We start from the raw sequence: 72089 nt of genomic DNA on the forward strand, positions 1-72089 counted from the left end.
AGGATGGCCGCCCTGAGCAGATTCATCTCGAAGTCAACGGATCGAGGCCTTCCATTCTTCAACTTATTGAAAGGAAGTAAGAAGTTTGAATGGACAGAGGAGTGCGAGCTGGCCTTTCAGGAGCTCAAAAAGCACTTAGCTGAACTGCCCATCCTATCGAAGCCTGAGACGGGAGAAGTATTGTTCTTATACCTCTCGACTACCGAACACGCGATAAGCGTGGTGCTTGTTCGAGAAGAAGAAAAATTGCAGAAACCCGTCTATTACATTAGCAAAAGATTACAGGGGGCAGAGTCAAGATATCCATTGATGGAAAAGCTTGCCCTCAGCCTAATCCACTCATCTCGCAAGCTCCACCCCTACTTTCAAGCACATCCCATCCATGTACTGACAGATCAACCACTTAGGCAAGTCCTGTCTAAACCAGAGGCGTCAGGTCGGCTCCTTAAATGGGCTGTTGAGCTCGGACAGTTCGAGATCACTTACCATCCAAGAACGACCATTAAGGCACAAGCCTTGGCAGAATTCATAGTGGAGTGCACTGGTATAGCCGACGACGAGGTAATAACCACGGCCCACGAGCTGTGGAAACTTTACGTCGACGGCTCGTCAAATGAAAATGGAGCGGGGGCAGGAGTTATTCTGATCACTCCTGCAGGGAGCAAATTTCACTCTGCTTTAAGATTTGGTTTTAAAGCATCTAATAATGAAGCTGAATATGAGGCTCTACTTGCGGGACTACGAATAGCAAAAGAGCTCAAGGCCAAAGCTATACATTGCTACAGCGACTCCCAGCTCGTGGTTAATCAAATCTTGGGGGAATACCAGGCTCGTGGCACAAGAATGGCAGCTTATCTGGCGAAGGAAAAATCCGCATTAGAGTATTTCGAGTTTTATGCAATCGAACAGGTTCCCCGAGAACAAAACTCAAATGCAGATGCCTTAGCTCAGCTCGCCACTTCCGCCGAAAATGAAGAGCTGAATGTTATACCCGTAGAACACCTATCAGCACCAAGCATTACTGAGCCAGACGAGGAAGATGTGTGTATGATTGAAACAGAACCAACCTGGATGAGTCCAATAGTTGATTATCTCGAAAATGGAATTCTTCCAAGAGATCGAAATCAAGCTCGAAGGTTGATGTATCAACTTCCTCGTTACACCATTATGGATGGAAAGTTATACAGAAGAGGGTACTCCATGCCGCTGCTTAGATGTGTAACTCCTCCCGAAGCTAAAAAGATCATTGAAGAAATTCATGAAGGGTTCTGCGGAGATCATACCGGGGGGCATAGCCTGTCCAAGAAGATTATACGCCAAGGATATTTCAGGCCAACCATTAAAATTGACTCTTTCGAGTACGTGAAAAAGTGCGACAAATGCCAGAGATTCGCAACGATACCCCAAGCTCCACCTTCTGAACTGACCATGTTGACATCCCCATGGCCTTTCGCAGTATGGGGCATCGACCTCATAGGCTCACTCCCAACTGGCAAAGGCGGAGTAAAATATGCTGTGGTCGCCGTTGATTACTTCACAAAATAGACAGAGGCTGAACCATTGGCGACCATAACTTCGAAAAAGATCCTTGATTTCGTGGTAAAGAACATCATATGCCGATATGGAGTACCAAGAAAGATTGTATCTGATAACGGAACTCAGTTCGATTGCGACTTATTCACCAAATTTTGTGACAAGAACGGTATAATAAAGAGGTTTTCATCAGTGGCTCATCCTCAAGCGAATGGTCAGGTCGAAGCCGTTAACAAAACCCTCAAGAGTTCTCTAAAGAAGAAGTTGGAGGAGGCAAAGGGACGATGGCCCGAGGAATTACCTCAAGTCCTTTGGGGATATAGAACTACAGCTCGGACATCAACGGGACATACCCCATTCTCTCTAGCGTACGGATGCGAGGCAATGTTTCCCATCGAGGTCGAAATCCCAACGATTCGAACTCAAATTTACGATCAGGATTCAAATCACACTCGGCTCGAAGAAACCCTAGACTTGATCGAAGAAAAAAGGGAAGAGGCTCAGCTGAGAAATGTTGCTTACCAGCAACGAACCATAAGATATTTCAATAAAAGGGTTCGAGATCGAAAGTTCGGAGTGGGAGACCTGATTTTGAGACGCGTATTCTTAGCAACCCGAGATCCAGCAGCTGGAGTGCTCCGACCAAACTGGGAAGGACCATACCAGATAGAATCAGTCATCCGACCGGGCGTATACAAACTTGCGAGATTAGATGGGAGCCTGATACCACGAGCATGGAATGGCGAACACCTTAGACCATATTATCAATAGTGTAGGAAGTGTTGCCTGTAACCATGAATTTCTATCTGTACTAGTTTGTTTGTTTGTTTCTGAATTTCATCAAATAAAAGGTCTGCTTTGTTTCACATGTAATGTATTTTTATTTTTGCAATCTCCCTTAATTTAATAACCTATGGTCACACTCATAGGATATTAAGGGGGCATCATTGGTATACATACCACCAGCTTAAAAAAATAAAAAATATATATAAAGTATTTGGATGTAACCAAGTACGCGATTTAGATAGTTCGGACATAACCGAATTATCAAAAACATAAAGTATTTGGATGTAACCAAATATGCGATCTTAGATAGTTCAGACATAACCGAATTATCAAAAACAAAGTATTTGGATATGACCAAATACGCGAGCTTAGATAGATTGGATATGACCGACCATCAAGAACCTAAAACATTTGGAGTTAACCAGATGTGCAAACACAACAGGTTTGGAACAAACCAGCCAAATTATCGATCGATGATAAATGGGAGCCTAAACCTATTGCGAAATATGTCGAGATCGAGGCTGGAATATCTTAAAGAAAAATAGTTTCGAACTCATAACCTCGGAGGCAAAATACTGAGGATGAGGAAAAGTGACTAAAAAGATAACCAAATCATTCATATTACATACCATATAAGTACTTTCGAGTTCGTGGTTAAAGTAATATCCGACCTTGATAAGTAACGAGGTCGGAAGCGAATAATTCGAATAAACTATGCATGAATGCATCGAATTTCGAGCCCAAGTCCAAACTATGTTTGTATGAATAAATAAACATAACCGGTTCATCCATTTAAAAATATGCAAAATATTTCGAGCAATGTAAAGCATATAAAAGAATGGCAAAAAAAAATTGTATCAGCCCCGTGGGCATATATTAAAATAGTTACAGAAATAAGGGGACGCAGCTCCGATAACTGATCTCCCCGAGGTCAGATTCAAGAGAGAGGAGTCTCCTTGGCCTTCTCAGCATCAGTGGCACTGGACCCCTCAGGACGAATAGCATGGCTATCCTCCTGAGCTTCCTCCGAAGCGGTGCCCGGAGCAGCCTTTTCCTTCTCGAGCTGCTCAGCCTTCTCCTTCTCAAGCCGTTCAGCCTCTTCCTTCTCGAGCCGGGCATTCCATCGTTCAAGAAGCGGCGCCTCGTGGGGACCCAAGAAGCTGGTGTCCAACTCTTCGTTATAAGCCCACATCTGGTACATGGCTGAGTCGACCGCCTTTTCCTTCTTTTCTTTGTACTCGGCAGTAAGGCGAGCTTTGTCCTCTTCGAGCTTCTTGTTGGTCTCTCGAAGCTGGATGTTATCTTTCTTTTGCTCCTCGAGTTCAGTTTTCAGCTTTCCGAGCTCCTTGGCCATTTCCTCACGCTCCTTAACCACTGCCTCGAGCTTAGTATTCGCCGCCTTCAGATCGTCGTTCGCTCTAAGGTGGAGGTCCCTCTCCTCTTGAGCATGTGTCTTGCTCGAATGGATCTCGTTGTTCAGCTCGTAATTGAGCTGAGCAGTGAAGGCAAGAGCCTGAAAAAAGGAAGAAACCACCATTAGCCTCAGGACAGTATGAATGTAAGCAAAAGGAATATAGAAGGATACTTACCGCGGCAGTGTGCTCGATACTCTTCTCGTACAGGACAGTGCGGTCTCGGGTGCCAGTTAGGCACTGCCACTGAGGAGCCTCGAAACTGCCATAGCTCTGGCCGATCCGGGACATGACATCCGAAATCAGCGTAGATCCATGAGGTCCGGCAGCGTTATCCACCACATATGAGTCCATATGGGTGGAGATGGTTAGCTTCTGAGCTCGAGAAGCAGAAGGTCTCTTGATGAGCTGAGCAGAAGACGTTTGACCCGCCACAAGAGGTCGGGATTCGACCACGACAGGGATACCAGCCTGCGAGGTCGGTGCCACCGCAGAGACGACAGCCTGCGAGGTCATGGGGGCGCTGATCTGGCCAGTCGACGTAGCAGCAGAGCTCGAAGCCGGCGGGGGAGGAGGAGGCATTTTCTTAGATCTCTTGGAGCCTTTCCCCGGCTGGCTGGCCTTCACCGACCCTGCCCTGGGGCGTTTGCTCCTCTTGGCGCCTGCATTGTCGATAACGGCATCGAGATCGGAGTCCATCTCGCCTGCACAAGTCACAACACTGAGTCAGTAAAAGAGAAATTTACAGCAAGTAATTTCGGTATCAGACACATAGAGTGATATGGAGGAAACCTAACTGGAACTCTCCCCCGAGCTCGAGCTTGGGGACCATGAAATTCCCCCGTCTTTAGAGGAGGCGGGGGGAGTGCCTTCCCTATAAGTAGGGGATAACCTCGAGAGGTCCCTATAGTCATTGGTCCCGTACTGCACCGCTATCCCATTCCACACCTCGTCCGTGGTGTACATGGTATCATATTTCCCGAGCCCACTATCGAACCTATGGACACAGTCGTTTACCCAACTCCATATGTAGAAGTGGTATCTATCCTGTGGGCACGAGACTAACCTATTGGGCCTGTGTTCTAGTAGTGTGGGGGACCACATCCTCGAGGTAGGGAGGACTTTACCTTCATCTGAGTCCGAGCTCGAGGCTTCATCATTGGCCTCATTCCCGGACCGCGGACTCCTCAGACGAACTGGGAGTGTTGGCCTCTTCTCTCTCCTTGGAGGAAGGGCGCTTGTAGGCAGGGGCACCTCCTCCCAACGTTCGTATTTTTTATTAGACCAGTCAGAGGTTGACTGGCCTTCTCCCAACAACCCACAGGCTCGGAGCTTGCCCTCTTGAAGAAGATACGAAAGAGACCTCCTGCCATAAGGAAGTCGGAGCAAGGCCTCTCTGTGCTCCCCCATTGCCTTGGTGGGGGAGGGACGCTTAAAATTAGCTGAAAAGCGAAACACATTTCAGCTAAGTACGGTCTTAAGGGCTAAAATTCCGAGCTCAAAAAAAAAAAAAAAAAAAAAAGTAACAAGAGTACTTACGAATCCGCCTGAACGATCGATGTCGAGACAGGGACAAACCGTCTGTCCAGAAAAAAGCCTTTTTGGAGTCAGGAGGGTGGTTTGGAAGATCTTCAAAAATCTTCGTCTCTTTGGGGTAGCTCGAAAGATAATAAAAACCATCTCCTCCCCGAGCTCGGGAGGGGTTACTTTTCTAACAAAAGAGATATAAGATCTCTTGAGGTGAAGGTCCTTCCCACCCCAGCTCGTGGAACAAGGACCTCAGGGCAGACAGCACCCTGTATGAATTGGTGTTGAGTTGGAATGGAGCCAACCCAACGAAATCAGTGAAGTCTCTGAAAAAGGACTTCAAGGGCAGCAAAGCTCCTGCCCTTATATGTTCCTGGCTCCAGGCCGAATATTTCACACTGACGTCGCGGCCCCCAGGGGCGAAACAGCTCCGTTCATGACTAGCCGGAGCTCGACACTTCAGGGTGTCCAACGAACTAAGGCCATGGAGAGCCAAAATGTCAGTTATTTGGTCGGTGGTGGTAACCGAGCTCTGGTAGAGCTCGGCTTCGAACATCTCTCTCCGAGGCTGCGAAGACGAAGGTTCCGCCATTAAAGAAAATTGGAGTTTCCCTGGGTGATATGCAACCGTGACTTTTAACGCAGGGTCGAGGGGAATTGGCCTAGGTCCTGGGTTGGGCTCCGGATAGATGGCCTCCCGAAGAACTCTTCTCTTCTTTTCAATGACCTCGTCTATCTGACGGCGATAGTGGGCTTGAGTGTCCTCTTGCTCGCGCGCAAGCTCGTATTCTTGTATCCGACGCTGATTCCGGACGAACAGTGATTCTGGGCTCGGAGATTTAGGCTCGTAAGGGATGGCTCGCAATGACCCCCACCGTCTTTCCAGATTCTGTGACATCTAACGAGAAAGAAAAAATGGTGAGGGCCATGCATGCAAGAATCACGAGCTCGATAGTATGAGCTCGGGGATTTAGGAACAAGAAATTAAATATTGAGACCCTTACTAAAGAGTCAGAGCGTGTGTTCCACGGGAGAGAAAAGGAGCGTAGAAGATTTTTTGAAAATCCCGAAATTCAAGGGAAAGAAAGGTGGCGGTTAGCAAGGAAGGGCATTCTCGGTTTTCGTGAATTTGTCAAGGACAAGGGTTTTTACCCGAAAACTTATTAGACAAGAAACATGGCCTAAAATTTTCAAAACCCAGAAAATTGAAACTTTGCTCAAACGTTAAAACTGGATATAAACCAGTGATGCGAAATCCAGCAGGGGAAGTCTAAGAAACTTGAAAGCCTATCGAAATGAAACCCCCTATCTTATTATGCTAAGAACGTAAACTAGCATACACAATAAGAACAGTATGGATAAAAAACTGAAAACAGAAATGGCATACTTACACAGTGATGGTGATTGCAGAGAAATCGTCGACTGAAGAAGAGGTTGCAAGAAAGAACTCACTGACTCGAATAGACCAGGATTTCTTTGTTTCTTGGGTCGAGAAAACATGCGCAGGACAGAAGCTTCTTAGGAGAGTCTGGTTTTCTGGTTGTTTTTCTTTTCTTGCTTACGATGAACAAACGTGAAGAAGAAGATGAAGAGGGGGGGTCTTGTATATATAGGTGGAAAAATGGAATTAATCAGGAGCGTTGAATGAAATCCTCACTAGATCGAACGGATGGGGATCAATGACAAGAAGGTGCCGAAAAGTTGTCAGACGGACGATCGTGGGCATGTTTCCAAGGTACTCAAGTGCCTAAAGTGAGCAATACCCGGCTGACGCGTGTCCATTTTCAAGAGTGTGACGGTACGGTCCCCCAGAGGAAGTAATTCAAAAGTTTCATTCTCTTAGGATTCGAACAAATACTTTTGAGGGGGCAAGATGTTATACCCAGATTTCGAGCTATAGTAAATATGACCTCGAAAGCTGAGTTCGCAATAAATGGCCTCGTGAGGGTTAGGGCATGCTCTAGGATTGTAAATCGAGCCTGCAAAGTACGATACACGACCTCGAGTATCGTGACCTCAAAATGATCTCGATCTCGAAAGGTAGCTCTGAGAGCACCCTCATCTTCAGGAACAACTTCGGAGCAGGGGTCTTGAGCTCGACGTACTATCTCGAAAGCCACGTTAGCTCGGGAGATGTCACTGGCTCGGGCAATGATGGGAAACTTGGGAGGCAAGAGCCTTAGAGATACGCGATCGCCGCTTTGAATATCAACAAGTATTATAAACATGAGATGTAATCCTCATTTATTAATGTAAATCTCCAAGAATCGTGGGATATTATTTAATCAGTTATGCGTTTCCTGGTCTTCAGGGACGTTTCCTTTTTTATCTGATTATAGGCATTTAAAGCCATTTATTTTATTCACAAAAGAGTAACTACCCAAAATATGTGGGATAGTATTCTGCATCCTTCTCTATAAATAGAGAAGCCATGCACCATTGTAAATGACCGAAATTCTGATCCTTGAGAGAAAACTCTGGAGAATTCATACTAAAGAATTTTTCAGAGATAATCTTGAGATTAATAGCAAAGACTCGTGGACTAGGCAGATTTAATTGCTGAACCACGTAAAAAATCGTGTGTTTGATTTGTTTGTTTCGTTTGGCCATTGTCATTCATTGTTTTTGTGCTCTTCTTTTATCTGTTGACGAAAAACGGCGTCAACAAATTTAAATTTAAATTTATATCAATATAATTATTATATATATAGTCTTATATTAAGTATGATTATAATAATTATATTTTATAATATTTGAATTTAGGGTTTATACATTTTAGATTTTGTGTTTTGTCCAATTACCTGTTTGGAACCTGTGTTTTGACATATTACTTTTTGGACTCTATGTTTTGTAAAATAGTTAAAATAGAACTCTAAACTTGATTTTGGTCAATGTTTTCTCAACTAAAATCATAAATAATTTACCAAACTAACAATTCAGAACAAAAATAAAATCATTCTACTTAAAAACTGTGTTGTTATATTCAACTTGTTTTCATCAAAATTGAGTTTAGTGTTCTATTTTATAAAACATGGGCTCTAAAAGGTAATTTGTCAAAATACAGAGTCCAAAAAAATAATGTGACTAAAAACATTGTTCAAAAAAGTATATAGCTTGAATTTACATATAAATATCTATTTTAAAAGATATAATTAAGGAAATTTAAAAAAAAAGGTTATAATCAGATGTTGACTAGAATGCATGGCAGCCCATCGAAATCAACACGTGGAATGATCCGCAGTGGCTCCCACTAAATACCATCTAGTTTGGTACTCATGCTCTTATGACCCCTTCCCTATATAAACCCCACTCCACACAACTCCAATTATATTTCGATTAACATTTCACTCCTCTTCTTCTTCTTTTATAGTTATCAATATATATAAGAGTTATATATATATCTAAGCAAAAGCTCTCTAGCAAAGAGACCAATATATTGATGGCCGGAGGGTTTGCAGTTTCGTCCTCCGGGGCGGAGTTTGAGGCCAAGATTACGCCGATCGTCATTATATCATGTATAATGGCAGCCACCGGAGGCCTCATGTTTGGCTACGACGTTGGTGTTTCAGGTCATTATCATTATTATTATGATATTTTTTTTGTTAATATGTAATATGATACATAATAGTATATATAGTAATTAATTAATTGTTTCTGTGTGTGTATATAGGTGGTGTAACATCTATGCCGGAATTCTTGAAAAAATTCTTTCCGGTGGTTTATAGAAAAACGACAATGGAACATCTGGATAGCAATTACTGTAAGTACGACAACCAAGGGCTACAACTGTTCACGTCGTCGCTCTACCTGGCTGGCTTGACCGCCACATTCTTTGCCTCCTACACCACCAGAAAGCTCGGCAGAAGGCTAACCATGTTGATCGCCGGCGTCTTCTTCATCATCGGCACCATTTTCAACGCCGCCGCTGAAAATCTCGCCATGCTCATCACTGGCAGGATCTTACTTGGTTGTGGTGTTGGCTTTGCTAATCAGGTATATACATATATTTGATTAATGTTTATATACACTATTAATTATGGTTTGTTTAATTAATAACATAATAATATATATTACGATATTGAATTACGTGTTATTACTTTACTTGAAACAGGTGTCACATATGGCATATATATTGTATATCATATATTAATCTATAGCTTTACAATAAGTCTTAATCAATACACCTCTATTAATTAAATAAAAAAAAAATTAAAGTGATAACCTAAAAGTGTCGGGTGCCATAGTAGTGATTGGAGGACATGTTAAGCATTTTCTTAAGATGATCAAATCAAATGCCATATTTCATTCAAAATCATGCTAATACTATTTTACTATATATATACTATCTTTTCTTGAAACGTTGTGTCTGGTTTTTTTGACGTTACTATACATGTGACTTGCAAAGACCTTTTTAACCTTTTCTTGATTAAGTTAAAAGAACATTCAAATCATGATAACTTGGAATTATCCTGACAAATTGTCCATGAACCAACTTTCTATGCATCTTCCTAACTATATGTCTCTCTAAATTAATTAATATATATATATATATTTATATGAATACACATATGGCTTTTTCTATCCTTTTCGGTTAAAATAGTCTGTCTCTTTTGTTGAATTACGTGATTAATAAGTGGACCCCTTTTTTGTTCCAACGTTTTATATATCATGTGGATGTGGGGTTTATATTTTTGGGATGGGTGTGTATCTTTTGGGATTGCTTTATATATTTTTGGAATCCTGTTGTATTATTTGGACCAAACATATCCCATACCTATTAAATACTTGTATATAATATTATAAGAACAACATGGCACGGAGCATGTGAAGTAAAGTTATAAATTGTAATAGTTTATTTCTATTTCAATTTAAAGTTGTATAGCTAGTTGCTTTATATATAATAATAATTAACAAAAGAAAGACAAATTAAAATTTGCAGAACATGTGCTGATTTAAGTTTTCTAAGTGATTAGACAGTGTAATATTATTCAAATGAAAAAAAAAATGTTATTCAAGTTGTTTTAACATTTTTTTTTTCTAAATGAAGACAAATTGAAATTTGTAATGTACTGAGTATATATTTGTCTTATATTTTTTTAACAAAACTGACATTTTTTTTTGTTTTTTCCAATAAAGTGATGAATTATTAGGTTTTGTAATTTCATATGAAAGCTAGTTTGTGCAATGTTTTGTCATGATTGTTCTAATATAAGATATAATTATTAATTGTATGTGATAACAGGCTGTACCAGTATTCCTTTCTGAGATTGCTCCCACAAGAATTCGAGGTGGACTAAACATATTGTTCCAACTTAATGTCACCATTGGAATTCTCTTCGCAAATCTTGTGAATTACGGCACTGCCAAGTATGTTAAACTTAACGTTATATTTTCTCCATTTCATTATTATTATTGAATGTAATATTGTGCATGATATATACAGTATAAATATATGGTTTGTCTCCGCTACTTCAGTACATCCCTTTTTCTGTTTCCAACACTTTTGGACATGGGATAGTTATAATTTATAGAATATTTCATAAAAATTTTAGAAAAATTTGAAATTTATATAGTACTAAAATTAAAATTTAAACAGTATATTTCCTACTTCCTACGCGTACAAAATATTATAAATAACTACATTATGTACTATTATATAAAATAATTGAAATTGTAACGGTGCGAAAACGAAAAAGGGATGTGCTCCCCTTACTAGAAAGAAATATATTTAAATCACTAAATATTAAAATACTTTTCAAATTGTTGGTCTAGTTAGTGAAACTTACTTTCAAAAAAAAAAAAAATTGTTATACTAGTAGTACTATTACTCAAAATAGATGTGCACACCCATCGTTACCTCGTTGTCAATTATAGGTATTGTTGACTGTTTTAATAATAATATTTGTATCATAGTCCCCAAAATCATGCTTGATGGTTGACCTTTTTGTAATTAGAATTGTTACAATATTGATTCGACTTTGGAAACTGTTCTCTAAGACTTGGGGATCACTATTAATAATGTAACTAAACTAACACCTGGCGACTTTTGTTGCATTTTAAAAATAAGTAATAATTAAAAGGGGCTATCGGAACACCTTTCAAATTTAATATTATGTAAACCGATTGGGATCTTTATGTGAAACCTCAGTTTGACCTTAAACTAATATATTACTGTTCAAATTTAACATTTAACCGTGTATTTTTATTGGTTGATTACTTGCTCACCAAGTGTTCGATAATTTGCGTGAATGACACAGAATCAAAGGAGGATGGGGATGGAGATTGTCATTGGGTTTGGCCGGTATCCCTGCATGTCTTCTAACCATTGGTGCCCTTTTAGTTGTGGACACTCCCAACAGTCTTATAGAACGTGGTCACTTAGAGAAAGGAAAAGAAGTACTAAGAAAGATCCGAGGAACTGACAACATCGAGCCCGAGTTCAATGAACTCGTCGAGGCTAGCCGCATAGCTAAAGCAGTAAAGCACCCTTTTAGAAACCTCCTCAAGCGTAAGAACCGTCCCCAACTCATCATTTCTGTAGCCCTTCAGGTAACAACCACTTCAAATCTTTCAACATTAGCAGTATACATAAACATCACTCATTTTATATAATAATATTCTTATATGTTATATTATACTTTGTCCCAGATCTTCCAACAGTTCACGGGTATCAATGCAATCATGTTCTATGCACCAGTGTTGTTCAACACATTAGGGTTCGGTGGCGATGCTTCCCTTTACTCAGCTGTCATAACCGGAGCTGTTAACGTCCTATCCACCGTTGTTTCCATCTACTCAGTTGACAAAGTTGGGCGTCGCATGCTGTTGTTGGAGGCTGGTGTTCAGATGTTCTTATCCCAACTGGTAATAGCCATTATATTAGGTCTAAAGTTGTCAGACAACTCGGAAAACCTCGGCAAGGGTTACGCAATCCTAGTGGTTGTTATGGTGTGTACCTACGTGTCATCCTTCGCCTGGTCCTGGGGGCCACTCGGCTGGCTCATTCCGAGTGAAATTTTCCCACTCGAGACTCGCTCTGCCGGTCAGAGTGTCACTGTTTGTGTCAACTTGCTCTTCACCTTCGTCATAGCTCAGGCTTTTCTTTCCATGCTTTGTCATTTCAAGTTCGGAATCTTCTTGTTCTTCTCTGGATGGGTTCTGATCATGTCCTTCTTCGTCTTGTTTTTGTTGCCTGAGACTAAAAACATTTCCATTGAGGAGATGACTGAAAGAGTTTGGAAGCAACATTGGTTTTGGAAGAGGTTTATGGATGATGATGATGATGTTGTTGTCAAAGTAAGTGACAATAAAAATGGTGCTTACTAATAGAGTAGAGAAGACTCTGCTGCTCTGTAAAATTTTTTAATATATTATAATTTTTTTGGGGATGGTTTTGAGGAGAAATTTAGTAGGTTGGGAAAGGGAATAAAGTTTAAAAGAATAATTAGGGAAATGACTAATACGTACTCAAGTACTTTTATTTTGTGTTGTTTGTTAAGTTTTTATTTATTTATTTTTATATGCTTTTTGTATACGAGGCCAAAATATAATCAAAGGCTACATTTGTTTTAGACTCTGTTGTCCTTGAAGATTTGGATTTGGACCTTTTCATTGCATGAGAGAACTCTTTTACTTAAATTAATGACATTACACATATTCATTTTGCACCAAGTTAAAGCTCAATAATGCTTTCTATTTGATTAATTATTTTGTGCCCTCTAAATATTAATTTTTATTTTTTGTGTTTCATTTTAGCTCAATTACTGCCAATTTTATTTTTGAACATGCCAATATGACAACCCATTGGCATGTTGCCAAGCCACTTACTTTTTCATGACTATTGAATAATCCTAACCAAGGTTAACCTTAAATTTGAAACTTCTTATCCATAGCTCTTCCATGTTTTCCCAAAGCATTTTATATCAATCAGAGGGTTTGCTTTAGATACTTTGTTTCTCCATCCTTAAGCCCATTCTAATCTGAATTTGGGCTTTTACTCCTATCTAAACAGCCCATTTTTCTAATCTGCTTTTCTAGTCTTTTACCCTTTTCTTATATATTATCAGTTTTAGATGTATGATTTAGTAATTGTTTATATCATGTTACAAATGTAATACATCAAATCATCGACTTAGTTTATCAAAATATTATAATTGATCATATATTTAACATGGTTTAAAACTATATTATTTTACCACCTCCATTATTTAATATATTAGTTGCAATTACAACAACTTGTAAGTTATAAACTAATTAATAATGTTAAGCATATATGGTGTTCAACAACACACTAGTAAAATATAGGTTCTATGTAATAATTTAATATTGTAGAGCTTTAATTAGATTGAATAAAAATGATTTGTATGGTAATAGTAAATAGAGAGGAAAAGAAAATGAAAACATTTCTTTCCAACAATTTCAGAAATGTCATTACCTGTAAGTACTTTTTATTTTATTTTATACTTAATGAAAATTTAAGAGGAGAAGTGGAAAAATTAATAATTTTAAATTTTATGGACTGTGTAATTAGAAAGAGGGTGAGAAGAGAAAAAAAAAATTTGTGAACAGTAACACCCTTAAATCAATTATATTTTCTAATTATGCAAACAACTGAGTTTGCCTTTCGAGTTAAGTACTAATCATGATTCTATTTCTTCTCTATTTGACTCCTATTTTTTTCTTTACTAAATTATTCTAGTTCTCGTTACAGTTTAATAAATGGGAGATCAATATAAAAAGAGTGAACTCTTAGGGTTCTATAATTCTCTAAATATTAATCTATTGATTGAGTGAAATTCTTTGATAGCTTAAAGTAAAAGGGCCATAAACGCTTTGAAACGTATCCAGGTGTATATTCTTTTCCCATCGACATTATCCATTATTAGTTGCAATCATGTTATGTATGATTCAAAATGAAATTTCAGTGTAAACATATGGTTGATAATTTAGATTTGATAGGATAACACGACTTGAATTGACAAGATTAATTTAAAAAAATTATTAAAATATATAATAAAGTTGAAATAAATATTTTATCCTAAAATTATTTTAAATCATTTCCTTGTTATTTAAAAATATAAACTTAATGAGTTAATTTAATTTATATATTAAAACTCTAGTAAACTAATCATTATATTGATCGTGCATTTTAGAACACGTGAATTAAAATTAAGACACTTATTAAACTATTCATAACAAATAAGTTACCATTTACACGTATAAATTTTGTGTCAAATTTGGAAAAAAAAAACAAATATCATAGTTGGCCCAATTTTTATAATTGTGCTCTATGTATAATGTGCAAATTAACTCAACACCAACAAAGTCATTTAATTTTTATTGAAAATATATTAAAAAATTATTAAATAAATAAATAAAAAGTTTTTAATTAATATAAAAGACATTAATAAGTGGCCAAAAGTAATATTTATTGTGTGTCAAATTTGGCACATCTTTTAGCATGAGTCAAATTTGGCACACATTTTGTAATGCCCATTGAAGCTACATTTTTTAAAGATATGCTAAAATAAAATTATGCATCACTTTTATAGCACTCCATTAAATATGCTCTTAAAAAAATAATATTGTTGACTGTTTTTTTCGCTATCAATTAATTAAACAAAAGCTTAAACAAATGCAGTAAAAGACCTGGGGATTTATGTGGTTCAGGTAATTAATTAACCCTAGTGCACGAGGCAATTGTATTAGAATTTGAGGAGCTTAAGGAGTCAAGCTTCTATGGAGTTTCATGCAGCCTTTTAGCAATGCTCTCAATACCAAAAGTTGGGATCCTTAACAATGGGTGCCCTAGCCCTATTTATAGTGGCTGAGGACAATTAATTCCCTTAACGGGGATTTCTTACAAACATTCCCAATTAATTGAGGGATAAATGCTACTTAAAACACATTCTCATAATAAAGGTGGTGGTTTGCCCATGCGTATCACACGAGACCCATTTCCGAGGTTGCAGCCCACACACTTTTGGGGAGACATGCCTCTAACACTATCAGAGGGTAGCTGCATGCTTTTCCACGCTAGGGGGCGCATTGGGACATGCTGCTTGTCGACTGTATGGACTCGACACCACTACTTGAGGAAGCAGTAACTTTGCCAGATGGCTGCTGGTGGTCCAGGGTCGCTGTGCATGACACCAAGCACTTCACCCCAGGCCCTGAGGACAACTTCCCAGGCTTGGAGGACTAGATGAACAAGAGAATGGGAGGACCATGATAATAGTCCTCAGGACGTTACCTTACATGGAGACATTCACCTCCGAAAGCAGATCACAACATATTGGGAAGGGCCTACCTTTCAAGGAGCTCTAGGCGAGCTCTTAAGGACGTCATTAGCTTCCGTGGAGCTTAATCACTTCTCTAATGAGTGCCATGTGTCATTTGGTGAAAACACAGACAACATTTTCCCCCAAGTCTTTGCTTGCCCTCACACAGTGGAGACTTAGACTGAGAGGAGTGATTTTAAGGAACGTACTTGGGGGTGACGTTTGGGCTCACCGAAGCATCATGTTTCAAAAAGGTAACGCCCCATGTCGACTCCCCATTGCTGGGCCCATCAATTGGTGAAATTAATGAGGAGTCCATTCCACACCCAAGACATCCAATCCACCTCTGAAGTGTCATTTAGCCCTGTATCCGAGGCGTCATTTTCCCATGTTATGATCACGATCTGTACCTTGATATTCGTGACCATTGGATCACGTTCGAGTGCCTACTCCATAGGTGATCAACGGTCAGGGAGGAGTTGCTTCCTCCCCAAGTTCTCAGATATAAAACTCGAATTTTGCCTCCCATTTCATCACTTTTAGCATTTGAAAATTTCTTAGAAACTAGAGCTAACCAACTTCTTTAATCCTTTCCAAATCGAAATACTCACTAGAGCCCCCTTTCCGGAAACTTGGATGATTGGGAGAATCGAGCTTTTTCTAGGTCAACGACATGAAGAATTTTTTAGTTCAGACACATAGCAACACTTATCGGAGGTTCATTTCGAGTAAGTCACTTTTTCTCTCCCTTTTCTCTTTGGATTTTTGGATAAATGTAGTTGCATGCTCAGGTTGTCATGGTTTCTGGGATTTAGAGGTCATTTTGACCTTTTTATGGTCTTTTTAGGTCCGTTTTGCCGTTAAAATTGGCCAAAACGGTTTGTTTAGGCATATTTGCGTTTTTTTTTGCATTTTTGGGCATTCGACCGAAATCTTGAAATTTTCCAGATTCCAAGGAAGTTCATGAACTCTAGTGGTGTCCTTAGGCACCTGATTTTTGGTTTTGAGGACACCCCAGTCCCTATGGCTTCCCTTTCATCTCCATTCCCCGAGCAGTTGTCTTAGGGGTTCTCGTGTTTTGGCTTATCTTTCTTCTGGTCAAGACACTAACTGCTTGGTCTTGCTTGTTTTAAATGTTTGAGGAGCTACACCACTTCCACTAGCAAGGCTTCTACTTTTTTGATCAAGAAAATCATCGACATGGCCCAAGAAGCAGAATGGATCGTGGAGGAAAGAAGGTTGCCAGGCCAGGAGGGCGATAGTGGTCAGAGAGGAGCCTCCGCTAGCGGAGAGGCCAAGTCAGTGTAGCGCCTTGGAGGAAGAGGTAAACATGGGTCCCATACATGGTACTACAATTACAAAGCAAACGACTTCGAGGCGGAGAAGCTCCCCAGCAAGTTGATGCATTAAGGGGTGCCACACAAAATCCTCTCTCACTACGGAGTCAATGGGGACATCCTTGCACGCCTGCCCTAGGACTCAGAAAGGGCGCACCAGAGTGTGAACGACCTCGGGGCCTGGAGTGCTTCGCACCTCCATGCAGGGGAGACCTTGCCTCTACATCAATACTATGTCAACTTCCTTAAATATGTCGGCATAGCTCCCTTCCATCTATCCCCGAATGGGTACTGGGTCCTCGCTGGATTATACATGTTGTACTAGAGACAGAACTGGCCCGTGCTATCTTTAGCCGAAATATTGTACGTCTACAGTTTTTGGGCTTTTCCTCAAAAGATGAGGTTCGATGGGTACTACACCCTAATGAAGTACACCTTTCTGGGGTTGGTGTACAAGGCTTTTTTCCATAACGAGAGCCATGCACGGGACTACAAAGAACACTTCTTCTTCACAAGTGGCTTTCCTAGGCGGACCATTCCTACCGTTCTCCTGGAATTCGCCAGGGTTAGTAAGTGTCTCAAACCTCATCTCTAGTTTAGTTCTCTGACGTTAATCATCCCGTAAGAAATTTTTTGTTGATAGGTTTTTTCTGTCGTACTCTGTTCGTCGTGGCGTACGATGACCGGCTCCAAAAGATGAAGCGTCTTTCGGACATGGAGATGGAGCTCATCTTCCTCACCACGGAATCTCACCTTTGCCAGTTTGACCTTCTCCAACAGGGCAAACACTTGGGCACCGTGGACCTCTCTTCATTTTGGAACTCAAAGAAGTCCCAAGAAGAAGTTTCCCTCCACACGGAGTACGTGGATGGATAGACGCTCCTCTAGTATAACCAAAGGATGCGAGAAGAATGTGTCAAGAATGTTTTTCCAATCCGACTCCCTGCTGAAGCTCAGGAGGACCAGGAGCTATAGAAGGAGCTCCAGGCGGGGTGGAGTCCTCATCGCATGACCAAGGTAAATCTCCCATAATTTTGTATCATGCTAAACGAGTAGGAGAAGGGGTAAGAACATGTGTGAGCCTCGCCTTCGCTCCTCCAGAGCGAACAGATCTCGGACCATCATTGGACTATGGAGGATTTCCAAGACCACCAGGATTTAATTGACGCATTCCTCCACCGCCCGAAGAGAAGGCTACGCCCCCAAGGTTTTGTGCCACTGGACGAGGTGATGTTTATGCACGCGAGGTGTTTTTGTCAATACGAGACGAACACCACTCAGGAGATGGGCAGACTTGTGAGGGAATTTTCCCACTCCATTCTTCACCCAAAAGAGCCATCTAGTGGTGGGCCTCCCGAGGAGCTCACCTTCTCCGAACTAGAGCTTCTTACATGCATTTACTTGCCTTTGTTTTTATCTTTTGATGAAGATCCTTGTTATCTTTTGCAGGTCACATGGGTTTGACTGACTCAATTCAGGAAAAATGTCAGAGGGTTTAGGGGCCTTCTCAAATCCAAATTCCTACTGCATCGTCCTCATCGTTCGATCCCCTGATGATCTTCCTGCAACCCCAGTGGTCCCTGCAACTTCAGCAGCTGCTCCCCCGGCCACTCCCTCGAGGCCGGTGGCAACTGAGGAAGACCTGATGCGAGTGGACCCACCGATAATCGACCTCTACAGGAGTTCTCCAATCCTCGAGGAGGGGAATTTAGGGACGGGAAAGGACCTCCCGTCCTTTGAGGTGTTTGGCAGTCCTCCAACCAGAATACCTCAGCTAGTAATCTTCCCCAAACATTATAAAGGGGAAGAGCTCGAGAGGCACAAGTGGGTCGTGGAGTATTTCAATGCATGCCTAGAAGAAGGGAACAAAGACTTCAAGGCTTTAGCGGAATACCTTCGCAAGGATAGGCCTCAGAGCAGAACCTCGTTGCCACCTCTCAGCTGTGAGGATCTAGAGTCTCTTTCATGGGGAGACTCGGAAATAGGAAAGCTCCGCTGGCGGCGGAACTTTTGCAGGGATTGAGCAGATCCATCTACGACAGGCATCCTTGTAGCTACGGCGGAACTTCTGCCGGAGGAGATAGCGAGATATCCCTCCTCGCAGCTTGTCGCTACTCCTCAACACACGTAAGTCTTAGAATATATAATTTGAATATGTAGCTAAGTATTGCATTCTTGTGTACTAACTTTGCTTTGTTGTGCAAAATGTTGCCTTGTGCCAAAGGCTCAGGGACGTCGTGACCATGAGGTCTTTGAGCTGAAAGAACTCAGGGTTAGTCTCCCTCGAGGATCATTCCAAGCTCTAGAAGGTCATTGAGGATGAGAAGACTCGTGCCTCCGAGTAGGAGACCCACCTGGCGGTGGAGAATTCTAGGCTTTAAACCCTCAAGGACACATCCTCGAAATTGGTGGAGGAAGCCATGGGTTGTTCCAAGGTCGCGAATGGGGTCGTGCACAAGGCCATAGAGGACACCTGGGCTCACGAGAAGAGACTCAGGTTGCCCGCGAGGAGGCTGCCAAGGTGGTGGGGGGGCCTCGCAGCATGTTGAGGACGCCCCCACGACTCAAGGAGAAACCATGTAGGCAGCTTCAAGGGTGCAAGTAGTTGCTGCTGAAGTGGAGGACTTGAAGCATCAAGTCCAGGAGCTGAATGACCAGGTCTCTGCCCTCAATAAGGAGGTTGATCAACTAGCCGAGGACACCCTCTATGTTGCATGACAAAGAAACAAAGAGATGGACTTGGCCTTCACCGACGACCCCAACACGAGGATGCTCTTCGAAGAGCGTCTCCGAGCAAATGATGCTACGATTGCGTAGGCCCATGCGACAGTGGAAGTAGGTCGGGCTCCCAAGGTTGATCATGTGATCGACCTCGTCATGGAGGATCCTCCAGGCGAGATCTAGGCCCTTGTAAGTTTTACTTTTTATTTTTTTTATGTAAATAAGCCTATGTGCCACTTATTTTATTGGGATATAAACAATCTAAGGCTCAAGACCCCAAGCACAATTGTATATGATTTTAGCTTTCAATAATGGATTTTGCTTACACTAATTACTTTCCTTTTTGCCTTATCACTTAAACACATTAATTGGAATTTAGTAATTTTGTAAATTGGTCTTAAAATTCATAGGTTTTATTTTCAACTCTCAACATAACTCATCATCACAAGAATTTTTTATTTAAACCTTACTTTTTCCACCATACGTGGACCTCAGTTGTGAGACTCAGGTCTTAGCTTCCCTAGTTAGTGCAATTAGGGACTTGTGCTCGAGTTCTGGTGACTCAAGTCTTGTTGATCCACCTAGTTCTTTGACGCATTTAAGCACTTCATGTTGATCAGTGGGCTTGTAATCCTCGGAAGTAACTTTAGTACGTTGTCATGTGTGAGAACTTGACGTGTCTTTATGTCCCCGAGTTCTAAACAACTTGAGGATTAAGAGGCCAAATTAACTTAGGGTTTGAGAACTCAATGTTACTCCACAAGCACATAGTCCTCGGGGGGTTACACTGGGTTTTTTTGTTAGTCGCGGTTATAATTTTTCCCCTGAGTATAGGTTACTCAGGGTTTTTACCCATTTTTGGAAATCAGGAACTCACTGCCAGTCCTCAGGCTCTAAATCCTTATGAAATGGGCTAAGTTTGCCCTTTTAAGTTTTTAGGTTTTATGGTGTTCAAGTTTTTGGCAACTTAAGGCTTGCACCCAAGTACGGATGACTCGGGATTGTATTTGCTTATTGGAAGTCGGGAACTTGTTATTGCTCCTCGGGCGCATAGTCCTTAGGAGTTAACCCAAGTTCTCCCCCGTAGGCTACTTCTCTCTTGCAAGCTTTGATACTAGGCTTACTCCGCTCATGACAAGCTTAGTTTCCTAGGTCGTGCTCTGCGAGTGGTTATCTTGCGAGGAGACCCAACTATGCCCCCCAAGTGATTGGAGACTAGTCTGCATTCACTTGTCCAAGCCAACGAGCGGGTACTCCTCGGTAATAAAATTAAATGAAAAAATAATTAAAATTAAAATTAAAAAATACAAGAAAATTCTCTAAATTTCATCTATTGTGTTTTGTACACGCGATTTCCACTAATTGGGCTCGGAGGGTACAAAATGATTACAAAATTTAGAAAATACATTGCTCATATTACTGGCAATACCGGTGGAGATGCTCGGCATTCCAGGTGTGGGGCACTAGCTCCCATTCAGTTGGGCTAGTTTGTATGTCCCAGGACACACAATGCTCTGGACTTGGTATGGGCCTTCTCAGTTAGGGCCCAATACTCATGCACCTGGGTCTTGAGTTGCTAGAAAGACTCTTTCCAACACCAGGTCTCCGACCCAAAAATTCCTATCCTTCTCTTTGGAGTTGAAATATCTGGCCACCTTCCCTGGTAGGACGCTGCACGTAGCTATTAAGCTTCTCAGAGCTTCTGCAAAAGGTCCAGAGATTCTCAGTGTAATGCCCTGAAATCCCTAATGCGGTTTAATGGCTGGATTAGTAGGTCGGGATGGCCATAATTGTTTAACTATGCCATTAAATGAATATATGCATGTTTATGAGAATTATATTATAATATGATGTTAAATGCATGCATGTGGGTCCACATTTTATTACAGGGGTGTTTTGGTAATTTGGCCCGTTGAGGGTGTAATTGTATATTTGTATGCATGTCGGTGACCTATTGTTGAGACCACATTATAATGTGGGTTTTTTCGAGCTATTCGGCATGAGACGATCTTGGAATATTAATTAGTGGTCTAGTCATAACAGGTTTAAGTTTGGGGCTCGGGATGAGTCTCGGGGTGATTTTAATGATTAGAGCATTGCCGGGAATTAAAGGGTAATGGGATATGAATTATTGGTGTTTGAGATTATCGAGAATAGCGAAAATTGGAGAGCGTTAATTATGATTAACAAGATAGGTGGGAAATACCAATTTTGCCCTTGGGAGCCTTTAGAAACCCTTAATTGACCTAGCGGTATTTTGGTCTTTTCACCCCTAGGATAGATATAAGCCATTTATGGCTATAGAAAAGAAGAGAAAACAGAGTATAGTTCAAGAGCTTTCCCATACCTTTTCTCCTTTAGTTTTCCTTGTGATTTTTGAGCCATTATTGAGAATTCAAGCTTGGGAAGTAAGCCTTGGGAGCTTGGGAGTGTGTTCCACCATTGAAGAGCATCATAATCTGAGCTTGAGGTAAGTTTCTAGCCATTAAAATCCTTGCTTTGCTCTGTTTTAGCTCTGGTTTTCAGTTGGGATTCCTAGGATGGATACTTGGTTTTGTTGGGAGTTTTGGCTAGGGTTCTTATGGTTGTGATGTTTGGGGTATGTGAGGATGGTTTTTGGATTCATTTGGCACCAAAAATGGGATTTGGAAGCATTGGAATCAGGTTGGAATTGAAGGATTCGAAGAAGGAGGTTTCAGGGGAAATCTGTTCTGGGGGTAGCGCTACAACGCCCATCAGAGGGCGCTATAGCGCTACACAGGATGCTTTTGGGCGGTTTCGGGGTTCTGAGTATAGCGCTGGGGCGCTAGTGAGCAGCGCTACTCTATTCCTCCAGAATCCCGTTTTGAGTGTTTTTAAGGGTTTTTGGCTCGGGGTTTCAATCCTTAAGGCCTGAGATCGAATCTACTCACCGTGTGGGCACGTTTCGAGGTCCCGAGAGTGGGGTTAGGTTAAGACCCTTTCATTGTGGATTTTCATTAATGGAGGTTATAATTGGTTGTGATTAGGTAACCGCTAAGGAACCAAAAGGTCGATCGTTCTCAAGAGTCATTCTTATTATATTTCTCGCTCGAACCTGAGGTAAGAGAACTGCACTCTGAGTATATGACATGCATGATTGTTGTTGAGGCATGCTGGATGATAAATGTGGACATTGATTGCATACTAAATGCTAGCGGATATTGTTTACTTGTGTATGGCACTGACTAGTCAGGGACGGCACTGGTCGCGTATCACTGACCTAAGAGTCAGAAACGACATAAGCGTCCGGAACGCAGGGCCGAATGAAGATTAGATCTAATCGATATCAGTGTTGAATGACTCTAAGGCATTAATGTTGGACCGACCCTAAGGTCGATGAAACTTATAAGCGCCTGGCTAGTCTAGGACTAGTTACTCAGAGCCAGGGCCTAAGGCCTAGGTGACTGCTTGTCACATGGCTAGGGAACGATGTTCCATAGTTATGACTCTATGGTCATGAGGTAGGTTATGTTGATGACTAATCATCATGCAACTAACCTGTTTAAGCTAGTGAAAGGATCACTTATCTCTAAAGCCTCGGTGACCCTATCGTCACATGGCTATTGGGAATTGAACCCACCTTAGTGACTTTTGCGACTATCACTCATCTGTTTTGGACTGAAAGTCCTGAATGGTTATATGATCATTGTTGATATTATATCATGCTATATTGTGCTTTCTTGCTGGGCCTTGGCTCATGGGTGCTATGTGGTGCAGGTAAAGGGAAAGAAAAGCTCACCCAGCCTTGAGTGGAGAGCTTAGGTGGTGATGTGTACATATGCGGCCGCTTGACCACCATGGCCAAGGAGTTCTCAGGGGAACTAGGGGTTTACCCTATTTTTGCTGCTTAGGTCGGCGGGGTTTGTAAATTTGAAACAGTAATGACCATTTTGAGTTATAAATAACTTGTAAATGTTTTTGATGGGCCCATGAACAATTTTATGTATTAAATAAAATATATCCTTTCCTTTTTATAGGTTTTCCACCTTAGCCTGTTAATAACACTTATATGCACGTTTTTAACCAAAGGACTCGGGTAGGGAGTCAAATTTCTGGTTCACCGTAACTGTTATGGAGTAACCAGGGCGTTACAACTTGGTTCAGAACGTGCCAAGGTTAGGGTTCCTGTAGACTGGTTGGGCATGTACATCCATCACTGAAGTCAAGCTCGACTCATGGTTTGGTAACTATTTATGTAGTTATATGTATAACTGCTTAAATATAGTATATATGATTTACCTGTGCCCTGAAATATTATATCCTCAACAATTGTGTGCTAATTAGCACTGAGATTGCTGGAACATACTTATCAGTATTTTTGTTTGTGAATTATTATGTGATACATGCTAAGTGCTAAATGCTATAAACATGTATCTGCTTGTATATTTGTATGACTGTGGAATGTGATCATTATTTGCTTGTTCTTGGACCGTAAGGCGGCAAGAGGTTTAGTTATTACTACCTGACTGGCCGTATTGATCATTGTTTCAGCAAGGTATAACAGATAAGAATGAATCCAGGGCAGACAGATACTTCAGCTAGCCAGAGTGATCAAGGCCAGAATAATAATAGTCAGGGTCAGGAGAATGACCAGTCACAAATTCCACAGCCAGCTCCTGTAAACTGGCAGCAGATAGTTAGTGATCTGCAGGCAACAATGTTGAGACAGGGGGAAGAGCTTTGTCTCCTAAGACAGCAGCAAGCGCCTGCAGTGGCTAGTGTATTAGAGGCACTCCCTGTGTCGGTGCCAGCAGCAGAGCAGCTGCCTGAGGTTGGAAATAAATGGGAGCCTCTTTATGAAAGGTTCAGGAAGCAACAACCTCCAGTTTTTGAGGGCAGTGCAGATCCTGCCAAGGCAGAACAATGGATGAGTATGATTACCACTATCCTTGATTTCATGAGGGTGTCTGGTAATGAGAGGGTGGCCTGTGCCACTTATATGTTTTGGGAGGATGCCTGGATTTGGTGGGAGGTTATTACCCAAACCAAGAATGTTAATACCCTGAGTTGGGAAGAGTTTCAGACTCTGTTTAATGAAAAATATTATAATGATGCCATCAGGGCGGCTAAAGTTGAGGAGTTTATTAGGCTACTTCAGGGAAATTTTTCAGTCACTGAGTATGCCTTAAAGTTTGATCGTTTGGCGAAGTTTTCTATGGAGCTGGTACCCACTGATGGAACCAGAAGAGAGAGATTTCTTCAGGGGCTACAGCCCAGATTAGCTCGTGATGTACGTATTACCACTGTGGCTGGGGTTATTACCTATGCACAGGTGGTTGAGAAGGCACTCACAGCTGAGAGTGCAGAGAACAAGATCTGGCGAGACAGTGCAACCAGAAAGGATTTCAGGAGGACAAGTCCTCCATTTGTGGGTCCTTGTTGGGTTTAGGCCCCAGTGAGCAAAAGAGGAAGGTTCCTGACACCTTCCCAATTCCAGGTCCTGATAGGCGGCCCTGTGGTATTTCAATGGGTCGTCCAGGTGGTAATGAAGCCTGGAAGTCTTATCCTGAATGCCCTAGATGCAAGAGGTGTCATTTGGGAGAGTGTAGGGAAAGGGCATGATTCTCATGTGGAGCAGTGGGTCATCTTAAAAAGGATTGCCCTAAGGCAAGAAAAGAAGAACCCAGGAAAGCGGACAGCTCGGCCCTAGCTCAAGTGTTCGCATTGACTCAAGCAGAAGCTGAGGCTTCTCCCTCAGTAGTTACAGTTCAGCTTCTTAGTGCTGGAACCCCTTATAATGTTTTGATTGATTCTGGTGCTACACACTCTTTTGTTGCTAGTAGTAGTATTGATAGACTGTGTAGACCCTTTGATTTTTATGCTGTGGGGGTTTGGAACTTTGTTACCCACTGGAGAGTTTGTGGTATCCAGGAGATGGGTCAGATCTTTGCCAGTGACAGTGGAAGGCAGAGAGTTGTCAGTGGATTTGATAGAGTTGGTTATGACTGACTTCGACATGATATTGGGTATGGATTGGTTGGCAAAGTATGGGGCAACCATTGACTGTAGAAGTAAGATGGTCACCTTTGAGCCTGAAGGTGAGGATCCTTTTGTGTTTGTTGGTACTGTGCATGGACCTCGCATACCTATGATTTCTGTATTGAGGGCTAGGGATCTATTGCAAGGAGGTTGCATTGGATTCTTAGCCAGTGTGGTTGACACCACTCAGGTCATGCCAGTGAGACCAGACTTTTTTGTGAATTCCTGGATGTGTTTCCAGAAGATTTACCAAGGTTGCCACCACACAGAGAAATTGAGTTCGTTATAGAACTGGCACCAAGGACGGAGCCTGTAACGCCCTGGTTACCCCAGAATAATTACGGTGAACGGTGAACCGAAAATTTGACTCATTGCCTGAGTCCTTTGGTTAAAAACGTGTTCTAAGTGTTATTAACAGGCTAAGGTGAAAACCAACCAAAAAGGAAAGGATATGTTTGATTTAATACATAAAACTATTCATGGGCCCACAAGAACATTTACAAGTTATTTACAACTCAAAAAGGTCATTACAGTTCCAAAATTTCAAACCCCGCCGACCTAAGCGGCAAAAATAGGGTAAACCCCCTAGTTCCTCTGAGAACTCCTTGGCCGTGGTGGTCAAGCAGCCGCATATGTACACATCACCACCTAAGCTCTCCACTCAAGGCTGGGTGAGCTTTTCTTTCCCTTTACTTGCACCACATAGCACCCATGAGCCAAAGCCCAGCAAGAAAACATAGCATTATATGTAAACATCATCAAATGATTATCATTATAATCACACAGAGCTCATAGTTTTCAAACAGATGAGTGAATATCACTTGAGGTTCTGGTAAACCATACTGAGTGACTGACAAGCAGGTCACTAATTCAAATGGAAGAGTGGCTGCTGGGTAAGCCACTAGCCCTCAACAAATGAGAGACTGATGGGTAAGTCTCTACTTTAACAAAGGAGTGACTGATGGGTAAGCCACACAAGCGCTTATAATATTCATCGAACTTGAGGTTGGTCCGGCATTAATGCTCTTTGAGTCATCCAATGCAGAAAGTCGATTAGATCTAATCTTTATTGGCTTGCGTTGAACACGCTAAGGTCTTCCTGACTAATGAGTCAGCGCTATGTGACCAGTGCCAGTACCACTGCCGAACCTGACTAATAAGTCACAGCTTCACAGTTGATACTAGCACCTTTGCCAAATCTGACTAATGAGTCAGTACCATGCACAAGTGAGCAAGATTTGCTAAGTATTCCATAATCAATTCATGTCCACATTTATACAACCAACATGCTTCATGAATAATCATGCATGTCACGTTTGGGTGCCGTTTTCTTACCTCTGATTCGAGCTAGAATGAACAAAAGAACGACCCTTGAGAATGGTTTAGCTTTTAGTCCTTTAGCGGTTACCTAATCATAACACATTATAGGATACCATCAATAACATGATAATCAAAGGTTCTCAAACTAATATCTAGCCTTCGAGAGATCAATCCAAACTAATCCAAGTAGTACGGACACTCTCGAGGCCTAAAACTAGGTTCCTGGGGTCAAAATGAGCAAACGGGGCGAAAACTGGGCAAGGGCTACGGCCCTAGCACCTTGGGTCGCGGCCCCCATTCCCTGAAGCAAGGGCCGCGGTGCCCTCCATCAAGGGCCACGGCGCCCAGCAGGTACACCTTCCCCCACCTGCTTCTTCAAAGCAGGGCCACGGCACCCCAAGAACAGGGCCGCGGCCCTCAACTCTGGACCATTCCCAAACGTGTTTTTAACACTCCAAGCCTCCAAAATCATACCTAAACATTCCCCAATCATCAAAACAAGGTTCCCAAGCTTCCCAATGCATCAAAACCCTCAAAACCCAAGGTTCAAACGAATCGAAAACTCAACAATTCACAAAGTCCAATTCAAAGCTTAGAAACTCTAAAAACTCAAAACTTTAAACTTAGATTACCTTCGATTAGGTTGTTTTCTGTCAAATCCTTCGGTCAAGAAGCTTCTAATCTTTCCTAGGATCGCTATGCCTCGATCCTCACTTAATTCTGACTCCTAGAACTCAAGATCTCTTCGAATATGCTTCGGGTGGCAAAAATGAACTAACGAAGGAGAACGAGAGGTTTTCTAATCGTACGTTCTATCTGACAGCTACTTCAAGCTTAAGTAACCTCAAATAAAACCTAATGCTCGGGGTCCCGAAAACACCCCGGGGACATTATAGTCAAAACTTCCAGAATTTCACCCTGATCTCAAATATTCCCAATTTATCATCAAATAAACATTCCTATTATCCCAAAATTGACCTCGTTATGACAAAACCGCTAATCCACTAAAAATGACCGTCTCATGCCGAATAGCTCGAATATATCTCCATAATGATGGAATCTCATTCACAAATCACATCATGCACCCAAATACACAAATTTACCCTTAATGGGCCAAAATATCAGAACATCATAATATTTCAAATGTGGACCCACATGCATGCATATATCATCATATTATAATATAATTCACATAAACATGCATATATTCATTTAATGGCGTAATTAAACAATTACGGCCCTCCCGGCCTACTATACTGCCACTAAACCACATCGGAGAATTTGGGGCATTACAACTATCCCCTCCTTACTGAAATTTCGTCCTCGAAATTTACCTGAACAGCTCGGGATACTGACTCTGCATATCTGACTCCAGCTCCCAGGTCGCTTCCTCAACCTTGCTGTTCCTCCACAATACCTTAACCAAAGGTATCGTCTTAGTCCTGAGGACTTTGTCCTTTCTGTCAAGTATCTGAACTGGCTGCTCCTCAAAGGAGAGATCTGGTTCAAGCTCCAGATCTTCATAACTCAAAATATGGCTCACATCAGATACATACCTCCGAGCTGATACATGGAACACATTATGCACGGCAGACAACGCCGGAGGCAAGGCCAATCTGTAAGCCACCTGACCAATCCTCTCCAGGATCTCAAATGGACCTACAAATCTAGGACTCAGCTTGCCCTTCTTCCCAAACCTTCTCACCCCTTTCCATGGTGAGACTCTGAGGAAAACGTAGTCTCCTACCTGGAACTCCACGTTCCTGCGCTTGGGATCTGCATAGCTCTTCTGTCTACTCTGAGAAGCAAGCATTCGAGCTCTAATCTTCTCAATAGCCTCACTGGTCCTCTGAACTGCCTCAGGACCTAAGTATCTCCTTTCACCTGTCTCATCCCAATGAATGGGAGATCTGCACTTCCTACCATACATCATCTCATAAGGTGCTACTCCAATGGTAGATTGATAACTGTTGTTATAGGAGAACTCTATCAAAGGCAGATACTTACTCCAAGATCCACTGAAGTCCAGCACACATGCTCTCAGCATGTCTTCCAGAATCTGAATTGTCCTCTCAGATTGCCTATCTGTCTGAGGATGATAAGCTGTACTGAACTTCAACTGTGTCCCCATGGATTTCTGCAAACTCCCCCAAAGCTTGGAAGTAAAAGTGGGGCCCCGATCTGACACGATCGACCTAGGTGCTCCATGGAGGCGCACGATCTCTCTCACATAGAGATTTGCATACTGATCAACTGTATAAGTGGTCTTCACTGGCAGAAAGTGAGCTGATTTCATGTAGTGATCCACTATCACCCAAATAGAATCATGCTGACCAGTAGTCCTGGGTATGCCCACCACAAAATCCATTGTGATGTCTTCCCACTTCCACTCTGGGATATCCAGAGGCTGCAGTAGCCCTGCCGGCCTCTGATGCTCATCCTTGACCTATTGACATGTCAAGCACTTAGCCACATACTCTACTACATCTCTCTTCATCCCCGGCCACCAGTATAACGATCTCACATCCTGATACATCTTTGTGGTGCCTGGATGCAAAGAGTAAGGTGTAGTATGAGATTCATCCAGAATCTCTCGCCTCATTGCAGTGTCTAACGGAACACATATTTGACCCTTGTATCTCAACAAGCCTAGCTCAGACACTGTATAATCCCTGGACACTCCAGCCATAACATCCTCTCTGATCTTGATCAGCTGTGGATCACCCAACTGACCTTCTTTGATTCTCTCCAACAGTGTAGATTGTAGCGTAATGTTAGCCAACTGGCCCACCAGCAACTCTATACCAGCTCTGGTCATATCATCTGCTAACTCCCTGGCTATCAGCCTCATACCATGAATCTATCCCGGACCCTTCCGGCTCAAAGCATCAGCTACCATGTTGGCTTTTCTTGGATGATACAAAATCTCACAATCATAATCCTTTACTAACTCAAGCCAATGCCTTTGTCTCATATTCAGGTCTTTCTGGGTGAAGAAGTATTTCAAGCTCTTGTGGTCTATATAGATCTCACACTTCTCTCCATAGAGATAATGCCTCCATATCTTCAAAGAAAAAACCACCGCTGCCAACTCTAAATCATGAGTAGGATATATCTTTTCATACTCCTTCAGCTGACGAGAAGCATAAGCTATTACCTTCTCTGATTGCATCAAAACATAGCCCAAACCCTGATGAGAAGCATCACAGTAAATCACAAACTTCTCCTGGTCTGTTGGAAGACTCAGAATCAGAGCTGTAATCAATCTCTGCTTCAGTTCCTGGAAGCTGTTCTCACACTTATTTGACCACACAAACTTCTGGCTTTTGCGTGTCAGCTCAGTCAAAGCACTAGCAATCTTTGAGAACCATTCCAAAAAACGCCTATAATAACCTACCAATCCAAGGAAACTTCTAACCTCAGAAGCATTCTTTGGCCTTGGCCAATCTCTGACCGCCTCGATCTTTTCTGGATCTACCTTAATCCCCTCCTTACTGACTATGTGTCCAAGAAAGGATACCTGAGACAACCAAAATTCACACTTCTTGAATTTAGCAAACAGCCTGTGTTCTCTCAGTCTCTGTAGAACCAACCTCAGATGCTGCTCATGCTCCAACTCAGTCTGAGAATATACCAGAATATCATTGATGAAGACGATCACAAACTGGTCTAAATAATCCTTGAACACTCTGTTCATCAGATCCATAAAAGCAGCAGAGGCATTAGTCAATCCAAATGACATAACTAGAAACTCATAATGCCCATACGTGGTACGAAAAGCAGTCTTCGGTATATCCTCTTCCTTGACCCTCAACTGATGATAACCAGAACGAAGGTCGATCTTTGAGAATACCTTCTTACCTTGCAACTGATCAAACATATCATCTATCCTTGGAAAATGATACTTATTCTTAATTGTCAGCTTATTCACTTCCCTGTAATCAATACACATCCTCAGAGAACCATCCTTTTTCTTCACAAACAGAACTGGCACACCCCAAGGTGAGAAACTAGGTCTGATAAAACCCAAATCTAACAGCTCTTGCAACTGTACCTTTTACTCTTTTAACTCAGCTGGGGCCATTCTGTATGGTGCTTTAGACACTGGCTCCGTCCCTGGTGCCAGTTCTATAACAAACTCAATTTCCCTATGTGGTGGCAATCCTGGCAAATCTTTTGGAAACACATTCAGGAATTCACATACAAGTCTAGTATCTTCTGGTCTCACTGGCATGACCTGAGTGGTATCAACCACACTAGCTAAGAATCCAATGAAACCCCTTTGCAATAGATCCCTGGCCCTCAACACAGAAATCATAGGAATGCGAGGTCCATGCACAGCACCAACAAACATAAAAGGATCCTCACCTTCAGGCTCAAAGGTGACCATCTTCCTATATTGTGCTTTCTTGCTGGGCCTTGACTCATGGGTGCTATGTGGTGCAGGTAAAGGGAAAGAAAAGCTCACCCATCCTTGAGTGGAGAGATTAGGTGGTGATGTGTACATATGCAGCCGCTTGACCACCACGGCCAAGGAGTTCTCAGGGGAACTAGGGGTTTACCCTATTTTTGCTGCTTAGGTCGGCGGAGTTTGTAAATTTGAAACAGTAATGACCATTTTGAGTTGTAAATAACTTGTAAATGTTTTTGATGGGCCCATGAACACTTTTATGTATTAAATAAAATATATCCTTTCCTTTTTATTGGTTTTCCACCTTAGACTGTTAATAACACTTAGATGCACATTTTTAACCAAAGGACTCAGGTAGCGAGTCAAATTTCTGGTTCACCGTAACTGTTCTGGAGTAACCAGGGCATTACACTCGGAGTAAAGCATAATTTGTGGTCGGATTATAAGTGTCTCTTCAGTGCGTGGAGATTTCTTCCTCGATTGGGATCATGGCTTCATAACCATAGGCCATGGAGAATGGCGAATGGCTAGTAAAGGTCCTAGAAGTGATGTGGTAGCTCCACAATGCTTTAGGAAACTCCTCGAGGAAAGCGCCTTTTGACTGCTCTAGCCTTTTTTCAAAGTGGCCTTAAGTGTCTTGTTGACCGCTTCCACTTGCCCGTTTGCCTATGGAGGAGAAAATCTTCATGAGTCCATGCCTTTGACAAAAGTCGGTGAAAAAATCGCTATCAAACTGTAGGCCGTTATCAGAGACTATCTTCCTCGGGAGCTCGTAACGGCAAACAATGTTCTTGACGACGAAGTCTAGTGCCTCCTTAGAGGTGATTGTAGCGAGACGTTCGACATCGACCCACTTCGTGAAGTAGTCGACTGCCACAATAGCATACTTCACTCCTCCCTTTCCCGTGGGAAAGGATCTGATTAAGTCAATGCCCCAGACTATAAAGGGCCAAAGACTTGTCATCTGTGTGAGCTCATTTGGAGGAGCTCGGGAGATGTTGGAATAGCGTTGGCACTTGTCACATTTTTTGACATAGTCCATTGCATCACCATTTATTGTAGGCCAAAAGTAATCTTTTCTCATAATTTTCTTCCCCAGCGTGGTCCTCGCAGAAGCCATCATGCACTTCCCGGAGTATGAGGTTGACTCTTGCTTGGACACACACCGGAGCAGAGGTAATGAATATTCTCACATATACAACTTACTGTCCATGATTACATACTGAGGCGCTTGGTAAAACAGCTTCCCAACTACTTTCTTATCCTGGGGTAACTCTTCGGAGACAAGATACTTCATTATTGCTCCATCCAACCATCCTGGGGCTTGACCACTTCTACCTACTCGAGAGCTGAGAAGCTCGGAGAGGCCAAGTAGTCTATCGGGACCACATTGATCAACTCAACATCCTTAGTGGTAGCAAACTTGGCCAGGGCATCAACATTGGAATTATGTTCCCTTGGCACTTGTCAGATGGTGAACTTCTTGAAGCTCTGCAGCATTTCCTAGGTCTTGGCAAAATAAGCAGCCATCTTTATCCCCCGGGCTTGATATTCTTTGAGGACCTAGTTCACTACAAGCTGAGAATCGCTAAAAATTTCGAGGCCTTCAGCTTTGAGTTCTAGGGCTACTCGGAGTCCGGCAATGAGTGCTTCATACTCATCTTCATTGTTTGAGGCATCAAACCTAAATCTCAAAGCATTGTGAACCCTATGCCCCTTGGGGGATACCAAGATAAGGCATGCTTCGGCTCCATTTTTGTTGGAAGACCCATCTACAAATAGCCTCCATGTGGGTCCGACCACTTGGGCCCCCTCGAGTCGCTCATGTGTTCCTGTGCACTCATCAATAAAATCTGCTGGTGCTTGTCCCTTTGTGGCAGTCCTAAGAAGGTAAGTAGTAAAAATGACAAAGTTCGATCACCCACTTAAGGAATCTCCCAGAGGACTCCGAATTTTAGAGGACTTGCGTTAAGGGCTAGTTGGTGAGGACCCTAATTGGATGCGCTTGGAAGTAAGGCCTTAGATTTTGAGAAGCTATCATCAGGAAAAATGTTAGCTTTTCCATGAGCGGATACCTAAAATCCACTCTGAGGAGTCATTTTCTCATGTAGTAAATGGGATATTGAACACAACCTTCCTCACAGACCAAGGCAGCACTTATGGCGTTCTTGTAGACAGCCATGTAGAGGAGGAGGGGTTCTCCATCTGCAAGCTTCGATAAAATTGGAGGGTTCTCCATGTGGGCATTCAGTTGCTAGAATGCTTGTTTGCACTCCTCTGTCCATTCAAATCCCTGTCCTCCTCAGAGGGTGTTGAAGAAGGGAATGCATTTATTAGTTGCCTTCGAGACAAAGCGGTTCAGAGCTGTTATCCGACTAGTCAGGCTCTACACATCCTTGTGCTTCCTGGGGGATGCCATCTCTATCAATGCCCTTATCTTCTTGGAATTAGCCTCTATTCCTCGAGTGTTGACAATCAATCCTAAGAACTTCTCAAAGGCCACTCCAAAAGTGCATTTCTAGGGATTTAACTTCATCCCGAACCTGCAGAGGACAAAAAATGCTTCCGCCAAATCTTTCACATTGTTGTGGGTTGTTCTCAATTTTATTAGCATGTTTTCTACATAAACCTCCATGTTTCAACCAAGTTGGATTTTGAGCATCCGATTTACTAATCTCTGATACGTGGTACCAACATTCTTGAGACCGAAAGGCATCACCTTGTAGCAGTAGACGCTTGTTGACCAGTATTTTGGTCAACGACACTAAGTCAATATGAACGACAAATATAAATTTAAAGAACTGAAATCAAGTAAAAGACACAAATAATTTATATTGGTTTGGCCCCAAGAGTTGGTAATGACCTACGTCCACTTGCACTTATATTAATCAAGAAAGTCTCAGACCAAAGATCAAGAAGAAACATGGTTCAACTGAGTTTCTTAAGCCGGAGAGAGAATACAATTCAGTAGGGTTTTATATGTAAAATGCACACTAATTTAGCTTAGAGATAATGATTTAAATAGATCTATATTTATAGTCTCTTATTGGACTATGAGCCCTTACAAATTAATCTAGGCCCTACACGTGTAGTGTGAGATTGTTATAACGAATTAAACATTCAAATAATACTAGAGAAATAAATTCAAATATCAATTGGAGACATATCTTGGGATATTTCACAATGTTGACGGTGAGAACTCGTCAATGATGTTATGTCAGAAAAATCAAAGTATAGAGCTTATAAATGGAAAACTTTAAGAACTCAGCAAGAAACTTGGAAAATAGTTGCATACGAAAATGAAGAAAATAACTTGTATTTCTCTTTTACAAAGTTACAATGATTTCCCCACCCCTTTCAAATGGGGGTGTGGAGCTATTTATAGAGGGGCTCTAATGGTCAATGGTACATGTGGTCCCAAGGGGACAGGGAGGTACTCTGATGCTGTAGGTGATCGTGGTGCAGGTGGTAATGGTGCAGGTGGTAATGGTATAGGTGGAGTGGCGGTCAGATCCAGTACATGTCAGAGACCTCAAGGTAACGCTTCTGGCCTTATACTATGTCATACCACGACCACCACCACTTGTTTGGTATGAATTTCGGGAGCGTGGTAGTGGATTTTTAACCACATACCATTCTTGTATTGCCACTACTTTTCTGGCATGGATGCCTGGTTCGTGCCTTGATCCTTGGTGGCCCGTACATACCTATATAGAGGAATTTTGATCGTACTTTTTTTCACTTTCTTTACCCTCCATAGGTAATTATGGTGACAAATTTTCCACTTATACTCATTGGGTGTATGGAGTGTATGGGTGCCCCCTGAGTACAAAAAGGCATCATGCTTTACACCAAGTTTCCAAGTCACGGGAATGCATAGGGAAGATCCTGGCTACTAAGTAGTAAACAAGATACGAGGCAGGGTCGTGAGGTATGTAAAGTGTGGTTGGCTGCCCGAGTGATAACTCTACATTGCACACGAGGTGGGTATCTTGGATGCATGACTGAGGCATGCCTCTAGGTGCATATGGGTGCAAGGGCCTTGCGGCGTACACAGGCGCATGGGCCTTGCATGGAAAACAGGCGTGGGGGTCCGTAAGGCGTACAGGCACGAAGTTCCAAAAGGCTCACAGGTGCGAGGGTCTGAAAGGTCCTAGAGAGGTGCATGGGAATGAGGTCCTAGCTAGGTGCATGGGCGCGAGGTCCCCACGAGGTGCCTAGGTGCAGCAGCTCGCGAGGAGCCTAGGTGCAATAGCCTTGCGTGGTGTAGAAGTGTAAGAGTCTTCACGAACTCACTCTTGTGGGACAAGGAGGTCAGCTGATTGCATGAGAAGAAGGCCTTGGGTCCAAGATATGCTAGAGGTTCACTTGTCGTAGACACAAAGACCTGCGCGAAACATGGTGCCGCATGATTATCTAGGAGCTTTGTGTTAGGAAAATTTATACATGATCTTTATTTATTTTCATGTAGATCTAATATTAAACAAGTTAACATGAGACAACCTAGAACATGTTTCTAAAATTGAAATCAAAGAGTAATGATAAGAATACTTACATTATACGCAGGGGAATGAATGAGTCCTTCCTTCAGTTTCTCTAACCCTTATATCCTTTTTGTCGCAGAGTATTACCAAGAAACCGAACTGATCTTCAATTTTCTTCACAGTCTTCCAAAGTATCCTTGGAATCACCTAGACTAGAGTGGGAAATTCTCAACACATGAGATAGATACACAGAGAATAAGAGAAAAGAACAATAAGGCTTAGAAAATGACTTATGTTTAGAGAGAATCTAAAACCTATCAGAAAACCAGTGTCTATCGTTTGATTTCAACTCTCACTTAACATTCCTTTTATATAATCAATTAAGCTATTTATTTTAATTAAAAAATCAATAAAATAATAGTCAATTAACAGTCCTAGGTCAAAATTTTCATGGACTTTAGGCCCGTGAAATTTCCCATATAATTATAAGCTCATTGGACTTAAAATTAAGGCATGTATTATTTTCTATTGATTTAATTAATTAAATAATTATTTAAATCCTTTATAAAATTAATTATTTATAATTTGAACCTTGATTTAAACTTATTTATTAATTTAGATACCAATTTATCTTAATTAATAAATCTGCCCTAATATTTCTTTTCTTCTCTGAATTGTATAACTCTGTGAAACTATCCAAAATTGGCCTGGTCAACTTTGATAATTCTTATTGATAATTAAATCAATTAATTAAGACTATCTAGATGATTTTATCCAAGGTACAGTGGATACCATGGGCCTATGAAATCAAGCTCCAATAAGTTATCATAAATCTAACAAATAAATTTACTAACTTATTAATTCCTCGTGACTCCACTAAAGACTTGGAATTGCACTCTTGAATTCATAGAACGCTCTATAACAAATATAGATACGCTATTAATTATCCATTGTTACAACCATAATTGTCACTCAATCCTCTATAGACGGTCTATAATGAAATGGAACTAAAATACCATTTTACCCCTCATTGTATTTTATCGTAAAAACACTTAGTTCCTTGTAAATGATATTTCAGTAAACTAATATTAATTACTGAAATGAGATCTCTATCATTTAGCACCTTGAACCAAACTAAAAGAAAACCATCATTTCACTTCTTCATCAGAAGTTATAGATGTTCATATCTATGATTAACACTCCCATTCAACTATACTACCGAGTTCCCAAGATGTAAGTATGGGCTAGTCCGTAGGGTAAGATGGTAATGAACAAGTCAAAGAACTCAAATGATACAATCAGTTAGAATACTAACCACTCAGAATTGAGATTGAATTGACCTATGGTCAACTTTATAATATGACTAGAATAGATAATAACGGTATGTTTACTTATCCTATCTACTGTCAATATCGATCTAGTCTGATGTAACAAATACATATGATCTTATCTACTTTGCTAATGTTCTGGAAAGAACATAACAATGTGATATGTAAGTAGAACATATAGTAGATTGGCAAGTCAGTGTAAATCCTGTGGACTGACTAATCTTAGGACTAACTTATTTTGAACATATAATCATATTTATATTCCACTGTGATTACGTCACGATAAATACGATTAGCTATATGCTCAGGATTTAATAAATGTTTATATTAAACAAATAATCATGAAAATAAAACATGTGAGCAAAGTGATTGACCAAGTCAAAAAATGAATTCTATTCTTTTATTGATAATAAATGAGATCACAAAGAAATTGGGTTTTAATTAGGGCATAAAACCCAACACTTTGGACACGAGTTGCGGTCTTTACTTGGTGTGGAATTTTGACATCCACATTTTCCCCCCAATCTATGAAAGGGCCTTTAGGCATTATTGTAGACTCTTTTGTGCCATCTTTATGACGTGCAAGGTACAAGTGTGTTTCTTAGTTTATGAGATGTGGAAAAACATACTTCATAAGGGGTGATCCTCAGGACTCCTTTGAAGTTCAATTAATGTCAATCATTCCTTTGTACAGATCCCACAGGTGTCATTGGTGTACATAACATTGGGCTGCACGAAGGAGCTTGAGGCACACTGCCTGGAGGGTCCCAAGAAGTATTGTCTAGACAAGGTGAGCCCTCGTGTGGTTCTCTTAAGAAGTTACTATGGGTGGTTTGCGCGTATCCATCGCCTGCCAGATTTCACAATGAAGAGTGCATTAACAATTCTTTCTTGTGGTCTTTTTGTCTTGTTGGCTTCTTCTTCACTATCAGAGCAGCAAGTCGACTCAACTGCAAAGTCTACCAATACTTGCTCGTTAAAGAAACACACTTGGTGTCTTGTTTGTGCTTCATGCTCATTGGAGGAGCGTTTGAGCTACTCTTATGTATTCATGTTGGTTTATTTTAAGAATGTGTTGACCCTTTGGGTATCTCCCATCCTTTTTAATATATATATATTCATCACGCGCGTGCTTTTGACTTTTTATTTTTGATCAAGAATCATCATTCTCGTTATTATGCATAGTACTATTTTTGCAAGCGTCTTCTTCGAGACCATTTTCGCAAACGTCTTCTTCGAGACCATTTTCGCAAGCGCCTTCTTTGAGACCCTTTCTGGGTTAGGTGACTTTCGTCAACCTAGGATTATTATGAGGACCATTTTTGGTCCTTGATGTGATCTCCCATTGGGTTGGGACCCTTATAGGGAGATGGTACTTGTGAAGCCTTGCAAGAGCCTATTTTCAAGGCCCCTTTTTTTTTATTGTGAGGGAGTTTTTTGCAAAGACCTCCTTTAGGGTCCTTTTTCCTTGGGTTAGGCAACTTGGTCGATCTAGGCTTAGGGATCTTTTTGGGCTCCCTTTTTTCTTCTATGACGCGGCCATTTTTAGGGGGGGTGTGTTTGTGAGGAAGTCACTTTTGAGGGACCTTTTGACTTTCTTAGCCTCTAAAAGGGTAGCTAGTGTAACATCTTGAATTCCCTATTGTGGCTTAGTGCCTTGATTTGGGGGCCAGGAGGGCAATAACTGGTTTATTGTATTATTATGTGATAATATACATGAATATGTAAGTTGTATTATTATATGATTGTATTTGCATGCATGTGGGCCCATTTCTTATTAGAAGGGCATTTTAGTAATTTTGGCCTGTTGAGGGCATATTTGTATATTTATGTGTTTATGGGTTGAGACCACATTATTATGTGGATATATTTGAGTTATTCGACACGAGACAATCCTTAGTAGCAAGTTAGCAGTTTAGTCATAACGGGGTCAAATGCCCAGCTCGGGGCGAGCCTAGGGATAATTTGGAAATTTAATACATTACCGGGATTGATCGGGTAATGGGAAATTATTTGGTAACTATTCAAGTATATTGGAAGTAACAAAAACTATAAGGCGTTAATAATGATTAACGGGGTATGTGGCAAGTGACAAAATCGCCCTTGAGGTGACAGAGTAATTTGGGTCTAGGGGTATTTAGGTCTTTGTGTGCAAAATTAGTGACTTAGTCACTCGCTTCAGCTGAAGGAAACCCAAAACGGAGAACACAAGAACAACTCTCTCTCTCTCTCTCTCTCTCTCTCTCTCATGTTCTCTCCATTCTCTCTCACTTGCTTGGTTTCATTTTGAGGAAAAACTAAGTGAATTCAAGGCTTGGGAATTGAAACTTGAGATTTAGGATTGACTATCTGCAGCTAAGGGATTAAATCCATAGTTGAGGTAAGCACCAATCCCTATTTTGATTATGTTATGTTTTGGTTTTTGTTGTTCTTGAGATTTGAGGCTCAAGGTTATGAATTTGAGTTTTTGGTGGAGTTTTGAGGAAGACTGAGCTGGGGTTTTGTTGCTGGTTTGATGTTAATGTTGTACTGGGATTTAATTCTGGCCTTGGGTATGATTTGGGATGGTTTTTTGGTAAGGTTGGTTGAGGAAAATAGAGGAAAAGTTGGGTTCGTAGGGTCGCGTTGCGGCCCTGTTCTTAGGCGCCGCAACCTTAATGAACCTAGGAGCCTAGTCGACTCGTTGATCCTCCCTTGTGTCGCGGTGCCTGTGGGCAGCGCCACGGCCTATGTTAAAAAAAGAGTTGTGCTCTCTGACTTGAGGGGAGCCGCGGCGCCAGTGAGGGGCACCGCGGCTCAAATTAAATTTTTTGGCCAAAATAGGATTTTAGTGACGGGAACTCAAACCTAAGGGCTTGGGATTGATCCTACTACCCGGTTTAGTAGAATTTGAGGTCCCGGAGGCTAGGACTCGGTCTAGAAGTCTTTATTTACTCAATATTGAAGAATATCATTTATTTGCTTATGAATAAGGTACCGCTAGGGCTCAAGAAAGGATCGTGCTCAAGGGTCGTTCTTATATTACGTTACACTCGGGCCTGAGGTAAGAAAATTGCACCCAATACATGATGTACATGATTAGGGCTTGGCCCGAATGTTGAATATAGATTTGATTAGGGCTTGGGCCCCTGTAAATGCGCATAATTATGATTATGCTTGTGATTGTTGATAAAGCATGTTGAATGCTCTGTATTTGGATATTTTATATATGATATATGCTTGTCTTCATTATCTAATTGAATATATTTTACTTATAAGTCAAGAAAGGAAATAGTGCATTGAGCACTGGTCGAAAGCATTGACTTATCAGTCAAGGGCGAAAATAGCGTGCTGAGCACTGGTCAATATGGTTAGGCCTAATCAGGAGTGCATTATACGCTTGTCTGATCCAATGGTCGTGGAAAATTAAGCGCTAAGTACACTGGGCCAGCTCCAAGGCTGGTTATACAGAGGATAGAGCAATGGGCCTCGGGGTGACTTATTAGTCCCATATCCTAGGGCTGGGCCCCAGTGTGATTTATTAATCATGTGTTTAGGGAAACGAGCCCTGGTATGATTCATTAATCATGTAATTAGGGCAGCAGGCCCCATATGACGTTGTAGTCATTTATATGAATGGTATGCCTGCATGAGTAGGGTTACTACTGCTAGGCATGCCTACTGTGATTTAGTCATGTGTTATTAACTACTTATGAGCATGTTTAAGTTTTCTTGCTAAGCCTTGACTCACGGGTGCTATGTGGTGCAGGTAAGGGGAAAGGGAAGCTGGACCAGCCATGAGTTTAAGAGCTTTGGTAGTGACATGTACATATGCAACTGCTTGACCACCACGGCCAATGTTTCTCAAAGGAACTAGGTTTAAACCTTATTTTTTCCGCTTAGGTCGGTGGGTTGTAACTTTTGAGTTGTAATTACCTATTTTGGAACTGTAAACAACTTTGTAAACGTTTATTATGGGATCCAATGTAAAAATTAACATTTTAACGAAATAACTATTCCTTTTGACTGAAATTTTTAACCCTAAACCGTTAATCACGTTTAGTTGCACGTTTATGGCCAAATGACTCGATTAGCCAGCCTAGCACTATTTAAAATACACAATGTAACGGTCTTGGCTAACCAGGGTGCTACAGCTAGTCCTTATATATTCAAATGGTTTCTTATAAGGTTCACCACCTATATATATACATATATATTTAAGTATTTTTATATATATATCTCACGAGACTAGCACCTATTTTGCACATGGCTAGGCGCCCATTTCGCACATGGCTAGTTGCTTGTTGTGGCTCACGAGTATAGGCACATATTTTGCACAAGGCCAGGCACCTAGTGATCCTCACGAGGCTAGACACCTATTTTGCACAAGGTCAGGCACCTAGTGAGGTTGGGTATAATACCTCCCAAGTGGTTGATGGGATATATCTTGCTAAGCACTTTATTTTTCATTCTTTCCGATACACTTTGACAATTTCAATTGACAATGCTGGTATGTGAGTCACATAAGTTTCCTTGGAGATGAGAGATGTGAAATATAAGATAGGTTCTTGAAATTAGTGATAGTAGGCAATGTGCAAGGGTAGGCACAATGTCATTACCATGTTACATCATGGGGTCAACTAGCTGTCCTCTTTGGACCTTACCAAGATAAATTACATCTACGGGAGGCCAACTATAGTGAAATGTTTGATTCCTTGTGAAGCATAACTCAAATAAAGAAAAACTACTACTACTTTGTCAAGGCCAATTGAGGTGACTTCTTTGGTTCGTAAGCGACACAAATAAAAGGAGTCTTATTAGAGGCTATCCTGGATGAATTCCACTAGCTTTTTCTTGAAGTCTTCTTGTAGACTTCTTCCAATCTTCAACTTGATCAACAACTTATCTATCACAATGAAATCTTCTACGCGGAGTCTCCAAACATATTGGTAGAAGGAGGATTGGAAGAAGGTTTGCTTCCCCCAGCATGCAAGTTCTCATGGCCCTCTTCCACATGTATATACTTATGTGCTCTTTCTAAGAAGTCATCTAAGTCTGTAACCTCTCTCTTGAGCATGTTATCCCATAACTTTCTTCCTGGACGAACTCCGGCTGTGATAGCCATCTTGAGCTCTGCTTTAGTTGAACTTCCCACTTTAGTTGTTTTTATATTGAATCTATGGATATAGCTCTTCAGACTTTCACTTTCGCCTTGTTTTATGTTAGCGAGGCTGGTACACGACATAACATAATCATGGACCGCAGGGTGATGCTAAAGAAATTCGCCGAAGAACTGCTGCCATGACTTAATAGTTTGTAACGTCCCAAATTCGGTACTAAGGCTTAGTGCCTTGATTAGTGTGTCGGGATGGCATAATTGGATTTATATGTGAAATTAATTGAATATATGTGTGATTATGTGGCATATATGAATTATATGGTAATATGAATATATATATATATATGCATGTTTATGTGTATTAAATATGCATGTGGGCCCGTTTTTTTTTAATAAGCGCATATTTGTAATTTCGACTCATTGAGGGTATAAATGTAATTATATGTGTTATGTGATTGAGACTACATTATCATGTGGATATATTTGCGATATTCGGCTTAAGTCATTCCTAGAGAATGAGTTGGCAGAAAAGTCACGACGGGGTCAAATGTCGATGCTCGGGGTGAGCCTAGGGGTATTTTGGGAAACTTAGCGTGTATTCGGGATTTATCGGGTGATGGGTAGTTACTTGGTGATTATTTGGGTATGTCGAGATTAATTGATAATTTATTGGGCTACTTGAGGATTAGCGGGAAATGTGGTACAATGACAATTTCTCCTTTGAGGCATTAAGGAGTAAGGTTTTGTTCTAGGGGCATTTAAGTTTTTTTGGTGTCAAGGGGATAGACTTAACCTTGGGGTAACTTAGCCACTATGACTGTGTAGAGGGAAAAAATAGAAGAAAACAAAGAACCATACTCTCAGCTTCACTTATTCTCTCTCTCTCTCTCTCTCCCACTCTCTCTCTTGAGCCTTGGGAAGCATTTGAACTTTTTGGAGAACTAGCTTGGGAATCTAAGAGGCTGGAGGCTAGGATTGGTTCAGGTTCAACTTAGGGCTTGTGATCACTCATTTGAGGTAAGCTTCAAACTCTGTTTAAGGAATTTCAAATTTAGTTTTTTGGGATACTGAGTTTCTCAAACTCAAGGTTTGAATTCTGGCCTGTGACTAAGTCTTGGTCTGGTTGTTGGTGTAGTTGGGTTGTCGTAGGTGTAGTATTGAGGCGAAGGGATTCAATTTTGGCTTTAGTTAATTTTTAGGGTGAATTCTGATGATTTTAGCTCGAGGAAAATGCAGGAAAAGTGCTGGGAATTCTAAGTTGGCGGGGTCGTGCTGCAGTTTGCATGAACTTAAAGGCTCAGGGGGGTTCCCCGAACTGCCTTAGCGTCGCGGTGTTGGGTAGGTTGCATCGCGGCGCGTGTCTAGGAAATGGCCTTGGGAAGCTCTCTAACTTGTAGAGGGTTGTGACACTTTTGAGGGGCGTCACGACTCAAATAGGGAATTTTGGCCTAATAGGGCTTTTAAGCTCGGGAAATCAAATTTAAAGACCTGGGAAGGATTCGACTACCCGGTTTAGTAGAATTAGAGGTCCTGGAGGCTAGTAAGTAATTTTGAAGCTTTTAATTAGTTTAGATCTTGATGATTACTGTTATTGCATTGTGACTAGGTTATACTGCTAGGGCTCGGGAATAGGGATCGTGCTCAGGATCGCCATACATTGTCTGCTCGAGACTCGAGGTAAGAAAACTGCACCCTGGTTGTAATCGGGGCTTGGACCCCTATAAATGGATATGATTGTGGTTATAAATGTGATTATTCGATTAGGCATGCTTGTATATGCTGCCTCTGATTGTGTATTATGCAATATATATGTTTGGTTATATTTAATGGGAAAGACCAGCCTAAGGGAGTCGGGGCCGACATGAAGCGTGCGGAATGCAGCTCGGCCTAAGAGAGCTGAGGTCGGCCATAAGATCTGAGAGCTTGGTCTAAGAGAGTCAGTCCTGAACGTCACTTAAATATTTAGAAGTTTCGATTGCACTTGTTTAACTCATTGATTGCTAAATTGAATTATGTGTTTGTTTGAGCAGGTTTTTACTGCTAAGCGTATTGTTTATATTCTGTTGCTTATTGAATCTGTTGATTTAAGTTTTCTTGTTGAGCCTTGGCTCACAGGTGCTATGTGGTGCATGTAAAGAAAATGAGAAGATGGACCAGCCATGAGTTGGAGAGATTTAGGGGCGGCGTGTACATTTGCAGTTGCTCGACCGCCACGACCGAGGGATCGACAGGGACTAGACCCAAAACTTTGATTTTGTCGTTTAGGCCAACTTACGTTGTAATTATTTTTTGGAGTTGTAAATACCTAGTAAGCACTTATTTTTGGGATCACATGTATCGGCGTAAAAAATTTTTTAATGAAACAACTATTTCTATGATCAAAATCTTTAAACCCTAATTCATTAATTATCCTTAGTTACACGTTTATATCCAAATGACTTGATTAGCAAGTGCAACACTATTTAAAATACATAATGTAATGGTCTTGGCTATCCAGTGCATTACAACTTGGTATCAGAGCAGTCTAGGTTTAAGGGTTCCTGGAAACTTGCTGGGCATGTACAATCGCCGCTAAAGATAAGCTCGAGTCAGGGTTTGGTAACTATATGTGTGATTATATGTTTAACTGCTCAAATGAAATATAAATTCCTTATCTACCTATTTAACAGGAAGCATGAGATATACTGTTTACCCAAAATATTTGCATGATGACGTGGCACGGTCAAGGCGAACATGAATAGTACGTGACTATTATTAATGAAGACTTGATCGAGCCACGACCAAGAGATCAAGATAAACTTGAGCTGCCCAATAAGCATGAAAGACATGCTGAGTAACAGGGAAGCTGATGCGCTGACATATGTGACCAGATCTGCTCATAGGACCAAAGTCAGAATTCAAATACAGTTATAAGTTGGATATTTCTAGGATATTTGTTTCTCTTTATATGTAAATATCATTATTTCTATTATTATTCAAATATGCTTGTAACAAAAATTGAACATTGCCTATAGGCCCATATGTACATTTTAGAGCCTATAAATAAGACTTGTGAGATTCATTTACGGGGACAGAATTTTTTGTAATCAAGAGAAAAAATATAGTGTTTTTATCCACGAAACTTGTACTCATCTTCAACCTCGTGAAACTCGTGAACCCTAGTTCACTGATCGTAGGTTTTGAAGTTCTACATTAATAACAACATGAAGTGGACGTAGGTCATTACCATTCTTTGGAGCCGAACCACTATAAATCTTGGTGTCGGTTACCTTCTTGAGTTCAATTCATCTTATTTCTATCGTTTTTAGTGACTCCATGTCGTTGACCAAATCGAGGGTCAATATTTTGGTGCTTTCATTGAGAGTCAAACTCAAGAACTTCAAGATAAACAATGGCAAAGAACTCCAGGAGAGTGAGTCAAACTGGGCAGACATCTGAAAGTGTGCCAAATACACCTCTTTCACAAGGCGTAGTGGAGGATGAGCCACAAGTGGAATTGGAAGAGGAAGAGATGGATATTGAAACCTTGCGAACCACTTTGATAGTGTTGCAAGAGGAGTTAGCTACTCTGAAAGTTAACCAAGAGAATATGGCTAAAACTATGGTGCTGCAGCAAATGGAGATTGACCGGTAGCACCGAGAACTGAATGAGCGGCAGGCTGACATGAAACATCGGCAGAGAGATGCCACATCAGCTTTAGAGACAGCCATTTAGTTGGCTCGAGGATAACCTGCACCAACCTCTTATCCAGATCAAACACCAAACTCTCATCCTCATCAAAATCTACAGTCAGATTATCCCCAATATCATCACAATCTACCACACCCAAGGAATCCGCAAAGACCAGAACAACCATCCGCTACTTAGCAGGAAATGCAAACCCAGAATCCTAACAGAAACAATGAGCAGCAACCACCCTCTCAATCTGGTCAAGATAATGCTCAGTAACATAGGTAGAATAGGGGCAACCAACATCCCATAAGCCTTAGACGCCAAACAGCTAGGGAACAGAACCCTCCTAGCAGGGGACAACGTCCCTTAGGAAGTAGGAGGCAGGTGGACTCAGGCTCTGCGGTCCGAGATCCCCCACGACATAGTAATGTCAGAGGACCCAATGACCAGTGCAGGCCCCCACCTGTTTGCTGAGATGGACCGGGAAGAGGGGAACAATGCATACAGCAGGTCGTGAACTCACAAGTCACAATTCAGAGATGGTCACGACTACAATGAGGCAGACTCTGGTAAGAGGAACAATGGTTGGCAGCAGAAGGATAGGGACGGACAGCGAAATCCTCCCCAATTGGATAACTGACCGACAAGCCAAAATTTTGGGGGACAGCCTAAACAACCCAGCGTCTTTGACTGACTAGGTGCAAGCAAGCATAGACGTAGGGGTGAAGATTTGAGGGCTATTCTCAATGACCGAAGGAAAGACACGACGAGCATTTCCCCCCGGCTCCAGCCGCTCCTGCAAGACCAGATGTTGTTCAGGCTCAAATAGATGCCTTAAATCAAGTTGGCAGTAGCTGGTTAGGAATAAAATGTCCCACATAGAGTATGATTGGAGAAAGGGCACCCCATTCGTTAACAGAATTGTTGTGGCAGAAATCCCAAGCAAATTCAAAATGTCAGTCCTACCCAATTTCACTGGAAGGGAAGATCATGTATCTCACGTGAACAAATTTGAGATATAAATGGACATCCAGAAGGTGTCTGAAGATGATCGATGCAGGATTTTTCCTGCCACTTTGTTTGACTCTGCTCAGGAGTGGTACTTTAAATTTCCACCGGTCAGCATAGTTTCATGGGAGATGTTCGTAAAGGAGTTTTACGGACAGTTTTATGCTGGCCAGATACATCCAACGAAGGCTAACCAGCTGGTCGACAATCGATAAAAGGAAGGAGAAACTATTAAGGAGTATATACAGTGGTTTATGCGAGCAGCTGCTCAGACCAAAACTATTGGGGATGAGGGAAAGATGATGGCAATCACAGCTGGAGTGTAATGCCAATCTCCCCTCTAGAGTAGCCTGTGGAAGAATGTGGTAAAGAACACTCAAGAATTTCTAGATCGAGCAGATAAGTATATCAAGCTGGAGGAGGCTATAGCCAATGAAGGAAAGTCCCTAAAGGCCGACCAGGGTAAGAAGGAAGACTCGACCAAAGCCGCTAGTGGGTATGGTAAACCCAACAACAACGACAAAGGGAACAATAAGAATGGAGAAAAAAGGGCAAACACTAAACCAACGACATCTAATAACAAGCGCCCTAGACAAAATAGATACGAGCCAAGGTTCAATAATTACATAGCCCTAGTCGATAGTCGCGCTGAAGTGTATCAGGCCAGTCATACCACCGTTCCCTTTAGGCGACCAACCCCGATCAGGAAAGACATATCCAAAAAGGACGCAACTAAGTTTTGTCGTTTTCACAACGACTATGGACGAGATAGAGTTCCTTATTCGGCAAGGATATCTAAGGAGATATGTATGAGCAGGGGAAATTCCTAGCAGGAGGCTCACGGAGGCAACGAGCAGGCACCTGTACGCCAACGCTTGCCTCCTCTGTAGCCATCTCTTGTTGCTGGTACATTGCTGACTATCTGTGGGGGACCACATATATCAGGTGATAGTGGTAAGGTGAGGGAAAGATATGCCAGAACCTTACGTCATGATCAGGACATAGAAATGCTAAACATCGAGGAGCGAACTCCCAAAAAAGCTCGAACAGAGGAAGATTTGATAACTTTCTCCGAGTTGGATTCACAGCATGTCCGATTCCTGCACTCAGATCCTCTGGTCGTGGATGTCAAAATCGCCAACATGATGGTAAAACGAGTGTTGGTGGATACAGGAAGCTCGGTCAACATTTTATACAAATCTTCACTGGAAAGAATGAAATTATCAGTGCAAGATTTATAACCATGCAACCAAACCATAAATGGTTTTTATGGCGAAGGGCTAGCACCAACAGGGACAATGAGACTCTCATTCATAGCAGGGGCTGCACCGGTGCACCAGAAATTGCTCGCTACTTTTATCGTAGTTGATTGTCTATCCGCATACAATGTTGTAATCGGAAGACCCATTCTCGTCGATCTGCGAGCCGTAACTTCGGTTTGGCATCTGGCCATGAAATTTCCAACCGATGCAGGTGTCGGGTGTGTGCTGGGAAATCATCGAGAGGCCAGAGAGTGTTACAACTCCTTGATCATGAAGGCTAGAATAGGTGGATCCGGGAGCGCAGCAGAGAAAAGGTTCCTAGTGGTAAACGAACCACAAGCCTAATCAGGTGAATAAGTCACCAAATAAGGCATTGCCCACAGTGAGGATAGGGACTTAGACCCTCGCTTTGAGGATTTAGAAGAAGACGTTGGGCCTGTGGAGGACCTCGAGGAGGTCCAACTAGAAGAGAAAGATCCAACTAGAGTTGTGAAAGTCAGTAAAAACTTAGAGACAACGATAAAGAAAGAGTTGGTGGAGTTCTTGAGAAGGCACCAGGAAGTCTTTGCCTGGTCGCATAAAGATATGGTTGGGATAGACCCAGCAGTGATTAGCCATGTCTTGAATATAGACAAAATTCATCCACTAGTGCAACAAAAAAGAAAGTTGCTCGACAAAGACAGATCTAAAGCCCTAAAAGAAGAAGTCGAGAAGCTGAAAGAGAATGGATTCATCAGGGTTGCATTTTATCCATCTTGGGTCTCTAATCTCGTACTAGTTCCCAAATCAAATGGTAAGTGGAGGACGTGCGTGGATTTCACAGATCTTAATAAAGCCTACCTGAAGGATTGTTTCCCACTTCCAAGAATCGACCAGCTGGTCGATGCTACATCAGGACATGAAGTTCTGTCATTCATGGTACGTACTCCGGCTATAATCAAATTAGTATGCATCCACCTAATGAAGACTACACTAGCTTTCGAAAAGATATTGGACTTTACTGCTACAAAGTTGTAACGCCCTGGCATTACAAAAGTAATGCCCTTTGGTTTGAAAAACGCTGGTGTGACTTACCAGCGACTAGTCAACCACATGTTCAAAGAATTGATCGGCAATAACACGGAGGTTTACGCCAATGATATGCTGGTTAAGTCGAGAATGGCTAGTGAACACATTAAGGACCTACAAGAATGCTTCAACATCTTGAATAAATATCAAATGAAGCTTAATCCTCTAAAGTGTTCCTTTGGTGTTGTATCAGGAAAAATTTCGAGATTCATAGTAAACTCATGAGGAATCGAAGCCAATCTCGAAAAGATTCGAGCACTAATCGAGATGCAATCACCAGCCAAAGTCAAAGATGTGCAAAGCTTGACAGGAAGAATTTTGGCTCTGAGCAGATTCATATCTAAGTCTACGAACGAGTGTGTCCCATTTCTTAGTCTACTCAGAGGAAACAAAAAGTTTGAATGGACAGAAGAACGTGAATAGGCTTTCCAGGCTCTCAAAGCCCATATGTCGCAACCGCCCATCTTGTCTAAGCCGGTCCAAGGAGAGACTTTGTACATCTACCTAGCCATAACAGAGTATGCCGCCAGTGCTGTTTTAATCAGGGAGGAAGACAACATTCAAAAAGCAGTATAATACATAAGTAAAAGGCCAGTGGGAGAGGAATTACAATATCCGACTATAGAAAAATTGGCTTACTACTTGATACTGGCGCCAAGAAAACTACGACCCTACTTTCAAGCTCACCCCATAATAGTGATTACCGACCAGCCACTACTACGGCAAGTCTTGCAAAAACCAGAAGCCGCTAGTCGATTATTAAAATGGGCAGTTGAGCTGGGGCAATTTGAAATTTCCTATGCCCCTCGAGTAGCCATAAAGGGACAAGCCTTAGCGGATTTCGTAGCTGAATTCGCCAGACTCCCTGCCAGCGAGCCGATTATATAGACAGATGATCAAAACCAAACTCCCACATGGAGACTGTTCGTAGATGGGTCATCTAACGAGCACAATGCAGGGGTTGGGCTGATCTTAATCACTCCCGAGGGACATCAATTTAACTGTGAAATCAGATTCAACTTTACAACCTCCAACAATGAAGCCGAGTACGAGGCGATGCTCGCAGGTTTGAGACTAGCCAAGGATATGAACATAAAGTCACTAGAAATATATAGTGACTCCCAGCTAGTAGTTAATCAAATTATTGGAGAATATCAGGCTAGGGTTCTTAAGATAGTTGCTCATCTAAATAAGGCAAAGGACTTACTAGCGCAGTTTGAGAAGTATACTCTCTAGCAAGCACCTCGCGACCAGAACTCAAACGCTGATGCCTTAGCCAAGTTAGCAAGTGCCAAAGATGCCGGCACTTTGAGCATAGTACCGGTTGAACGTTTATCAACACCAAGCATTCAAACAGAAGAATCCTTCCTAGTAATACAAGTGTTCGACACATGGTTGACTCTTATCATACAATATCTCGAACAAGGATTGTTACCAGCAGATAGGAATGAGGCGAGGACGCTTCAAAGGCAATCGACTCGGTTTATCCTACTCGATGGAATCTTATATAGACAGGGATACTCAATGCCTTTATTACGGTGTATCTCCAAGGAAAAAGCTAAGGAATTGATGCAAGAAGTACATGAAGGATTCTGTGGAGATCATGCTGGGGGGCAAAGTTTGTCAAAGAAGATTCTCTGACAAGGGTATTTCTGGCCTACAACGATCGAGGATTCCATGGAATTCGTTAAGAAGTGTGATAAATGCCAATGATTCTCCAAGATACCTTAAGCATCCCTAAATGAGCTTAAACAAATGCAAAGCCCATGGCCATTCACAATTTGGTGAATTGACCTGATCGGATCTTTGCCCACAGAAAAAGAGCATGTCAAGTATGCAGTAGTTGTTGTCGAATACTTTACTAAGTGAGTTGAAGTTGAACCACTCACAACAATTAAGACCAAGAAAGTATTGGATTTCATTGTCAAAAACATTGTATGCTTATATGGTTTGCCGAAAAAGATTGTATCAGATAATGGCACACAATTTGACAGCGACCTATTCACTGATTTCTGCGAGCGACATGGTATCACAAAGAGCTTTTTGTCAGTCCCCCACCCACAAGGCAACAGATAGGTTGAAGCTGTGAACAAAACTCTGAAGGACACACTAAAGAAAAGGCTCAAAGAAGCAAAGGGAGCATGGCCAGAAAAATTGCCAGAAGTACTCTGGTTGTATAAAACATCTCACCGAACAGCAATAGGTCATACGCCATTTTTCTTAGCCTATGGGTATGAAGTCATGTTACCTGTTGAGTTATATGCACCATCACATCAAAGGATGACATACAACCAGAATACGAATAACCAGTTATTAATGGAGTCTTTGGACTTGGTCAATGAAAGGTGTGAGCAAACTCAACTACGAGTGGCAGCTCATGAGCAAAAGGTCGCTCAATATTTTACACTCGCGATCAGGCTGCTGGAGTACTCGGACCAAACTGGGAAGGTCCGTATCAGATTGAAGAAATCCTTCAACCAGGCACATACAAAATTGCTCACTTAAATGGAGATCTCATTCCTTGCTATTGGAATAGAGAGAACATGCGCAAGTACTATCAATATGCATTTCTTTTTAAAGATTTGGCTTGTATTAATTTTACTTTTTATAAGTTTACGAACAAGGGCTGGCCAATTAGATGGATGGTCGCTTATAAGTGTAAGATCAATTTTTGATCACTCATAAAGACACGAATTTTGTCCATTTTTTACGAGAAATAAAAGGAGCTGTGGGCAACCAGTTATTCTTGCAAATTATTATATTGGTTACAAGTATTTGCTCATTACATATGTTATTTTTCTATATTATCATTGATTGTTTATAAGTACGCGAGCAGTAATGTTTGAACATGTATTGGTCAATGGCAAGTGACCGAGAACCTTAAACTCCTCAATCACTTGGGGGCATATAAGATACTAAGTGAGCAAAGCATATGCATATCATAAACATATGTAAACACACGAGTAAAATAAGGAAAAGCATACTATGAAAGTTAGAGTATTTTTCAAAAAATTTAGTTAATTTTGTGAAATCATAATAAAGTGTTATGCTAAGTTCAGTCATGCAGATGTTATAATAGCAATAGTAATGTGCAACAGTTATAATATCAAAATGAAATGTCTTTACACCACAAGAAATTTCTGCTCGGATGTAATTAAAAATATAAAAGGTAAATAAAACTGCCTTAGGCAGCAAATTGTTTCAACACCATGAACAATCTGTTCGGGTGTTTTAATTACATAAATTAAAATATCTATTATGCAGCTGAAGGGGGTCCTGCTGAGACTGTTGATCGACTAAAGAGTTGGCTTCTTCTTTGGTACCATCTATGCCTGTCACCAAGGAGATTTCAAGAGACTCTGGGGCATCTTTTTCCTCCTCTAAGCGAGCAGCGCGCTTGGCAAGTTCGACCTGTTTTTACCTGCTCGAGAAGATAGTCAAAGTTTGCCTTAGCATGTTTGGCATTAAGATCCTTGGTGTGGCACCAACCATTGTGTAAGGTAAGAATACCCTGCGAACACAAGACAGATAAAGTCGTTAGAAATTATAAAAAGAAAGTGCGTTCGAATACAACTAAACATTAGGAACTTACGCTGTGTAAGGTAAGAATACCCTACGATGGTGTTTGGATAGCTTTTGAATCCTAACATTGGCTGAGCGACAGACATTGAGCCACCTGGTCCTTGGAAGGCACGGGAAGAGGAGGTGGAGGAGGTGTAGTAGTTCTGGAAGGAGTGGGTGCTGGAGGATCTTCTGATCGCATCTATTTCCTTAAAGGTTCTCCGCTAGAATCTCCAGTGTTTTTTTTGCTCGATTTCTTTGTGCTAGCTGATTTACCTCCAGAGGTATAGATGTCGAATGCATCATCAGTCTGCATAACTACAAGACAAGAAAACGAGCAGATAAGTCAAGACATAGTTTTCCATGATGAGGAAACAAAATAAAAGGAATTCTAAGTGATATACCCGAACTACAATTACTGGTCACTACATTATTTAAAGAACTACTGCTACACTCATTATCTGTCTCGAAGAAGTCCAAGAAAAAACTATTGGTCGTAAATTTAAAGTTGTTGTCCCTATCAAATAAATGATAAGGGATGGGCAGTTTATAAGAGTGAGATATATATACCGTTCTCGTCAGAGGATTCAAATATAGGACTAGAATATTTAGGTAGTTTTTGTTTTCCCTTCCCATGTTGGGGAGGGGTAATGGCTGGTCGAGTATTGGGGTTGGGCTCTTGAATGGTCACTCCCATTGGTCGACGCCTTTGGGGTGTGACACATCCTGTTGCTGCTCAGGGTTTTCTTGTGCTTCAATGTCATCTCCAGTGGCACTCCCCACAGTTGATTCCCTCACTTTCTGTTGAGGTTCTAAAAGGCCGACCAGCCTCAAGTTGATCTCCGTGACCAGCTCATTGATGCTTTTTTCTATGTTCATCATGCTGGCCAAGGTGTAGAGCAACTAGATAAATGTTGAACAAAGATTAAAAAGTTTACCTCCTCGTGTGAAGGACATGTTGTCTGTGACCAAGTAGGTCATAAGGAAGTACTCTTGGAAGTACTTTCCTATGTTGTACTTGTAGGTTATGTCACTCAGGAATATGCAAGCGGATTCCTGGTGGTAGAAATGGAGAAACCTCGTGTTGTTTTGGTTGAGGTTGGATTTGAGATCGAACAAATAGTTGATCTCATGAGGGGTAGGCACATACCATTTTTTGTGGTTGTATAGGATATAGAGTGTTGAAAGTACTCTATATCCATTGGGAGTTATTTGGAAAGGGGAGACCTTGAAATAATTGGCCACCCCCAGAAAAAGTCATGCAAGGGCAAGATTGCCCCCGCTTCTATATGATACCTCGACCAGGCGCTGTAGGCACCTCCGGGTATGTTTTCCCTCTGGTCGGGTGTAGGTTTGTATAAAGTAATCCCAGGAAGCCCATACTTCTCGGGATACTTGGCCACCATCCTGTTCGATATGACGCTTGGAGGGGCGATGTACTAGGTTACCTCTGCTCGAGGACCATTACGTTGACGAGCCTTGGGCTGGATATCTGGTGGTGCAAAATTTAAGGGTTGAGGTTCGTTTGAGGGACCCTCGGTGTTGGATGCAGGCTGGCTGGTCGGTGAGTTTGTGGGTTTTCTTTTTCTATGAGCGATGTGTTTAACACGACCCATATTCAGTTGGTTCTGTGAAGGATTGTGAGAAGGACTGGTCATAGGGTTTGGATGTGAGGCCAAAGGTTCTAAAAAAGGCAGAGAAGGTAGTTCTTGATCCTTGAATAGTAAAGCGAGAAGATCATCATCTATTGGTCTCTCACCTCCCTAGATTTCATGCATGAATATCTGAGAAGAGCAAACGGGGAAGTGAGAATCTACGACCAATAGATAGAAGAAAAAGAAAAGCAAGGATAATGTTGCTCGTGTATAAAAGTTAAGCTTTTATACGACCAACACTATCCTAATAAAAACACAATAAACATACGAGCAAGTTGGAAAAATGGATCAAAATGCGAATTTGAAAAGTTTTTTCAGAAAAACTTTTCAACTCCAAAAACAGGCGGGAAAATCCAGTTTTTTCGAAATACCCAAAATTGAATTTTCACTTCTATTTTGGACCCGAAATCAGTGTAAATACACCTTAAACATTCTTCTATGCACAATGTTTCCTACAATATCTATTTTTATCCTAATGTTTCTGAGTGTTTTTTGCCTAAACCTCATTTACCCAAAATAACTCGTCAAGAACATTCAAATTCCAATTGTGAAGACAGACATTGTGGCCAAAATACATGAAAATTGCTGCAAAGATAAGAGGATGGGTTTGAAAACTTACTTGGAGTATGGATTGTAGAAGAAATCACGAAAGTTTTGCTCAGAATTACTCGAAGACGTCTCGGATCACACTAAAATGTCTAAGGTTCTTGAAGGTTTTTTCAGAGTGTTCTTGAAGAGAGAGAATGATTGTGTAAAAATGGGATAAAGGAAGGAGAAGGGTATTTATATCGGCCAAGGGTATTTGTTATGTAATGATGAGATTTGAGAGTTTTTGCATGGGAAATAGCAATAACCATTTAATCATTTCTGGGAAACTGTAAAGGTCATGATTACTTGCCTTTTCAAGATAGTAAGTACAGTCAGATGTGACAAGTCAGCTGAATAGCTAGTTGAATAAGTTTATTAAATTCTAATCACATCAAAATAAACTTTGTTTACCCAAAATATTTGCATGATGACGTGGCACGGTCGAGGCGCCATGAATAGTACGTGACTATTATTAATGAAGACCTGATCGAGCCACGACCAGGAGATCAAGAAAAATTTGAGCTACCCGATAGGCATGAGAGACAGGCTGAGTAACAGGGAAGCTGATGCGCTGACATATGCGACCATATCTGCTCGTAGGACCGAAGTCAGAATTCAAATACAGTTATGAGTTGGATATTTCTAGGATATTTGTTTCTCTTTATATGTAAATATCATTATTTTTGTTATTATTCAAATATGTTTGTAACAAAAATTGAACATGGCCCATAGGCCCATATGTACATCTTCGAGCCTATAAATAGGACTTGTTAGGTTCATTTAAGGGGACATAATTTTTTGTAATCAAGAGAGAAATATAGTGTTTTTATCCATGAAACTTATACTCATCTTCAACCTCGTGAATCGTGAACCCTAGTTCACTAATCGCAGGTTTTGAAGTTCTACATTAATAAGAACATGAAGTGAATGTAGGTCATTACCATTCTTTGGGGATGAACCACTATAAATCTTGGTTTCGTTTACCTTCTTGAGTTCAATTCATCTTATTTCTATCATTTTTAGTGACTCCGTGTCATTGACCAAATCGAGGGTCAACATATACTAATAGAGCTTGGCCCTTGACTGCTATGTGTACATGATAAGGCATGCTTATTAGCATCACTACTGTATGTTAGTATTATTAGAATGCCTGTTAGCATTGTGATTGCATATTGTTGCTTGATTATTGGCATTGGACCGTGGGGTGACTTCAAAAACATGTTATCATTGCCTGATCAGCCTAGTTGTTAATTGCAGATACACTTGGAGAGTTATGCCTCTAAGGCGATCAGTTTGACTAGCCGGCGCTGAGATCGAGGCTAGAGATAATAACCAGGGTCAAAACCCTCCACTAGTCCCTGAGAACTGGCAACAAATGCTTGCTGATATGCAAGACAGACTTCAAAGTCAAGAGGAAGAGACTCGTATACTGAGACAGCAGGTTCTGCCAGGGGACATTGAACCAGACATGCCACCTATCGTGGCACCAGCCATACAGTAGCCTGAGATTGAGAATATGTGGGAGTCGTTGTACGAGAGATTTAGGAAGCAACACCGTCCAATCTTTGAGGGAGGACCAGATCCACTAAGGCTGAGCAGTGGATGAGCCTGACTGACTCCATCCTAGATTTTTTTAGGGTTATAGGTAATGACAGAGTGGCTTGTGCCATCTTTATGTTTTAGAATGATGTCGTATATGGTGGGAGGTGGCATCCCAAACTCGAGACGTTTATACCATGAGTTGGGGATAATTCCGAGATATGTTCAACCAGAAGTATTACAGTATTTTCGTTAGGGCGGCGAAGGTGAACGAGTTTACTAGTTTGGTGCAGGGCAGTATGACAGTCACTGAATATGCTTTGAAAGTTGTAAGACTAGCTAAGTTTGCACCTGACCTAGTGCCTACAGATGCAGTTAGGGAAGACAAATTTGTTTAGGGGCTGAATACTATGATAGCCCAGGATGTGCGGATCACATCAGTGCCTGGGGAGACTACTTATGCCCAAGTGGTTGAGAAGGACCTCACAGCTAAGGAGGCAGAGACAAGGTATGGAGGGAGAGTGCTGCACGACGGGATGTTCGGAGGGCAGTGCCTTTATTTGTGGGATCTAGTAGGGGCGAAAGCCCTAGTGATCAGAAGAGGAAGACCCTTGACACCTCGACCACTGCAGGTCCTGATATGAGGGGCTGGGTTTCCAGGGCGGCTGTCAGGGTGGCAGTGAGACTTGGAGGAGTTACCTTGAATGTGCCAGGTGTAGGAGGCACCATCTGGGCAAATTTCAGGTGAAAGAATGTTGTTTATGCAGGGTGGTTGGACATCTCAGGAAAGATTACCTGAATTTGAAAAAACAAGAACCAACAAAGGCGGACAGCTTGACTCCAGCTCGAGTGTTCCCTCTAACTCAGACAGAGGCTGAGGCTAGTCCCTCGGTGGTGATAGGTGGCGACTATATACTGCAAGAAGAAGATGGTGACTTTTGATCCCGAGGGAGAGGACCCCTTCGTTTTTGTTGGTATTGTGCATGGACCCCACATTCCCATGATATCAACATTGAGGGCTAGAGGCCTATTACAAGGAGGTTGTATAAGATTCCTAGCTAGTGTGGTGGATACCACTAGGGTCATGCCAGTGGGACCAGAGTAGACCAGATTAGTGTGTGAGTTCTTAGATGTGTTCCTTGAGGACTTACCGAGACTAGCACTGCACTGGGAGATTGAGTTCATCATTGAGTTGGCGCAAGGTACAGAACCAGAGTGTGAGTTAATTCTAGTTCCTATTTAAACCCTAGGCCATGGTGGTCAAGCAGCCACATATGTATACATCGTAACCTAAGCTCTCCAACTCAAGGATGGTCCAGCTTTCTTTTTCCTTTACCTGTACCACATAGAACGTTGAGCTGAAGCCCAACAAGAAAACTCAATATGCTCATGAACAGTAATAACATGTTACCAAATCATAACAGGCATGCCTAGCAATAATAGCCCTATTCAAGCATGCAAATATGTTCAGATAGTGAGGAATGTGGGCCATGCCCTCCTGAACGGATGACTATCAAGTCAATCCTATTCAGACGAGTGATTTAACACTTTGAGGTTCTGTTAACCATGATGGGGCTTATAGCCCTAATCAAATGAGTGACTGAGGAGTAAGTCACTAATATGGGTTCCGTACCCTCAAATGAGTGACTGATGAGTGATTCACTAACATGGGTTCCACACCCTCAGATGAGTGACTGATGAGCAAGTCACTAACTTAAACCAAGTGAGTGACTGATGAGTGAGTCATTAACATGGGTTCAGCACCCTTAGATGAGTGACTAATGAGCAAGTCACTAACTTAAACTGAATGAGTGACCATGAAGTCACTAATGTGGGTTCAGCACCCTCAGATGAGTGACTAATGAGCAAGCCACTAACTTAAACCGAATGAGTGACCATGAAGTCACTAATGTAGGTTCCGCACCCTTAGCCATGTGACGATGTGGCCACCTGGGCCTTCTGGCCTTGGCTCTAAGTGACTAGCCATAGGCTAGACAAGCGCTTTTAGTTTTCATCGAACTTGAGGTCGGTCCTGCATTAATCCTCATGATGAGTCATTGAATGCTGATATCGATTAGATCTAATCTTTTCGGCTCTGCGTTCATGATGCTTATGCCGCTCTTGACTCATAGGTCAATAACATACAACCAGTGCTCAGTACTACTATCGAACTTGACTAGTAAGTCACAACTTCATAGACTATCGTTCGTGTCCTACACCCGTAGTTCACTCACTAGTTTCCTTCAATACCAAACCATTGTCAATTTCTGACTCATGGTCAATGCCATGCACAAGTAAGCAATGCTATCAGGCATATATCATATGTCAAATATCCGAATGTAGGGCATTCAGCATGCTTACTTAACAATTGATAGAATAATTATGGTCATGCACAAACACAGAGACTCAAGCTCTTATCAATCTCATATTCAACATTCATGGCATGCCCTAATCACATGTTTCTCGTGCATCACATACTGGGTGCAGTTTTCTTACCTCTGGTTCAAGCGAGAAATAACAATTGAACGATCCTTGAGAATGATCAATCCTCTAATACCTTAGCGGTCACCTAGTCATAACCAATTACAATCTCCATTAATGAAAAGCAACAAGAAAAGGGTCTCAACCTAAACCTCACTCCCGGGACCCCGAATTGTACCCAAACGGTGAGTAGATTCGATCCCGTGCCTTAGGAATTGAAACCTCGAGCCAAAAATCCTCAAAAGTGACCAAAATATGCATCAGAGAAAATAGGGTAGCACTAAAGCGCTGCCCCCCTAGCACCCCAGCGCTACAACCAGAGGAAAGTTGCCCTGGCTAGCGCTGTAACGCTACCCTTTAGGCGCTGTAGCACTAGGACCAGGCAGAATTGCCCTGGTTCTTCCCTCCTTCGACTCCTCCTTTCCCAACCTGAAAAACAAGCTTCCAAACTCCATTTAAACCCCCAATTGAACCCAAAAACCATATACACATGACCTAGGCATCATAACCCAAGTAACCCTAGCCAAAAACTCCCATCAATTCTCAATATCCAACCTAGAAATCCAAGCTAAAATCTAATAGAAAAATAGAGCAAACCATAGTTTTAATGGCTAGAAACTCACCTCAATCTCAGTTACACACCCTCTTCAATGGTAGAGCACAACTCTAGATCATTAAGACTTGGTTCCCTAGCTTGGTTCCTCAAAAAGAGCTTCAAAATTCAAAGGGAAATGAAGAAGAAATGGTGTACGGGAGAGAAGAGAATGGTGCTCTGTTTTGGGTTTAAGCTTCTACAACTTTCCTTGATTCAAATATATCCTTAGGTAAAATTACAATATTTCCCCTAGGTCATTTAAAATCCTCTTAAGGCCACCAAGGGTAAAATCGTCATTTCCCGCCTATCTCGTAAATCATAATTAATGCCCTTGAATTCCCGTTATTCTCAATATTCTCAAATGCTAATAAATCATATCCCATTACCCTTTGATTCTCGGTAATATTCTAATCCTCAAATTACCCCGAGACTCACCCCGAGCCCCGAAATTAACCCCATTATGACCAGATCGATAACTTGCATTCACAGATCGTCTCATGCCAAATGGCTCGAACAAATCCACATTATAATGTGGTCTTATTCAAAATTTACCAACATGCATGAAAATACACAATTACGCTCTTGACGGGCCAAATTACCAAAATGCCCTTATAATGAAATGTGGACCCATATGCATGCTTTTATCATCATATATAATTCACATAAACATGCATATAATCATTTAATGGCATAATAAATCAATTATGGCCCTCCCGGCCTCCTAATCAAGGTCCTAAACCTTATTAGGGATTTTGGGGAATTACAAGGGCACCATACAGAATGGCTTCGATGGAGCTGAAAGAGTTGAAGGTAAATTTATAGGAATTACTAGATCTGAGGTTCATCAGACCTAGCTTCTCACTGTGGGGTGCTCCGGTTTTGTTTGTGAAGAAGAAGGATGGGACCCTGAATATGTGTATTCCTATGATCAAAATCTCCAAACCCTAAATCATTAATTATCCTTAGTTACATGTTTATATCCAAATTACTTGATTAGCAAGTCCAGCGCTATTTAAAATACACAGTGTAATGGTCTTGGCTATCCAGGGCATTACATGGTTTCTGGCCTTAACCTCTCTAACCACTTGTATGCATCTCCTTTGAGTGTAACGACGAAACAATGGCACCTTGCCCTGTTGTTGACCCCTCTTAACTTCATCAAGTCACCGAAGGCATCTAAGTGATACTTAGGGTCTGTAGTGCCATCATACGAAGTCATGTGAGGCTCCTTGAAGTTTGTGGGGAGTTTCTCAACCTGGATTTCCCTTGTAAAGGGAAACTCGAAGTCGAACTTATCATCATCTCCATGCCCCCTAGATGCAGTGACCATCGTGCTTCAAAGGCTTTGGATTTATGTGTCTAGTTCCCTTCTCATTTTATTCAAGGAGTCCCATAAGTTCTCAGGGCAAACCCATGCTTTGGTTGTATCCTCCTGGGGAGCTGCGGGGAGTGCAGTTCTTACCTCGGACCCTATCTGGTTAAGCTTTTCCCTTGAGTTAGGTGGAGCTCTTTTGGAGGCAGTCTTGGGTCTGCACCTCCCATAGGTGGGGTTCGCGCCAGGTTGCAACGTTGGCATAGAATCTTCCTTGCAGCTCGGGCAAGGAGTATCACTTTTGGAGAGTCACATTTTTCTATCATCCACGGGTATGGTGGTTTGTCCACGTACATGTTCCCTCTCTTTATGTTTAGAGAGGGGAGCATCAAAGTTTCCGTGTAACAGGTCGTTGAGTTCCTCTTGCATGTTCTCCACAGTGGCCTACAACCTATGGTTTTTCAAGTGCAAGTCACATATTTCATCTTCATAGAAACGATTTCGAGAAATTGAACTAAATGAGTGTACTCATAGGCTCTTACCATGTCTCTATTTGGAGGGACCCAGGTCCTGATGGTTTGGACATAGGGCCACCAGCGGCTGTGGCGGAGAGTGAGTTGTATGACCCTTCGTTGGAGCGATGGCATGTGCTACAGGGCTGGTGTACGATTAATGGCAGGGGACGATAATTCTTCCTCTTCACCATTCTCTCTAGGTAGCTCCGGTGCACCTCCATTCATCGGCGAGGGATGATCCCTCATGGACGCCCTTAGCTGGGCTTCGTCTAGGTGAAACTCTACTTCTTGGTGGTCTTGTAGGAGTTTTGAATGCCTTGTCGTGTTTCCTTGCTAAAATTAATGGAAGAACTATTTTTTTTTAGTTGTTCTTCCCACAAATGATGCCAAATTGTTGATGGTGAGAACTCGTCAACGATGTTAGGTCAGAAAAATCAAAGTATAGAACTTATAAATGGAGAACTTTAAGAACCTAGCAAGAAACTTGGAAAATAGCCACATAAGAAAATGGAGAAAATAACTTGCATTTCTCTTGGTACAAAGTTCCAATGTTTTCCTCACCCATTTGCAAATGGGGTGTGGAGCTATTTATAGAGGGGCTCTAATGGTCCATGGTACATGTGGTCCCAAGGGGACAGGGAGGTACTCTGATGCTACATGTGATAGTGGTGTAGGTGATAGTGGTGCAGGTGGTAGTGGTGCAGGTAGTAGTGGTGTAGGTTGGGTGGTGGTCAGATTAAGTACATGTCAAAGACCTACAGGTAATGCTCCTGGCCTTGTACTATGTCGTACCACCACCACTGTTCTAGTACGGATATCAGAAGTGTGGTAATGGAGTTTTAACCACTTACCATTCTTGTATAGATACTACTTGTTTAGTGTGGAGGCTTGGTCCGTGCCTTGGTCCTTGGTGACCCATACGTACCTATATAAAGGCATTTTGATCGTACTTCTTGTCCTTAGGTAAGTATGGTGACAATTTTTCCACTTATACTCATTGGGTGTATGGAGTGTATGGGTGCCCTCTGAGTACAAAAAGGCATTGTGCTTTACACCAAGTGTCCAAGTCACAAGAATGCATAGGGAGGATCCTGGTTACTAAGCAATAAACAAGATACATGGCAGGGTTGTGAGGTATGTAAAGTGTGGTTGGGTACCTGAGTTACACCTCGACATTGCACGCGAGGTGGGTATCTTGGATGCACGATTAAGGCATGCCTCTAGGTGCATATGGGTGCAAGGGCCTCGCGAGGTACACAGGTGCAAGGGGCTCGCATGCCACATAGGCTTGGGGGTCCATAAGGTGCACAGGTGCAGGGTTCCTCGAGATGCCTGGATGCGAGGTCTCAGGAAGGTGCATGGTCATGAGATCCCCACAAGGTGCCTAAGTACAACAGTCCACGAGGTGCATGGGCACAAGGTCCCCGCAATGCGCCTAGGTGCAATGGCCTTGCGTGGCGCAATGGTCCTCCCGAACTCACTCTTGTGGGATAAGGAGGTCAACTGATTGCGCTAGATGAAGGCATTTGGGTCAAGATATGCCAGAGGCTCACTTTTCATAGACACAAAGACCTGTGTGAAACATGGTGTCACATGATCATTTAGGAGCACGAGTTGCAGTCTTTACTTTGTGTGGAATTTTGGCATCCACACACAATATCTCGTGAAATATGGATCCTCAGATGAAATCATCTTGTATATCGAGCAGGGTCTGTCTCCGAGCAGCTTCAATAGATAGCACTTACTTGCTCCTTCTCGAGCAGGATACTTGGACCAAGCAGATTATGACTCCTTTATCTGATTTTCCTTCTTCGAGTAGCTATCTCATTTCAACCAGTTCTCAATGTTTGATGTCGTTTTATTGCCACATGCCATCTTCAAATGCCACATCACCAAGTCCAAAATTGGGTTAAACATTTGCCCCCCAATTTTATCCTGTTGCGACCTATACTAGATGAAATTACATGCTTCGACCAGGTTGGCACTTTTTCAAATTCTGACACATTTAAAATTCGTAGCATCATGATCACACCTCCTTGGTTGCAGAACTGGCGGCTTTTGGGCTCCCTATGCAACCTGAAACCTCTTCCCAATACACAATGATCGTATTTTTTTGGAAAAAGGAGGCAACTTTTTGTTCTCCCACGCATCTGATTTCATATCAACCAGAAACTCATGATAAATAACTTTCCTATGACGCCAGCTGCTGGCGTGCAAGCCATGGCCTATAAATAGCCCTGCCTTTTCCCTTTTCATTCTTTGTGCTTTTAAAAATTTCTCAATCCTCCTCTCATTGAAACCCTCTCAAACGGAAGCCTTGTTCTTCACTTTACGAACCCCAAATTCAATTTTTACTCAAGACCTTTTTCTCAATCTTCAATACATTAAGTTTCATGATCGCATTCACTTTACTTTTGTAACTTCTTCCTTTGATTTAATTGCTTTCTTGAGGATTTTGAACTTTTGGATTTTCTGTGTTCTTGATGTTCTTGATCTCCACATGAAACTTTTTGCTTTTTCCTTGTAAAAACTAATGATTTTTTGGGAAAGTACCTATTTGGGAAGTAAGAAAATGGTTAGGCTTCGGGATATACTTGATCATGTTGATACATCGAGAAAATTTTGAAAAACCGAGGAGATAATGCTTGTTGTTTTCTGGAAATAATGGTGGGAACTTTCCCTCCACAAGGTAAGTGAAAAGTTTTCGTAAATTTTTTTAAACTGCCTTTTGGAACCAACCTAGCTTATACTCGAGCGTAGAATCGTGTTTCTCGAGCATCTCACATTTATTAGGCGCACACATAAACTGGTCAAATAACTCACTTCCCCTTTACTTGTTATTAGATGTACGCAAGTGATCACTAGGGAAATGATTATTCAATTGACCCAGATTTGATACAAATGTTGGTCGATGAAGTGGAACAGACTTGACCAGACATTGATCTCAATCGTGATGTTTTGGAACCTACTGATGAATCTGGTTAGCATTCTCATTATGATTTTCATTTTGTTCCTGATCAGGAATATTGCCTAATGATTGATGAATTAAACCAAGGAATAATGAAATTCCTTCCAACTGATTGGACTTTGGTTATCTACGCTAACTCTGTTGATCCACTCCCGGTCGGAATTCTGACCAATGGGAGGGTAACGAGAAGGTCTACATTTGTTGAAGATGATGTAATTGTTGCTTTCTGTTTCCCAGATATGGCTAGGATTAAACAAACAACCAGACAAAGATTGGCTACAGACCCCAAGTCACAAGGCATGCGACCAATGAGCATCAACCACAATAGCAACAACAGCCTCAGCAACAACCTCCACAACAACAAAAAATGTGGTGTCAAGAACAACAAAAATATCAACTACCACACGAGCAAGAGCAGTTGACTAACACCTAAGGCTCTATGCCAAGCAAGGGCCTCGTAAGAGAAAGAACGTGCCCTGGTATATAGTCCCTGCTAGTACCCTCACGAGCAGCTCTCTTGAGGAGTACCCCAAGAAGTATGGAATCAAGGGGATAACTATGGTTATTCCCTGGACCGAACAGTGTGCTAATCTTCCTACTGGTGCATTTAGTGTCTGGTCACGCTATAATATTCGACTAGGTGCCACTATTTCCCTCCATGACTACTTGAGGGGAATTGCCAATTACTTCGACATTGCCTCATTCCAAATAACACAAAATGGATATATATGCTCCTACTCCTCGCGAAGTTCATTATCTCTTTGAATTAAAGTCAAACCCAGGCCAGCGAGGCACGAGAGTCTTCCATTTCTGCCATAGGGACATGACCAGGGTGCTCCTAATAAAGCCACATTTAGGAGCAACATGGGTGGTTATTTCAAAGAATACTTTCTGACTACTGACATGGTCCCAGATAGTTTGACCTTCTAGGGATGAGGTAAAGAAAATCCTTAGTTTTTCTCTTTCACATTCTTCCTTTACACTAGTGCTTAGTTTTATTTCTTTTACTGTACTCTAGGTCCGTGGGAAAGACCTCTTCCTACGTCAGATTTGGCAACCTTGAACAAACTTTCCTTTGACCAGAAGAACTACAAGCTGCTCATGATGATGAACAATTTGAGGATTTTCGGTCTGATTGACACCCATCAGAACCATGAGAGAGGCACTACTGAGGGTGCAGTTTGTGGAAGAACTGCCGATCCGGCAGTTGGCTAAGAGGTGGGGTGATCCACATAGCCCCAAGCAACCCATGTCCCTTAAAGGAGGAGGACAACATGAATTAACATTAGGGAGCAAGAGAATGATCCTCGTCCTAGGGGGGGTCCAGCACTTTCCACGGACAAAGGTAAGGGCAAACAGGTGCTGGAGGAGGAGGACGAACCTCTTGATATGTCTTCCTATTTTGATTTAGATGAGGCATTTCTATGTAATATAGGCTTTTGGAAAACTATTTAATTTTTTTGAATGTTGACATAGGCTCTTTGCTGCTGCTCGTTGTGTATCTTCAACTTTTTCTTTAATGTTCATCTTTTTTCTGCAGCAATGTCTGAGTCAGACATTTTCAACCTCTACGCTTTACCTCCAGCCTCGACCGAAGGAGGCACAAAAAGAAAGGTGGCTCCTAAGGCCGACTCGAGCAAAGATCCAACCGCCAAGCAACCAAGGAGCGACTCACCTGTTCCTGCCTCTCTGGTGGCACCTTCTCCATCCTCTCATGTTAAGACTCCCTCCACTGGTCGGGAATCTTCTGCTAGCCAGCATGCTTTTTCTCCTGCCGGTCGACCAGCCATGGACCCAACTGTTGCTTAGACCAAGTGGGAAAAAGGTAAATTGAAGGTCGTCATGGAGGCCATCTTCTCCTTGGCCCAAACGCTTGCCCAACACCACCTGAGTATTGAATCTTTCATAAACCACGAGAATTTTTCTTTGGACCCAGGACTGGATCATGCCATGTCTATGCTCCTTTAGGTAAGTATCCATTTAAATTCTAAAATATGTTGTTAAGTTTCCTTGTCGAATATAACTTCTATTGTTCTCCCAGGGTATGATAACTCTCGCCAATACCAGAACTGAAGCACTCAAGGTTGTAGAGTCATTGAAGAAATCACGCACGGCCGTGAAGAGCTTCAAGGATTCAAACACTATCAACTACAACCTTTACAAGGAGCTTCAGGATGATATGAAGGAGAAAATCACTGAGGTAGAAAACAAGAGCAAGGCGATTAAGGCGCTCAAGGATGCAGGGACCAAGAAAAAGTGCCAGATCGAGGAGCTCGAACAAAAGAGGAAAAACCTTGAGGAGCGCATGAAGCAGTAGAAGCTAGAGTATGAGAAAAAAGTACTCGAGCGGAGCTAGCTAAGGAGAAGGACTCACACTTCTCAGACCTAACAAGGTTCAGGAGTGTGACCTTCAATTGTTTTTCATATTTGGGAAAAACAATAAAGGAACCAACTTTGACTATCTGCCCGCCAACCTTCGAGGTAAAGAAATTGTTAAATGCTTAGCCCGCTAGGAGGAAGAGTTAGTTGATACTTCCCTAGAAATCTCCTTGAATCCTGATGGAGACCAGAGGCCTGAACAGGACGATGCTGAAGTGGTCAAGACTTGAGGGGGAATGTCCTTGGAAGTAATATATATATTCTTTTGTTGGTCACTAGAACCGTCAGGTTTGTGGTGAAAAAACATTGGTGCTGACCGAGCAGCTTTTAATCTCGGATATTTTTGTAATAATTTTCTTGCATTACATACAATATATTGCTCGTTAATTTTAACTCGATATAATAATTTTAATGTTATGTGTTTTCAAACTTTCTTGCGCATGTTGAACAAACGAAGTATTTAGTTTTCATGTTCTTAATGAACAAAGCACAACACTTTATAAACTTTGAAAAAATTTCTAAGTACTACTCAGTTGTGCTTTTTCCCTTATTTGCTTTATGTGCGATTGTGTATACCTTATATGCCCCCAAGTGATCGAGGAGGTAAGTCCTTGGTCACTTGTCGAATAACAAATCCTAGTCGAGCTAACACAGCTGCTAGAATTTATCTCATAAAGTAGTATACATGTATGTTGTTAAAGAATCTCACATGTTAAGCAATACTTATTATAATAAATTTGGCAATTGAGTGTGTCAAGCACACTCCCTTGTAAATATTTCGCAATAACATGGACAAAACGTGTTTATTGAATTAAAAAATTCTACGAGCAATGAATGTTTTGTATAAAAAAAAACATTAAGAATTGAATTAATCAGAGGTTACTGGTTGTATTAAAGGGATAAACGTGTCTAATAACAAAAAATTGTCTAAGTAATAATTGGTGTTTAAAAATTGGGAAATACGTGCCTTAAAATAAAAAATAAACGTAGAATGAAAGAGTGGGCAATAATCATGCCTTACAAGTAAAATAAATCTAGAACTATGTTGGTCGGAGTAAGTGGGCAAAGCGTGCCTTTCGACCAGTGTTTATTGATAATATTTTTGCAAGTGTTCACCATTCCAGTATCTTGCGACTAGTTCATCATTCAATCGAGCAAGTTTATACGTTCCTGGATGTAAAATTTCTACAATTTGGTTTGGTACTTCCCTATTGGGTCCCAAAACTCCTGTTGTAGGGTCCTTAGTGTCTTGGAACACTTGTCGCAATACTACATCTCCCAAAGCAAATTTTCTATCTCTGACATGAGAGTTAAAGTATCTGGACACTTTCTGCTGGTAAGCAGCCACTCGCAAGTGTGATTTCTCCCGCTGTTCATCAATCAGGTCTAGGGTTTCAACTAACAATTGGTGGTTTTGTTCTTGGTCGTGCGTACTCCTTCAATGTGATAGGGGTTAACTCAACAGGTATCATAGCTTCATATACATAAGTTAAGGAGAATATAGTATGGCCAATCGAATTATGAGTAGTAGTACGATATGACCACAACACTTCTGGTAAAATTTCTGACGAATTGCCTTAGCCTGTTCGAGTCACTTTTTCATTGTATCTTTCAAATTTTTGTTGAAAACCTCTACCTATCCATTTGCTTAAGGATTTTCCACTGCTGAAAAGATTTTAGTGATACCATGCCAAACACAAAAGTCTGTGAACATATATCTTTCAAACTGGATGCCATTATCTGAGACTATTTTCTTTGGTAGCCCATATCTATAGATGATACTCTTGACTAAAAAATTGAGCACCTTCTTCAAAGTAATGGTTGCTAGTTGTTCTGCTTCAATCCACTTAGTAAAATAATCCATTGCGACCACTACAAATTTGACTCCACCTTTTCCTATTGGTAGTTGCCCGATTAAGTCAATGCCCCACACAGCATCTATTTAAGTTCATTGGGAGTTGCTCGAGTTATTTTGGAGACTCTTTGTCACTTGTTACATTTACGCACATACTACATAGCATTTTCACTCATCGTTCGCCAAAAATACCCTTGTCGCAATATCTTCTTAGCTAGACTTTGCCCCATGCGTGATTGCCACAGAATCATTCATGTACTTCAATCATTAGTAGATTTTCTTCTGCTCAAGTAACACACCAAAGTAGAGGCGTCAAGTATCATCTTCCGTACATCACTCCATCAATGATTACATATCTAGCAACTTGCTTTGGAATTTTTTGAGCCTCATTTCTATCTTAAGGTAAAATTCCCTGCTCTATGTATGTTGTGATAGGAGTCATCCAAGAGGGGTTGTTGTCGAGTAGTAGCATTTTTTCTTATTCGCTTATACTAGGTTGGGCAAGGTGCTCAACAACTATTACGTTTAGAGTATCGGCATCCTTGGCACTTGCCAATTTTTCTAAGGCATCAACGTTAGAATTCTGGTCACAAGGTAAATGTCGTATGGTAAAATTTTTAAACTGTGCTAGAAGATCTTTAGCTTTACTAAGGTAAGAGGCCATTTTTATGCCTCGAGATTGGTATTCGCCCAATACCTGATTTACGACCAGTTGTGAATCATTGCATATGCCTACTGTTAGAGCTTTGACATCCCTAGCAAGTTGTAATCCTGCCAAGAGAACCTCATATTCTTATTCATTGTTTGAAGCGTTGAAACCAAATCTAAGTGCACAATGAATGTGATGCCCTTCAGGCGTCATAAAAATAAGTCCAGCCCTAGAGTTGTGTTCGTATGAGGATCCTGTTGGGAAAATTTATACATGATCTTAATTATTTTCATGTAAATCATATATTAAACACATTAATATAAGACAACCTAGAACATGTTTCTACAATTGAATTTAAATAGCGATAATGATAAGAATACTTACACTATACGCAGCAGAATGTATTAGTCCTTCCTTCAGTTTCTCTAACCCTTGAATCCTTTCTGTCACAAGGAATCACCAAGAAACTAAACCGATCTTAAAATTTCTTCATAGCCTTCCAAAGTATCCTTAGAATCACCTAGACTAGAGTGTGAAATTCTCAACACATGAGATAGATACAAAGAGAAGAAGAATAGAAGAGAATATTGAGGCTTAGAAAATGACTTATGTTGTAGAGAGAATCTAAAACCTAAAGCATCAAGAATAGATCTTCTGATCTTCTCAAAACAAGTGATTCAAAAATCTAATTTCAATTCTCATTTAGCATTCCTTTTATAGGCTCAATTAGGTCATTCATTTTAATTATAAAATCAATAAAATAATAGATAATATCAACCATTAGGTCAAAATTCTCATGGGCTGTAAGCCCGTGAAATTTCTCATTTAATTATAAGCCCGTGGGACTTAAAATCAAGGCTTGTATTATTTTCTATAGATTAATTAATTAAATAGTTATTTAAATCCTTTACCAAATTAATTATTTATAATTTGAACCTTGATTTAAACTTATTTATTAATTTAGACACTATTTTTTCTTAATTAATAAATCTATCCTAAAATCTCTTTTCCTCTTTAAATTGTATAACTTTGTGAAACCATCCAAAATTGACCTGATCAACTTTGATAATTCTAATTGATAATTAAATCAATCAATTGAGACTATCTAGATGATTTTATCCAAGGTACAGTGGGGACCATGGGCCTATGAAATCAAGCTCCAATAAGTTATCATAAATTTAACAAATAAATTTACTAACTTATTAATTCCTCATGACTCAACTAAAAACTCATAATTGCGCTCTTGAATTCATAGAACGCTCTATAAGTAATATAGATACGTTATTAATTATCCATTGTTATAATCATAATTGTCACTCAATCCTCTATAGACGGTCTACAATGAGATGGGATTAAAATACTGTATTACCCCACATTATATTTTATCCTTAAAACACTTAGTTCCTTGTAAATGATATTTCGGTAAACTAATATTAATTACTAAAATGAGATCTCTATCATTTAGCAACTTGAACCAAACTAAAAGGAAACCATCATTTTACTTCTTCATCAGAAGCTATAGATGTTCATATCTATGATTAACACTCCCACTCAATTATACTACTGAGTTCCCAAGATGTAAGTATGGGCTATAGTCCGTAGGGTAAGCTGGTAACGAACAAGTCAAAGAACTCAAATAATACAATCAGTTAGAATACTAACCAATCAGAATTGAGATTGAATTGACCTATGGTCAACTTTATGATATGACTAGAATAGATAATAACGATATGTTTACTTATCCTATCTACTGTCAATATCAGTCTAGTCTGATATAACAAATACATCCATTCTTATCTACTTTGCTAACGTTCTGGAAAGAACATAATACTACAATGTGTAAGTAGATCATATCATAGATTGGCAAGTCAGTGTAAATCCTGTGCACTGACAAATCTTAGGACTAACTTATGTTTGAACATATAATCATATTTATATTCCACTGTGATTACGTCACTATAGATACGATTAGCTATATGCTAGAGATTTAATAGAAGTTTATATTAAAAAAATAATCATGAAAATAAAACATGTGAGCAAAGTGATTGACTAAGTCAAAAATTGATTTCTATTCTTTTATTGATAATAAAATGAGATTACAAAGAAATTGGTTTTAATCACGGCATAAAACCCCAACAGATCTGTCCACAAACAACTTCCGCATTGTTAATATTTCCCCATCATTCGTTGGTTCCTTTGTCTGCTCGTTTTCCTCTGGTACACTAATGCATTCAGCAATAAAATCTGCTAAGGTCTGCCCTTTGATAGTAGTTCTTGGCTGGTATGCAATTTCGTACTACCCTAGCTCTATTGCCCACTTCAGTAGTCGACCAGATGTTTCCAGTTTTTTGTAACACTTGCCTGAGAGGTTTTTTGGTTAGTACTGTGATAAGGTGAGCTTGAAAGTAAAGCCTTAACTTTCTTGCTGCTAGCAGCAATCTGTAAGCTAATTTTTCGATCAAGGGGTATCATGTTTCTACTCCAATCAGCCCTTTGCTTATATAATACATTGGATGTTGGACTCTGTCTGCTTCCCTAATAAGGGTTGCACTAACAACATGTTCCGTAACTTCCAGATACAAGTAAAGTGTTTCCCCATCAATCAATTTTGAAAACACTGGTGTTTCTACTCCAATTAGTGCTTGGAAAGCCAAATGATTTTTTAGTGCTTGGAAAGCCTTTTCACATTCTTCTATCCACTCGAACTTGCTATTTCCCCTTATTAAGTTGAAAAATGGCACACA

General features: G+C 41.2%; 1 protein-coding gene across 1 annotated transcript; it reads left to right on the forward strand.

The window, feature by feature from the left end:
* Window positions 1-8605: 8605 nt before the first annotated feature.
* Window positions 8606-12929, forward strand: LOC133819211 (sugar transport protein 13-like). Its single transcript, XM_062252396.1, has 5 exons — window positions 8606-8827; window positions 8929-9251; window positions 10501-10625; window positions 11516-11807; window positions 11907-12929. The coding sequence occupies exons 1-5, from the start codon at window positions 8698-8700 to the stop codon at window positions 12582-12584; spliced, it is 1548 nt and encodes a 515-aa protein (XP_062108380.1). The 5' UTR covers window positions 8606-8697; the 3' UTR covers window positions 12585-12929.
* The last annotated feature ends 59160 nt before the right edge of the window (window positions 12930-72089 follow it).

Source organism: Humulus lupulus, chromosome 2, assembly GCF_963169125.1.
Source record: "Humulus lupulus chromosome 2, drHumLupu1.1, whole genome shotgun sequence".
Classification (NCBI taxonomy): Eukaryota; Viridiplantae; Streptophyta; class Magnoliopsida; order Rosales; family Cannabaceae; genus Humulus; species Humulus lupulus.

Coding starts and splice junctions, on each gene's coding strand:
- LOC133819211 (XM_062252396.1), top strand. CDS start 8,698: ATGGCCGGAGGGTTTGCAGTTTCGTCCTCCGGGGCGGAGTTTGAGGCC. Junction 8,828..8,928: donor CTACGACGTTGGTGTTTCAG/GTCATTATCATT, acceptor GTGTGTATATAG/GTGGTGTAACATCTATGCCG. Junction 9,252..10,500: donor GTGTTGGCTTTGCTAATCAG/GTATATACATAT, acceptor ATGTGATAACAG/GCTGTACCAGTATTCCTTTC.